General features: G+C 40.4%; 1 protein-coding gene across 1 annotated transcript; it reads left to right on the top strand.

Annotated features, from left to right (window-relative positions):
- Positions 1–63,985: 63,985 nt before the first annotated feature.
- LOC307018708 (uncharacterized protein) lies at positions 63,986–65,536 on the top strand. Its single transcript, XM_079649078.1, has 2 exons — positions 63,986–64,073; positions 64,570–65,536. Exons 1-2 carry the CDS (start codon positions 64,005–64,007, stop codon positions 65,086–65,088), a joined length of 588 nt encoding a protein of 195 aa, XP_079505204.1. The 5' UTR covers positions 63,986–64,004; the 3' UTR covers positions 65,089–65,536.
- Positions 65,537–72,089: the final 6,553 nt, after the last annotated feature.

The raw sequence follows: 72,089 nt of genomic DNA, 5'->3' as shown, positions 1-72,089 counted from the left end.
CACCTGCAAACAGTAGGCATTCTTAAATTGACAAAAGTTGACAAAGTATGCTCTTTTGTAAATATACTTTTATAATTCTAATCAGAGGAGATAAAATCATGCTTGGCAGTTTTTGTACTGCGTTCAATAAATGAGTCTGATTTAATATCTATAATAAACAGAAACAATTAATTGATTAACTAATTGGGGAAAAGTTAATTATAACTATTGTGATCATCTTCATGTTGTAAGCAAAAATGTAAATCACATTCTGTTTTTAGCTTCTCAAATGGGAAGTTTGCTTGCTTTTATCTCCTTTTTCTTTATCAATTAAATATGTCTGACTTGTTGGTAGTGCAAACACAGATTATGAAAGACATCAATGCTTTTCTTCTGACTCTTTTGGGCAAGTCACATCAAAGGAATATAGATCGATATACTGTATAGCACTAGGTAACTGTAAAATATGTATTTGTGAATAGGGGATGATATTTCCCTTTAAGAAGCACACAGTTTAACTGCAGTTGTAACCTGATACAAACATTATAATGAATCCAATTACTTAAAGGGGCCTTATTGTGCAAATGTATTGGTTCATATTAGTATGTTGTACCTCTACTGGGACTTCTCTCCATGCTTTAATGTTCAAAAAGCTCTTTATTTCTCTCATACTGCCTGTGCTGCAGCACCTCTTTTCACCCTCTGTCTGAAACCAGAGCCCAGTCTGCTCTGATTGGTTAGCTGGCCGGCTCTGATGTTGTTTGTCAACCGCTTAGAGAGTACCACCCCCTATCCCCCTCCTACCAAGCGCAATGGGTGTGACTGGTGGTCCAATAGAAGCACAAGTGTTATATAGTGATGTCATTATGTTACAGAAGTAAACAAGAGTCCAATTAAGGCGACCAGTTACATGTACAAAAACGTATATAATACAATGGGAGAGAAACCCCAAAAGACAAAAAAAAGCAAAGAAACTGATATAAGGGGGAAAAAGGTATACATTTCACCATATTCTAAATAAGACATGGTGGCTCCTTCAATACATTCACAGTTTTTTTCCGTCAGAAACAACTTTTTCAGTGTACTGCTGGGGAAATCCAGCATTTTCACTTGAACACCAAATGTCACATTTTTAAGAGTCCATGTCTCACTGAAGGGATATGTTAATGTTGTGTGATCCGAACAATATCTCAAACTGATCCCATCCACCCTTTGGATGCTATTTTCGCGTGGTTAAGAAGGCAAATTGCAGGGTTAAGGAGAGCTCAATAAATGGCTGCACTTTAGATAAGACAGAGGCACGGAGAAGCAGACTGTAAGAAGAGGCGGACATTTGCAAGTCTAATAGCGGCCTGGCTGTAATGAACAGTGTTTCTGGTCATCTCGGTGAAGGGGAGGAAATAATAGTCTACAACAGGTTGGAAATAAGCAATGGACTGAGAGTGAGGTGGTCAGGTCAGTAAAGGGTGCCGATAATGAATACCAAATAGGACAGGATCAATAAAGCCGTGTATTTGTTACAAGGGTGTGCTTCTGGGGGTGTGTGTTCATGTGTGTTTCTGTATAATCTGTACGGACGCACATTTTAGAAGACAGCACACCAATGATTTTACATAGCTCACTGTGCTACATTTTCAACAAAATTAAAAATGGATTTTTGTATGCTGACACTATGCAATAAAATGTGGGTAGAGAGTCCACCCACTAATGTATCGTTTCCAGAAGACCAATGTGGAGGAATCTGCCCTTCATTAACAATTTTTCATGTAATAACTATCCAAAGGAAATAGCAATAGAACGGAAAACAAATACATTTTCCTGTGTGTGTGTGTGTGTGTGCGTGCGTGCGTGCGTGCGTGTGTGCGTGGCTTCTATCTGCCTGTGTCCATGCCTTCCAATAGGTCAATGCATATCCCATTTGTATTTGATTATCTGACAGTAGTGTGTTGCATCCTTAATGACTGGTTCTTGGTACCACCAGAAGATGGCAGTAAAGCCTTTCCTCTCAGAGCAAACTGGGTAGCTCCTCTTTCACAGAGCACTGTGGCCCAACATACAGACCTCCTCCGTGGCCACAGAACAGAAGGTGTGTTCCCAAAATGATACACTTTTTTCTTTCTTTTATATTTTAATAGCAAGGAGAATATATACTTAGTTCTCTGGAACTATTTACCATCTGATAGAACAAATTCTTATCACTCTTGACAACATTTTTGTCATGTAAAGTGATTTTTTTAATGCTATGATTTAGGTGCAACAATAATTGTCACTGAAACAAGAAACATTTCAGACAGCATCAACTTTCTGGTTCTCACTTTTTTTCATGCTTTTCCTTTGTTTCTCCCACTCTTTCACAATAAAAGACATTAGGGTTGTGCAAAATGTATTTCTGGAAGTAGACAAACAACACGTGTTTGATACCGTCGCCATAGCAACAGCTCACAGTAGGGAAGAGCAATCACACACAAAAAATACTCCCACTCACTCACAAAAACACACGCAGACAAACTCACATATTTACCGTAGTACAACAGCTGAGGGAACTACAACATGGGGTTTTATGTAATGTAATTGAGAAATTATATTAACATCTGCAGTATGTATTGTGTGCATGTAATGGTTCAATTACATGTGCTTGCATGGATGAAGCCATTTATGTCATCTGTGCGTACGGTGTGATTCATTAGCTCTAACAGGCATGTGCTAACAAACAGTGTCAGCACATGCCGTCCCTGTTTCAGCCTTTTGTGGTGACAGCAGCAGCACTTTTTATGGAGTATTAAAGAGCAAGTTGCAGGTTGTTTTTTTTACTGCATTTATGCTTAACCTTGCCTGAAAATTACAATTAAAAATATTAATGCAGGATTTGATATGTTTTACAAGACATAAGGGCAGGAATTCAGAGGAAAATGAGCCGTTTTTTAGCTCTGCTACTAAAAACTGCTTTTTTTAACGTCATACGTCAAACGCGTCATATTACGTCACATGGGGGAGTTAATTTTCTCGGACTCGTTCTCTGCCCAATCCGCGGTAATAGTTTGTAGTTGGTTTGAGCGGTTGTGATTTAGTGAGCTGGTATTTTTTCGGTCATTTTACATTGCATTTCACCATTTGTAATCATGGTGAGCTTGTGTTTGTGCAGGTTGCACAAACTCAAGTCTGTCAGGGCATCGAGTCCACAGTTTCCCTCACGGGAAAAGGACCGGAGCTAGCGTTCGTTCATGGGTGCGTTGTGCATCCACCTCCCTGCAGCACATACTCCATCTCCACAGCTTTATCAAGAAAACGTATTACATCTCTCCCCTTGGCTGCTCTCTCTCTCCCCCCTTCGCTGCTCTCTCCCCTCCGGTACACCACGGCACCGTAAGACGTAATGTAGAGTTGCATTAGGTAACGCTGTGGTGGCTGTACTGCTCCAGCCGTCTCCTTTGTGTTTGTTTCTTTCCCCCTGTCTGTGTTGTTTGTGTGTGCGTGGTGGCTGTCACTCCTGGCTCCACCTCCACTCACCTGCTGCAATCAGCTGTGCACCCTCCCCGACTACACACCTGCTTTCCATCAAGCCATTTACAACGGCATATCAACGGAGGCTCCACAACCTTTCTCCGCCAGATCGTCAAGTGTCAGCCGTATCTCGCGTCTCCCCTCCGGTCAGCACCGTAGTGTGGAGTTGCATTAGGTAACACGAGATACGGCTGATACTTGCGCATTAGTTTATGTTATGGATCAGTATACAGTCCTGCCAGTAACGTTACTATATTATCAATACTACTTTAGTTATTTAAGCAATAGCTCACGACAGGCCGTTGCTCATTATATCACAGCTAAGGGGCGTGGTTCGGCCCGACGCGAAGCGGAGGGTGGACAACCCCCTTAGCTGTGATATAATGAGCATATCACGGCCTGAAGTGAGCTATTGCTTTTATAAAACGGTTACGAAGTGTGGCAATATGAAAGAAAAATACACACTCTAATTTAAATAGTTTTTATTAGTAAATAATGATGTTCAAAATAAAATAGTCCCTCTGTTGCCTTCTGCACAAAACATAGTGCGACGTGGTTGCTATGCAACAACACTAACAGCTGGCGAACATATTAGACAGAGAGCGTTGATCCATTATTTGGCTGTTTATTTACATTAATGAGTGTTGCCGTTTATTGTGCAGCCACTGAAAAACTGTCCAGCATCAGTACAGTAGCATGGCTTACGTGGTCACTTGTATAGGTTGAGGTTGTTCTAGGCTGTTGCTTGGCGTGGCGAGAATATTGCTCCACTTTCTCCGGTCCCCGAGATTGGGCTTCCAGTAGCTGAGAGAGCTTTCGCACCTGTGGCCACTAACGGTCATAATTTCTCTGCTTTGTTTCAAGACCCGCATCAGAAATTTTTTGAATGGTGGTACTTTTCCAGTTGGTCTACCTGCTCTTCACGTAGCTCTGCATGCCGTCGTTTAGGTCCTTTTTTTTCTGGAGATAGGCACTGCTAAATCCACTCCTCCATAGTAAGACCCCCCTGGAGGTGAAGAAATGTAAATATATTTATAAAACTGACAAGTGAAATCAATCAATCTGATTGGTCGATAGTGTTTTTGCGGACCTCTTTGATTACAGATTTGAAAACATCGATGCTTGCTTTAAAAGTAGCACAATTCATTATGTTAAACCTTCAAAAGTATCTAGATATCCCTGCCCTAATGCAAAGGAACTGCAGACTGAATATGTTTTGCCGTTTGATGTCTATGTCTGGACTGCTGCGTCAAAAAGGAGGGCTTCTGCCCCGTTACTTCTCCGCTGCTTTCTTGTTCCAGTATGTTCCAGTATGAAAAGCAAACTGCCAATCAGATTGCTTGATTTGCCTTGTCCGTTTTATAAAGCCTGTTATAAAACGGACAAGTCAAATCAAGCAATCTGATTGGTTCTTAGCCGTGATATACTGAGCGTATACCACGGGTAGAATTGTAAGTTACTTTTCACAACAAGTCAGTATCCCTCCGCGTCTGAGAAAAACAGTATACCGTTGGGCTGCTTTTCATACTGGAACAAGAAAGCAGCGGAGAAGTAACGGGGCAGAAGCTGGGCAGAAGCCCTCCTTTTTGACGCAGCGGTCCAGACATAGACATCAAACGGCAAAACATATTCAGTGTGCAGTTCCTTTGGCATTAGGGCAGGGATATCTAGATACTTTTGAAGGTTTAACATAATGAATTGTGCTACTTTTAAAGCAAGCAACGATGTTTTCAAATCTGTAATCAAAGAGGTCCGCAAAAACGCTATCGACCAATCAGATTGCTTGATTTGACTTGTCAGTTTTATAAATATATTTAAATTTCTTCCGTTACGAAACAAACTTACAAAGCATAAAATGGAAACATTTAAGATTAACTTCGACCTTCGGGGGGGTCTTACTATAGTATGTAGGAGTGGATTGAGCAGTTCCTATCTCCAGAAAAAAAAGCACCTAAACTACGACATGCAGAGCTACGTGAAGAGCAGGTAGACCAACTGGAAAAGTACCACCATTCAAAAGCTTTCTGATGCGGGTCTTGAAACAAAGCAGAGAAATTATGACCGTTAGTGGCCACAGGTGCGAAAGCTCTCTCCAGAGCTACTGGAAGCACAATCTCGGGGACCGGAGATAGTGGAGCAATATTCTCGCCACGCCAAGCAACAGCCTCGAACAACCTCAACCTATACAAGTGACCACGTAAGCCATGCTACTTATGCTGGACAGTATTTCAGTGGCTGCACAATAAACAGCAACGTACACATTCATGTAAATAAACAGCCAAATAATGGATCAACGCTCTCTGTCTAATATGTTCGCTTGCTGTTAGTGTTGTTGCATAGCAACCACCTTGCACTATGTTTTGTGCAGAAGGCAACGGAGGGACTATTTTATTTTGAACATCATTATTTACTAATAAAAACTATTTAAATTAGAGTGTGTATTTTTCTTTCATATTGCCACACTTGGTAACCGTTTTATAAAAGCAATAGCTCACTTCAGGCCGTGATATATGCTCATTATATCACAGCTAAGGGGGTTGTCGACCCTCCGCTTCGCGTCGGGCCGAACCACGCCCCTTAGCTGTGATATAATGAGCATATACCACGGCCTGTCGTGAGCTATTGCTTAAATATATGATTGCTAACTTTACAATTGTGTGATGTGACTGGCGTTAGCTAAAATGCTAACGCCGGTCACTCACCAAGACAGCTGCTCTGTTCTCCACTGGTTCTCCACACACCAAAGCTCCATTTCTCTCCGATGGCCGTTATGTTTTCTAATCCTTGGCTGCTCCTGGTCTCTTGGACGCCTAGCAGGCTCATAATTATAATCATGCATTCGAATATATATTTTCAACCTCTTCTGTGTCAAAACTAGCATTGTGATCCATGTTGTGATCTCCGTTTCCCCCATGTTACGTCACACGCGGGAGGTCACGTGCGGAGGCTTTTTTATGCGGAAGTGAAAATGTCTTACTAAAACGACGCCAGATGTCACTGTAGTGTATATTTCTGTATATTTTTGGGAAAATCGAGTGTATTCATCATTTTCCTACACATGTATTCACTGGTGTCTCTAACCTGCAAGTTGCTCTTTAAAATCAGTAGGCCTACAGGTGGGGGTGGAGGTGAAAGAGATTTCAAATTTAAAAAACAAAGTTTCTGAGTGGATATCTGCAATATTATCGCACTTTTTCTACCACATGCTGTTATGTTTGTAGTGCATTTCATCCAGTTTTAGCTGATTTGCCAGTGAAAAAAAGTGTAATCCTGACATTCATTTTAAGCCTCGCTTTAAGCATAATTGCATGGATTTTGCAGCCTTCATGTTCAGATTTTTTTGTACGCGCGACCCCTGAGAACCTAAATCTTTGTCACTTTCCTGTTTCTTCTAAAAATGATTAGAAATGCCAATGTGAGCCATGATGGCATAACCCTCTCTTCTAAAGCGGCTTTATAAATAGAACCTGTGTGCAGCTGCACGAGCCAAAGAAGTGCTATTGAACAGTTAATCCCATAAAACCAACAGATTACTGCATATTCTTTGCCAGTCAAGGCAGTAGGCCATTAGCCCAAAGTGCCCTCTTAGTCTCTTATTTGTTCCATAATACTTTCCCTTTAATCCACTATTTTTCTCATTTTCACTCATTGAACTTAAATACAAACACTGTGTCTATTATCATCATTATCTATGGAGAGGGATTTTTTTTTTTTTAGATCTCACCAAAAGTGATTTTTTTTTCATTTACTTTAATCTCAGAATTATGAGGAAAGAAATCTGAAAAAAAATGTATTCTCCATATTTTGTCAAAATACTCTTTTTTTCAGAGTCGTTACTGAAATCTCATTTAAAAAAATCTCCTTTTTCTTTACAAAATAATCTAAAGCTTTCCTTAGAATTCTGACTTTGATCTCAGAATGATGATTTTGAAAAAAAACACACATAAAAGAAAAATGCCAAAGTGGCCCTACTGTCCTCCTTCATAATTATCACTATATTTATGATTCTTCTCTTTATTTTCAACAAAGGTTAACATCATATCAACCAACATTCTCCTATCTGTTTCCTTTAGCCAGCAAGCTCAACAAGTATAATCTCCACCAATCAGTTTTGCAAGCAAATCAATCTCTTTCTTTCCCACCTCCTATAAACTCCCATACGCTATTAAGCAGCACTTTGGAAAATAGTAAATTCCGTCCACTGCTGCTGGAGGAGGCTGAGAAGAAGGCACGGCTCCCGGTAGGCAACATCCTCATTAGCCCTGAGAAGAGAAATGGGGGGGGGGGGGGGAGAGCAAGGGAGAAAGATCTCAAGAGGAGTTATAGACAGATGGACCAACTCTTTGCCATTGAGCTAAATGGGTTGTGGAAAAGTAGAGCAAATTAGAATTCGTCACATGACCCTTCAGAAGGCTGTGTGTTCAGTGTGCAATTTAGACATCTAACACACATATAATGGGGCAGTTGATCATTGTGAAGGCACGCACACTTAAAGACTCACTGAGGAAAAACAGATTATTTTGGTGTTTTGATGACCAACTTTGCAAAGGTTCATCACACACATGCTGACAGCACTGATGGTGTTGATAAGGACATGTTGTCATCGGCTGTGTGTGTGTGTGTGTGTGTGTGTGTGTGTGTGTGTGTGTGTGTGTGTGTGTGTGTGTGTGTGTGTGTGTGTGTGTGTGTGTGTGTGTGTGTGTGTGTGTGTGTGTGTGTGTGTGTGTGTGTGTGTGTGTGTGTGTGTGTGTGTGTGTGTATATTCTTGTGAGCTTGTATGCTGTGCTACCTTTGAGGAGCTATATGAGATATATATATGAGTCCAAGATAAACAGAGGAGAAGGGAGTATTTCATTATTGAGTGAAATTCTAAGTTTGTCCGCAGCATCTTAAAGTATGGAAAACACCCTTACAGAAAAGTGTGCATGGAAAAATATTTCTGTTTTAAGAAAATAACCCTCATTCTGATTTATAAATATAGGAGAAAACTGTGTTTTTCATAGTATAGCCCAACAAATGAGTGCTGTGTCAAAGAGTGGTCAATGGCTTGAAGAATTATGGTGTGCAACTGAATGCACACAATACATCGAAGCTGCCTCTACGCCTGTTTTCATCAAAGCCCTCAACACATTACCTGCCTAAGTGCAAGATCATTTGGGGCAAAACATCTACAAACTCTGAATACATAGTGCTTTTACACTGGACAGCTGATTATTTCAATGACTGAGTAAAGTCAAACTGTTTAAGCTGTGTGAGCCATCTAAGGAAGCCCCCCTTCAGGAAATACCTCGAATGCCATACCATCTTTTAAAATGGACATGTTTTACTCATTTTCAGGCTTATATTTGTGTTTTGTGCTTCCACTGTGATATGTTTACATGATTTAATGTTCAAAAAGGTTTTCAGTTATCTCATACTGCCTGTGCTGCAGCACCTCTTTTCACCCTCTGTCTGAAACCAGAGCCCAGTCTGCTCTGATTGGTTAGTTGGCCGGCTCTGATGTGATGGGCTAGAGAGAGCCCCTTAGCCCATCACTGACAATGTGTTGGTGCGCTAGCCAATAGAAGTGTGAGTGTTACATATTGATGTCATTATGTTATTTAAGTTAACAAGGGAATCCAATGGAGGCGTTTCAGGCAGGAGGGGGAGGTGGGGGAGAGAAACCCCCTCAGGTGGGAGCTTTGGGATTGTAGCCTTTGCTGACCATTTACATGCACAAAAACCTATACTATGACACACTACAGGAAAGGGAAAACCCTGAAAAACACAACAGGACCCCTTTACATTTCTAAACGCAAGGCTTGTTTGACAAATCCCAAATATGCAAGCCTGGTTAGTTTAAGATTCCGAAAGGCTGAAGAAAGCTAGATTCAAATGTAAAGTTAAAAGTATTTAACATCTCCTACATAATGGAGGCAGACATTGCAGGCCCTATGCAATAGCAAAAGCACTATAGTCATGTCACAGCATCCTCTAAACCCAGAGTTACAAAGTGGAAACAAATCTACAGAGAAGCCTTAACATTTGAATCTTTCAAAATAATGGCATTTTGTAATGAAAAATGTGCAGGGACCCTAAACTCTGCTATTTACATCCAACTCTTATTCCTTACCTTCTTACTCAGATTCCAGGGAGAAGCTAGGGATGACACATGGAGAGGAAGAGGAGCAGAGAAGGTTGGATGGACAGCTCTGCTGATAGCGGAGGCAGATATGTCTTTGGTTATCTGCTGTTTCTGCCTCTGTTGGAGAGGTACACACATTTGTAATAGCACACAGACACACATGTACACACACATGCACTGCCGGACAGGGTTGGGCAGTAGCCACTGGGGCCTGGCTGTATCGATTAGGAGAGTAACAGAGTTATTTCTGCAGGTCTGTCTCCAAAAGCTGTCCCCCTATGGCCGCGAATGCAATAAGTAGTGGGGGCTAGGCAGAAGGTAGGCAGGTAGAGGCAAATAATAAAAGAGCTGAGGGACATTCCAGGAGAATGAATTGGAAATCGGAGTTAAAGGGATGGTGCTGTGTAGGGCGGGGCACACACATACACATGGGACTTTACTTGAGTAAACTAACGTGACAAGTCGGTGACCGTTTGGGTTATTATAACATCGGAATTTTAGTTTTGTGAAAAAAAAGTCAACATTTGGGATATAATGACGACAGAAGTGGATTACCTTGTAAATTACACGTCAAAAAAGTAAACGTTTGGGTTCAACGTTAGGACCGTAACTTATAGACAAATGAGTAAACATTTCAAATGAAATAACTACGGAAGAGGCGTACTTTTGTATAAGTTACATGACACATGTTCACTATTTGGTGGATTACATCCAAATGGATTCAGGCAGATTTATACAAATTACAGAGCACCGTTTTGCATAGGTATAGTTACAATCAGTGTCTAAGAAAAGCCTGAATAAATGAAAAGGAGAGATGGATGATGAATGCAAGCGGGAGGGATGGATCCAGGAACAGTAACATAACAAAAGTATTGGAGAGGAAGGATGGTAAAGGCGGCAAGATGAAGACATGGAGGGAAAGATAGTAGTCGTGGTAGCAAGAGGCAGATTAAAGAACATGAGCCAACAAAGAGAAATAAAGTGAAACAGAGATGCAAGAGAGAGAGCAAGATTGTGGGAGACAGCGAAGGGGGGAACACAAAGAACGGGGGAGGAAAGGAACCACCAAGGATTTGTTTCTCTTCAACACATGTCCACATGTAGGGATTGGATATGGCTTCATGTGATGCTTGTGATCAGTGCTGGCAAGGAGATTAAACACTAACTCATGTGTATGTGTGTGTGTGTGTGTGTGTGTGTGTGTGGGGGTGTGTGTGTGTGTGTGTGTGTGTGTGTGTGTGTGTGTGTGTGTGTGTGTGTGTGTGTGTGTGTGTGTGTGTGTGTGTGTGTGTGTGTGTGTGTGTGTAACCACTGATTGCACTGGAGTGAGTTATGGATTTGTGTGCGCGGATGTGTGCATGCATTTCTTTTGTGTGTGATGCATGTGTTTGTGCGTGTGTAGGCAGGTAGTTTACTTTGTGTGTGTGTTAGTGTGTGTTAGTGTGTGTTTGTGTGTGTTAGTGTGTGTTTGTGTGTGTTTGTGTGTGAGTAATCCCACATTTTTCCGGGGATAATAGTTAACTGCCAGAGTGAAGTGCACACTGACGGAAATACAGTGATGTGGGGCAACATTTACAACTTCGCTCTCCCACCTCCTCCCGTTTTCCCTCACCCTTCACCATTCCAGCCACCCTGATTGGCCAAGGTCAGCCAATTATTACCCTTCACTGACCACAGCGCACACACAAACTCCCACAAGCGCGTGTCGGAGTAGCCTATAGTGTAGTGGACAGCGGCCTGGCATGCTAGATTCATGGGAAATATGTCAGCCATCAGCTTGGGCATTTCAAACGATGCCTCACAATGTGCTTGACAGCCCTGAAAAACAGCCTGGTGCTTGGAAACTGCCAGCCCATCATCTCAACTCCCTCATCTGGGCTCTCTCTCGCTCTCCCTCTCGCTCTGTTTGTGTGCTCATCTCCCTGCATCTCTCTCTATATCTAATTTTCTCTCCTAATTCGTCCTCCAAGCTTTCATTTTCTGTCCCTTTATATTTCTAAGCCTTCCCCTACCTGAGACACATTTCTTCCCAATTTCACAAAAAAAGCACCTTTCATCACAGCATTTCATTCCTCTTCAGCTGCTCCTTCCTGTAAAACAGCACCAGATGCCCCTTATTAGGAGCTGGGCGTCAGGTCACCCGGTAGTTAAGTACATAACACACGCGCACATACACACAAACACACGCGTGGTAGTTATGTACATGATGGTATTATCTGACAAGGCAGCGATATATCTCAGTGAGACACCAGCCCCATAAAGCTGCAGGGACATTCAGTGCCCCCCCTTACTCGGCTTTCCCCTCTCCACCCCTCCCCTCCAGTCACACGCAGTAACAGCCGGCCCTGATTCACAGCATTCAATTTACACCAGCTCGTAACAGGAGGTGATGGGCTCTTGGAAGGTGGAGGAGGACTATCTTTAGCTAGGGAGGCTGGAGCAGGAGAAAAGGCGTGTGTAAGAGAGGAAGGAAAGTGAGTTTTCACATGAGAAGGGATTAGCCAGTCGCTGTAGTCTGTGTCTAACAACATTGTGATTAGCAAGAGTGATGCCATTACAGATTAGGCTGATGAAAAATGTAGGGACGGGTTGCATTTAGATTAAATGGAGGTCTAAATAGACAATTATGTAACTCTTTTGACGCCAAGATTCAGTGTCCTCCAATTTCACACGCTCAGAAGTATGTGTGCCCTTTTTGTGTCTAGTGTGAGCCTGTTTAAAAGTCTAGCACACAAGTGTCAACGCGGGCACCGAGAAAACAATCCAAAGAACAGGCCAGCCCCAATCCTATTCCCCGTATGAATATGTATCATTCCAAAAGCCCTGATCCATATCTTCGTGCCTATAATTCCAAAACTCTGCAGCACAAACCCCTTTTTCCATTCTATGCACCATGCGGTGCATATATAAACTTACACTGAACAAAAATATACACTTTTGTTTTTGCTCCCATTTTTCATGAGATGAACTCAAAGATCTAAAACATTTTCTAAATACAAAAAATAACCATTTCTCTCAAATATTGTTCACAAATCTGAAAAAATCTGTGATAGTGAGCACTTCTCCTTTGCCGAGATAATCCATCCCACCTCACAGGTGTGGCATATCAAGATGCTGATTAGACAGCATGATTATTGCACAGGTGTGCCTTAGGCTGGCCACAATAAAAGGCCACTCTGAAACGTGCAGTTTTGCTTTATTGGGGGGGTCTGGGGGGGTCCGAAAACCCTAGGGTTAAACCCTAACCCTAGCCCTAACCCTAACATATCACCCATTGAGCATGGTTGGGATGCTCTGGATCAGCATATACGACAGCGGGTTCCAGTTCCTGCCAATATCCAGCAACTTCGCACAGCCATTGAAGAGGAGTGGACCAACATTCCACAGGCCACAATCAACAACATGATCAACTCTATGCGAAGGAGATGGGTGACATGTTAGGGTTAGGGTTTAACCCTAGGGTTTTCGGACCCCCCCAGACCCCCCCAAATAAAGCAAAACTGCACGTTTCAGAGTGGCCTTTTATTGTGGCCAGCCTAAGGCACACCTTTGCAATAATCATGCTGTCTAATCAGCATCTTGATATGCCACACCTGTGAGGTGGGATGGATTATCTCGGCAAAGGAGAAGGGCCCACTATCACAGATTTTTTCAGATTTGTGAACAATATTTGAGAGAAATTGTTATTTTGTGTATATAGAAAATGTTTTAGATCTTTGAGATCATCTCATGAAAAATGGGAGCAAAAACAAAAGTGTTGCATTTATATTTTTGTTCAATGTATAAATCTGTTCAACCGCACATCTACATCTGATAATTTATTTGGGAACATACAGTATTTGTATGCTTTCTTTTGCTAAAAAAGCCTTTACAGGTATTATGTTTTGTCTTTTTCTCTCTTTGCCTCTCCACAATAATTATGCATTGATGGCTCTGAGAAGAAAATCATAAAAGAAAGCTATTACAGCCTCATAAAATGTTTGAATAGATAAGAGTTAATGTATATTTGCCATTGAATCCAAGGTCAGATGTGGCCAGCTGGTACTTTCCTTAGTAAAAAGAATACAAGTATGACAAAAATATGCACATTTTATTCATTCATTCATTCGTTGCTATATTGATTTAACTGTGCTGAGCATTGGAATACACGCAGGGTGTGTAAACAGTTTGTAGTAACATTGTGTCGGCTCCTTAGTGTAGTAGACCATCACAGTCTCTAGACATGTATTATGTGATATTGCTCCCTTGCCTATGGGCATTACAGTGCATGGTGGGAGGTTGTAAGCGAAGAGCGCTGCATCTAAAAAACATAAGCCCACTGGAATGTAGAACCATCTACTTATGTGAGTGCATATCCATAGAATTATGAGTGATGTTTGCTGTGTTGGTATTTTCATAGCACCTTGGCATTTAAACTAAATGTATATGCCTGACTGTATCCAATCAGATGTGACTGTATGGGAAAGGTGATGAAATTATGTGTTTACTATTCGCATGACGGGTAGATATACAGCTCATCCCGTCCAGAGAGGTACGCCTGTCAGTGCCGCGTGTGCATGTATTCCACATTTTTATGTTATTTGGATAATTGATTGCATGTGTAAATGACAAGAGCTTTGCGCACATATCACTCACAGGCACATGCTCCGCTGAGCGAAGCCTGATCTTTTGACAAATCAGCGTACAAGAATGATGGATGTGGATGTGGACCTCGATAGTTGACATTCATGCTCAGCTGATAATTCATGATCTTCATGGATCTCCCTATTCAACCCCGAGACTGAAAGAGGACCATGGCACCAGGGGTGCAGCAGGGAAATATTTAGCATTCAAACTTTAGCATGCCTGTGTGTGTCTCAAATGGTCAGTGACACCCAAGGCGGGTGATTCATATTCACAGTGTACACTTTTGCTATGCAGGTAATGGTTTCTGGTGCGTGCGAGATCATTGAGATTCATTGTGTGCGTGGTGCTGTAGCCGCAGACCTGTCAATAGATGGGTGGGGGAGGAAGAAGGGGACATTGGACGGAGAGCGTGAGAGAGAAGGGGGCATAGCAGATATTGGGCTGTCGTCTCTGTCATTTCTTACTTGGAGAGGAAGACCCTTGGGACGCCCCTTCAGTGGCAAATAGACAGCCACACACACTCTCAGAGATTCAAAAAACATAGTGGGGACAGTGTCGGTGGCGAACCAATGAAACATTTCCTTATCAATGATTTGTGGCCATCAGTAGAGCCAATCTAACTAACATATAGAGTGGTGCATTATTGAGGCCTAAAACCCGTATATGAGTTAGCATTTCACCACTTCCTATTCCCTTGTCTTGAAGTCAACCGTTTTTTGGTTGTGTTTTTGGTTAGATAGCCTAGTTAGCATAAAATGTTGTTTGCCTGAAACAAAGGTCTGTGGTAAACAGTAGCTAAAGAGATGTTCATGTTTTGTTCTGCAACATAAAATATGTCAGTAGATACCTAACTCTTGAACGTCCAAAACATTTGTCTCTTTAAAACCATAAACGATGAGCCACTTTTAGATTAGCGTTGGTTACGCCATGCCACTGAGGTAGATTGTTAATAGCCCAACTAGCTTTTTACCTCTGGCATTTGCATTTACGCTTTAAAAATTATACAGTTTAAGTTAGTATCATAAACATGTGTCTTTCGATCTTATTTCCTGCAATATTCCAAGAATCCAAAGGAAAAAACCCATTCCTTTTTTCAGAGGAACCTCTTGCGATGCTAACATTTGGGTCGGCCACGCTCTTGGTTGGCCTGAGATTTTTGGGTGGGTAATCGTTCATGACAAATACTTTTGAATCACCTCAAAATTCCTGCCTTCTTGCCAATCACAGTCACATTGCAGCAGAGAAAGCAAAAGAATAAGAGACAGATTAGAAAAGGTTGTGACACTAAAGATGTTATGGATATGAGAAAAACATAAAAATGTGTAGTAAATGATAGGTTTTAGAATGTAAGTGGACAAGAAGCATTTGGTTGAAAACACAACAAATGCAACCCCAAAACCCCATCTCATATTTTCCCCACTACATCCTTTCCTCTATGTCAATGTCTGCACAATCCGTTGCGATGCTTCAGAGATTTGACACTTGAAGCACCCTTATACACGCATCCAGGAACACACACTCTCATATGGCAGATATACAGAACATCAACTTTGTTATGAGGCTATTGTTTTAGAGCCGCTCACCCCAGAAAGCCATCCTGGCAGCATCAGTGTTTATGTTCTTAGAAAGGATTTTACAGCGCATCATATTTCTACACATCTCGGTGGACTCCTCCTATTAGAGGCTGCTTCAGGTTACAGATGAGTGATCACAAATGGAATAGAACGGAACATTGCGAGGTCAACAGGTGTGAATTACGCGTGTTTTATTTCTGTATTTCTGCACACACGTTACCAGAATATATCAGGTTACTTACAATGACAAGAGTTCCTTGTCGAATTTGTTCAGTTAGTTCTCTATACATGAATAAGGTCTATTTTTACAAAAGCTTTTATAAACATTAAAGTAAATGATAGACAGAATGCCTTTTTACAGCTAATTTCAGGTCTAAATACCACTCAAAACACCTTAACACATGACAACATTCAACCATTTATACTGTGATGGATGACTGAGTATGGCCACATCCTAGCAACTTTGTTTGTGTGTGAAAAGAGTTGACTGCACTGCATAGAACACACTGCATTAGGTATTCCATGGCCTTGAATTGACCTTTCATTAACCGTGGGGGTCAAAAAGGACCCGTATTAGAATAGTGTTTTTATGCCATTTTTGTCATTTTGGTTAAGAACAATCACTTGTATAATATTTAGTATTATATTTTGGTTCACACTGGAAATATTATATATTTAATTTTTCACTATTTATAATTTTTTTATATTTTGAAAAAAAAGGTTTTGAACATATTGATGCAAAGATCTCCGCTGTTCTGAGACCCTCACAGTATTCCAGTCCCTTTTCAAAACTCACCTCCTCTCCTCTTGTCTACTCATAGCCCCCCCCCCCCCCATCAATCCATGCCGGTTGATCAAGTTTGATAGTCCTATACCCCCTACCCTATAACCTTCCCTTATATTGTTAAGCGATTTTGAGTCCTTGAAAAACCCTATAAAAATATAATGTATTATTGTTATTATTATACTGACAGGTATCAGATCTTGCTGTGTAAAATAATCTTCCTGAGAGGTGTCACTACAGTGAATGTATTCCTGACAGCCACAGGTGATAAGAATCAAAGGTTCCCATAGGATTCCATAGAACATGCATGCGGATCACGTTTGACCCACTTATGGAAGCTTGGGGTAGTAATACAGAAACTACAATTTCTTAAAAAATATATAACATTTCAATTTAAAATTTGAACGGCATGATATCCAAAACATGTTTTTTGAGGAATAGCTGGAATATGAAATGATAACAAAATGTAATTACAAAGATATTTCAAGAAAACCACCTCAACGGGCCAAAAAAGACCCACTTATGCATCTAAGGGTTACATTGCTCAAAATCTGACAGATATTCTACTTTCAAAACACAGTATATCTATTTAAAAATAAAGGATTCAGAATTGTCTTTACCTGAAATCATTTTTTGTTAGGGTAAAGTATCATTTATTTTTAAAGTTTAAGAATGAAACACACCAAGTATACTGTGACCTTTGCCAAAGCCAGCAGTAGGGTTACTGCAGTTCATCTAAGGCAGATGTTGTAGTTCCATTCTGTGTCCATCGCCTATCAGTCAGTACATTATAAAGTGGCTTTCCACTTTGGCACCGGTAATGATTCGATGGGTCAAGTATGCTTTGCTATGCTTGAATCCAAGAGTTACAGAGATGATGGGTGCTCTGTGTCCTTGAGCAGACAGAAGAGTTTTATGATCCAACACTTTTTAAAGTGAACTTTAGAGCATGGTTTCTAATGTGACATGTTTTACAGATATAGGAAAGGAGAGTAAAACTGATGTCTAAAGATAATGTGGAGGATTGAAAGTGTTGCGATGTAAACCACATATTAGATCCAGAACATCCCTCATTCTTTCATTAAGTTGGCCTCGAAGCACCCTAATTAAAACACATGCCAGGGTCTCTTGCTTGCCTCCTTTCTGCATCGCTGCCAGGCAGTGACACTGTTCGTCCTTGTGTTAAGCTGGTATTTGATTTGTCTTAAAATAGATAAAATGACTGTGTTGGCCATTCAAACCTATGGTGTTTGCCAAGACACACTGCTTTAGATGGAGGTTGAAATGGTGAATATAGTTCTATAACTAGTTTAATGCTTCACAGCTTTAAATTAAAGAAATCCTTGCAAGCAGGATTAGTCGTTATACTGGTTTTCTTTTATAAACATGCTGTAGGATAACACAAACATATTTCATTGGCTCCCGCTGAGTTGATATTTCTGTCCGAAAAAGAGGATTATTTATTTATTTTATGAATGCTCTTCCCACACAAACGTTTGATATTATTCACAAACCCCAGCACATATATAGAGAATCACCCAGCTAACCTTGAGCCAAAGATCCCCCCATCCATTCTTATGAAAACACAGACCTTGAATCTCAAGGTCTAATATGGCAGAGAGCAAAAAAACACAATGTGTATGCTAATGTCTATGGTGGTCTAAAGACCACCTCTATACTCAACTAAAGGGAAATATTGCCAGGCTGATGATAATAATAGAAATGTGTAAAAGCATGAGGAGTTCTCTGATTCCAATATCCTCTTAAGCAATAAGATAATAATAAAAACACTCCAAATCAATAGTGAAAAGATGTCTTCGAAGCTGAGGAAAAAAATACTTTTGTGACAATAACATAAGTTATTTAAACATTCAATTAGAGCAGGGGTTCCCAAAGTGGGGTTCGCGAGATGATTACAAGTGAAACATTGAAAAGAAAAAAATTATTTAAAAGAACATTTGTACAATTTCTTCATCAATTTAAAAAATATATTTTATTAATAGTAATGTGTGCATATAGTAGACATTTTTCCAATATATTTAATTTCCACCACAACTTAAGGGAAAGTGAATTTCAACAATGTTATTTCCTTTAGAAGGGAATAACTGTATTTGTTGTATGAATGAATGAAATTGTATTTTATTGATGTGAATCAGTGCAGTTTTTATGTAGTGAAATGTGACACAAAAACGTTGTATGAAAAAAACATGTACTGATTTACAACAATTGAGTAAATGTTCTTCTCACCATTCTTTATTTTAGTTATATTTCTTTCATTTTATTTCTTGTTGTTAAGATTATTTTCATTATTAAGACATGTACATAAGAGGAGTTTCATGTTCTCAATATTAGCCCAATACAAATACAAAACAAGTTACCTACTTAGGGACGGGGCTTATACATTTCGCCCGTGAGGATCCTTGCAAGTGGCTGCTAATTATATTCATGCCGCTTGAAAACGCTACAGAACTGATGCATTTATCACAAAGAATAAACGAGTGACAGACAACAACACAACACCAACTGAAGAAGTGAGTTGTGACGCTGGGAGTTCAGAGTAACTGTTCTTTTTTTGGAGCTGACATTGATGCTAGCTAGCACTGGTGTTGACAACTGCCCCCAAAGAAGCAATCAACACACCTGTGCTATGCGCTAAGCTAGCTCTGACTGCACCTTCGAGACGGCGAGAGGACAAGTTTTCCAGACTGGGACGAACTAACACAGGATGTCCCATGGAATTGGAAATTGTAGTGAACCCTTCTGCCGCTGAAAAAGGCCCCAAACAACACCTGGTTCAAGGTAAGGCTCGCTTTTCTTCTTCTTCTTCTTCTTCTTCTCTTTTTTAATGGCGGGTCGCAAACAGCTTTTGGTTGCATACCGCCACCTACTGTACACGAGTGTGTATCATCATGTCAGTCCTCTAATAAACCAGCATATCACAAAGAAAACCATAAAATAAAATAAAATAAAATAAATAAAACAAAACAAAAAAAAAACAAAAAAAAAAAACAAACAAAAACAAATCATCCATGGTCTACTGTTAAATTCTTTTCCCTATCCCAGTTTCCCTCAAAAAGGTGAACAGTGCTTTTCTGATAGCTCTTACTCCTTCTCCTTCTGTTCCCAGAATACCCGCTACATTCCACTCCCTCTTTGCCTCTAAAACTGTATCCCTTAATTTCCCTCTTTCAACTCTATAGGTGACACAATGTAATAAAATATGTTCCACATTTTCCCTAACTCCACAGTTCCCACACTTGTCACTGTCACTTTTCCCCATGACATACAGCGTACCATTTAATGCAGTGTGATTTAGTCTGAGCCTAGCTATCATTACTTCCTCCCTTCTGTTTCTTTCTTTATAAATATTAATTGTAATTGTCTTTTGCACTTGATGGTATTCTTTGCCTTTCTGGTCTTTCTCCCACCTTTTCTGCCAGATCTCCATCCCTTTCTTCTTAATAACTGCTTTTCCTTCTCCTTTTCCAAGTTGAACTGGTAATGTGATTTCCTTTTGTAGTGCACTTTTTGCTAATCTATCAGCACACTCGTTCCCTTTCACCCCCTCATGCGCAGGCACCCAGCAGAACTGCAGATCTATGCCGCTTCTGTGAAGTCTTAACAGGCTGTGATTGATTTCTATGAGTATGTCTTCTCTGGCAGTTGTTGTTGACTGTATGCTTTGTAAACTGGATAATGAATCTGTGCATATCACCACCCTGTCTGGTCTGACCTCTTCCACCCACTGTAATCCTATTACTACTGCCAGCATTTCTGCTGTATACACTGAAAGTTGGTCTGATGCTCTTTTTGATATTGACACTTTAAATTCTGGGATATATATACCAATTCCGACACACTCTTCTTTGTTTTTAGAACCATCTGTATATATTTTGAGGTAATTGTGATAATTATTCCTGAGGTACAAACTTGTTTTGAGTCCTACTTCATTTATTTGCCACTCTCTTTTCTTTTCTACTATACTCACATCTATATTTACTATTGGAAAGAGCCATGGGGGTACACTACTGAATGGATTTGATGGTGAAAACTCTAACTCATGCATGCCGTATGTCCTTATTTTTTCTTTATTTGTCCATCCAAACCCACGCCCCTGAAATTTAGAATATTCCCAGCACTCCTGTAGTATTTTGTTTGTGATATTTCCTTCCCCACTTCCTTTTAACCTGACCCAATAAGCAAGAGCAATTTTCTCTCTTCTTAGCTCCAATGGAGTCTCTCCTGCTTCAACTAATATTGCATTAGTAGGGGTTGTCTTAATGGCACCTATACACAACCGTAACGCTTTATATTGTAACCTATCAATTTTTAGTAATGACGTTTTTGCTGCTGCTGCATATATTAAACACCCATAATCCAGTGTTGTCCTCATAATTGCCCGATAGATGTCGATTAATGCCTGTTTGTCTGCCCCCCAGTCACATCCAGCCACTGCTCTTAATAGGTTCAACACTTTTTTGGATTTTGTTTCCAAATGTTTAATATGAGTTTTCCATGTATATTTACTATCTAACCATAGCCCCAGATATTTAAATTCATTGACCTCACTCATCGGCTTTCCATATAATGTAAGCTTCTCAGTCTCCATCTTGCGTTTTTTTTCTTTATAGCTTTCCCTATTTTTTCAAACACATATGGAACATTTCTTCCCCGTATCCATATGGCCCCGTCATCTGCATATAGTGCAGATTTTATGCATCCATCCAAATTACTAAAAATGTCATTTATCATAACATTAAATAATATCGGGCTGATTGAACTCCCTTGAGGAATACCATTTTCTATACTGCACTCTTTTGAAACCTCTGCCCCTACTTTAACTCTGAATGTTCTGTCTGATAAAAAAGCCATGATCCAGTTATACATTCTCCCTCCAACACCCATTCTACTCAATTTGATGAGCAACCCATCCCTCCACATAGAATCATAAGCCTTTTCAATATCAAAATATACAATTGCCATAACCTCTTTCATTTTCACTGTCTTTTCCACCTCATTGCTTACTCTAATCAAAGCATCTATTGTGGATCTTCCTTTACGAAAACCACTCTGAAAATGACTTATTAACCCTCTCTGTTCTAAGACGTGTGATAGTCTATGCACTATCATCTTCTCCATCCATTTACATAAGTGTGATGTTAATGCTATGGGTCTGTAATTATTGGGATTAGCAGGATCCTTCCCTGGCTTATTAAATGGCAATATAACTGCCGTTTTCCAACTCATTGGTAAGACTCCGTTTCTCCAGATTTGATTAAATAGTCTCAGAACTAATTTGAATGTTTCCTCTGGTAGCTGCCGGAACATGGCATAGCATAGCTGGTCTTGTCCTGGTGCTGAGTATCCTGTACCTTGCAAAGCTATTTTAAGTTCTGCTATTGAGAAGTCTACATCAAGAGCTGAATTATCATCCCGTCTCTTTTCCCTCACATTTTCATTTTCTCTTAATACACACTCTTTTTGCTGTCTATGTTTGTCATCAAGGTGTTCCCCACTATGCACCGCAGCAAATGCCCTACCTAAACATTCTGCCTTCTCTTCATTTGACACTGCCACTTTCTCCCCATCAATCAAAGCGGGAATTTTAACCGACTTCCTTTTCCCATTCATCCGTTTAAACATCGACCATACATCCCCTAACTTTACTCCTCTTCCAATGGTGGAACAATACTCTCTCCATGACGTCTTTTTTGTGTATTTTACTGTTTTACGGGCTACTGCCCTTTTCCTTTGATAATCTGAAATATTGTCTTGTGACAAGTTTTTCTTTAAAGACCTAAATGCCTTGTTTCGTTCTTTAATAGCTCTGCTACATTCCTCATTCCACCACGGAACCACTTTCTTCCTACCCTCTGTTGTTCTTTTAGGTATAGTTTTATTTGCTGCTTCTTTAATGTGCATTGTGACTTGATTTGAGCACTCCTCTATACTTCCTTCTAATGTTAACAATTGCGCTGACTCCTTACAGTAAAGCCTAAATGTTTCCCAGTCAGCTTTACCAAAGCACCACCTGGTAAATACACTCCCTTCCTGTCTACATACCTTTGTATTGATGATTGTGAAAACTGGGTAATGATCACTTCCTATGGTAGAATCACTTTTAACATACCATTCACATGATTTAACTAACCTATCCGTCACCAGTGTGAGGTCCAAACATGATTGTGTCCCCCTATTCACATCTATTCTTGTTTTTTGTCCATCATTAAGGCAAAACAGTGATCTTTCCTCTAGCATTTCTTCTACGACATCCCCATTACTGTCTGTTTGACTGCTTCCCCAAAGGCTGTTGTGAGCATTAAAGTCACCACACCATACTTCCCTTCTATGAGCCGTCCCTGCTATTGTCTGTAAGGTTTCAATGTCCAGATTTTTACACGGGTTATAGAAATTGATAAGCTTTATGTTCCCTTCTTTCCTTGGGCTGCATATTTCTATTATGACACATTCCTTGTCGTCAGGGGATGGGACTACCCTATAGGCCAGCCCATCCTTTATGAAAGTAACACACCCTCCACCATTTTGATTGCTAACTCTATCATATCTGATAGAGCTGAACCCTGGAATCATAAAGTCTAGATGAGGTTTTAACCAAGACTCTTGCACACAAATTACATCTGGCAATGTTTGTAACTCATAGACATATTTTTTAAACTCCTGTCCATTAGCTATGAGGCTTCTAGCATTCCACTGGAGTATGTGAATTACCATTAACAACGTGCTAACCCTCATCCTGGTTGTCCGTTTCTCCCACATCTTTTGTTGCTAGTAATTCATGTATCTGGTCTGCTTTTATATCTCTAATGTTAAGGAATTTCTCCGCTGCCTGCACGATGGTTTTGATTCTGTCACTTTTCTTCTTCATCTGTGCTGCAACATTAATGGTATGGCAGATGAATGTCATAAAGTTGACTTTCTTTACCACGAGAATGCTATCATCTTCTTTAATTTCCACAGGTACTTGGCTTTGATTTGTAACCTGCCTTTCTGAAATGTTGCTACCACTCTGTACTAAGTTTCTTTGAACCCTTCCACTAGAAGCCTGATTGTTTGCTTCCGTTTCCCTAACCTTCTTTAGGGCTTCTGCATATGAGACTTTACTGAGTACTTTGACCCTCTGAGCTTCTCTGGCTTCTCTCTGCACTACACATCCACCAAACGCCGCACTGTGCTCTCCTCCACAATTACAGCATTTCATCTTTGCCTCTTTTTCACATTTCCCATACTCATGTTGGCCTCCACATCTCGCACACCTTAGTTTTCCTTTACACTGCATTGCTGTGTGTCCCATTCTTTGGCATGCATAGCATCTAAGTGGTTTTGGGATGAATTCCCTCACACTGTAGTTCATGTATCCTATTTGCACAGATTTCGGTATATTTTTCTCAAACTGAATAACTACTGAAAGTGTTTCCTTCAATGTGCCATCTCTTTTGCTCATAAGTCTGTTTGCCTCAATAACTTTTCCTCCTTTAATCTCCTTTTTAACATCATCCATAGACATATTAAGTGGAACTCCAGATATGACTCCTCTCAACATTGCCATTGCTCCTGGGATATGAGCCTTTATTTTTTCCCCACTGAGTGTCGTCATTTTAAGTATTTTTCCCTGCTGTTGCTTGCTGGTTGCTTGTATCAAAACTCGTTTGTTGTTCATAAACTTGGCAAATTTGATTTTACCCATTTCTTTCTCAATTGATTTTGTCAGTTGAATCGGGTGGTAATGCCCACCATCCCGGTTGAATTCTATTATAACTTTCCACTCCTGCTCTAGTTCTGTATTCGAAATTGCTTGTTTTCCATTTTGACTGCCTTTTGGTTTTTTGTTTAAGCCTGCTCCACTCGACCAATCCGACCAACTTTGTGTTCTTGGTCTGCTAACTTTTTCCCTCAAAGCCCTTTTCTTCCTCACAGCTTTGGTTTCCTCCCATTCCATATCAGGTCTTTGGGTCCCATCTGAGCTGGTTGACATGATGATACAGTCAATGTACAGTTTATGCTAACCAGTCCAATGCTACCGTTTCTGTATGTTTCGATGATTTCCGACTCTCTCTGAACTTTCTGCAGCGTGTCTCCAACTTCACTTTCTTCTTCCGGCTTCCTCCGTCCGTTTCCGCTCGCTCCTCCTGGTCCTGTCCGGAAGACGGTTCAATCCGGTCAGTTCTCGTGCCTCGCTTTTCTTAATGTTTATTGTTGGTTTAATGAGCACTGTAACCGTTTTGTCAGGCTGTCTATGGCCTGGCTAATTGGCTCTGCCTCTGGTGGTCTGGATGTACACAGTTTGTGACTGGCAGTTGCCTGTTAGGAGTGATTCAGAGGTGGCAGAGAGCACACTGATTGTGCAAAAATACTGCAAAAATAGATGGGAGAGAAGGTCACCAGATGTTTTGATGGTGGTGTGTGATTCACTAGTTTTGTAAAGGACAAGGTGCTGTCTTCTTGGATCCTGGCCAGAGGAAGATACATTATGAGTGAATTGTTGCCTACAATGCATCCATCCAAAATATTGTCCAATATGTGTCTTTGTTGTTGTTGTGGCATACATTTTATTGAGCAAGAACATTTTACATTGTCTGCACATGCGTGTTGAACCCACTGTGTTGTAAATATGTGCCTCAATTATTCACCTTCCAATGTATTTCTTAGTTGCTCTGTTAGACAATCTTGATTGTATTGGATTATTATTATAAATTATAAGCATTTTAAATCTGAAAACTGGCTTTTTAGATGGGTAAAACACATTACCTCACTTGTAACGACACAATATTATACAATGCCATAGTTCCTTGTATATCATTTGAATTCCATAAAGAGGCCTGCGAATGGAATGTACAAACGTGTGGTCGCAAATTTCGACAAATGTTTGAGATTTTCCAAATAATGGCGCATTTTATAGACAATTCTAGATATATTTCACTTTGCATCGATGATATTCGATTATCATCATCAAATTGAAGTGTTAGATCTTCTAATATGGTGACACAAATTTGCTCTAGGAATTTCAAAAGAAATCTTAAAGATGATATTAGATTTTTCATTTATTTGCACTGATATTGATATTATATCAAGATAATTAAATCGACTAGTAAAAGTGTAAACAAAATTCTGAAATGGTGACCATATGCTCTTGACATTTCAAAATAAAGGTTCATCTTTAAAGGCCATGTAATGCATCTAACACAGGTGTTTTTTAACATGTAGTTTAGATATCACCAGAATAAAAATAAATAAAAATGTTTAAAGTTTCGTCATAATTAAATGACATATACGTTAAAAACCGATGTTGGTTCCGAAGTTTGCCGAGTACGCCCCCGATCACTCCCGAACGAGCGGTGACGTCACACGTGGCAAACATTGCCATTTGATCAAATCAGTCCAAATGGCAAGCAACGCGATAACTTCAGACAGCGACAGCGACAGCGATCATTCAAGCTCAGATTCAGTGGGTTATCTGGATTCAGTTACAGAAGTAGAGAGTGAACCAGCTAGCCTTTCACTTCAAGGCATTTTGCCTTATAAGTACGAGCCTCCTGCCCAGCAATCGAACAACGAGGCAGAAACTTGTGAAAGAGAAGCGGATTCCGCAGCCGGCGAGACTCGAGTCGGCAATACTGAATGGTAAATTCTGTTTTATTTAGTTTGACCTGCACTAAATGTCGATCTTAATTTGTCATCTGTTCCTCACACGTCCGGCAGATATTGTTTTGTTTTTTAATGTTATGTACAATATTCAGGTGTACATGTCAATGCTGTGAAAGCATGCCCACTGCAGATGAATGTGTATGCTGCAGAGAGATCTGGCAGGTGATGGAACAAATAGACAGTTTGCAACCTACTGACCAGACAGCAGAGTCCTGCATCGGGTCGGGTATCCGCGGGTACCCGACGGGTGACCCGCAAAAAAGGTGATTTGCGGGTGGTATTTTTTCAAACGCTTTTTTCCGGGTTCACTTCTGGGTAAAACAAAGATGATGCGGGTCCGGTTGCGGGTGTTGCATAATAAATATATTTAAACAATAATAATTTAGTTTAATGTTTAAATCCTCAGACCTCTCCTCCGCGGTACCGAGCATAATCGTAACCTCTGCAGTACATCTATCTGCTGCTGAGCGCACCACATTCTGAATGGCTGAGGTGAAGCTCTCTAGCGGAGAATACAGCATTTTCAATAACTCTTCCTCAAGAGCGAAATCCAACGTCTGGGAGGCTTTTGGTGTCATCCTAGATGGAGAAAATAAACAACATCCCAGGCTTTTTGAGCCAAATATGCAACTGCGTGTGTTAATAATTGCACGTTGTCACTGCTTATATATATGCGGGTTCGGGTCGGGTTGCGGATCATGTGCCGGCGGGTCGGGTCGGGTTGCGGGACTAATTGGCAATATGTGCGGGTAGCGGGGCGGGTTCGGTACTGCACGTCACGGGTGCGGGGCGGGAGCGGGTCTTGAAAATCAGACCCGTGCAGGACTCTGCCAGATAGAAGACACCGACGAGAAACCAAGGTGCATTATTAGCCACCCAGGCTTTAGAGAAGGCTGTCTCAGTGTTTGGACACTGAAAATAGCGTATCTTCAATACAAACAACAACACAGAGCAGTTGATGGCCCACTACACCAGTAAGTAAATATTGATTGACCCAACTGCCTATTGCAGCTTTGCTTTCATATAATACTTTTAGTCGCTACAGATATGGTACACTTTTAAAGATACCATTAAACTCTTTCAAGCAGTCAAAAACAGCTTGGCTTTTATTTTTTCTGTGTATGCAAGTTCAATGTATGCTTGAGAAAAGAAACAACTACACATGTGAGGAAATATATAAGAGGTCTATGATTCTGTCAAGCAGTCATGTATAACCTCATATTTATTTTGTACAAGTAAAATACAAATATCATGTTATAAGCCAATTTGTAACCATTGCTACATAATAGTAGGCTACTACATAACATTTTATTTTTCTTCAAATATATTTATAATCTGTATACTTTTTTTTCATTAGGAAGTATCGATATACAGCTTATCGACAGTTTGTACGTTGGTGCTGGGGTGTAGGCCTACTCGGCCCAAAAATCAGAGTCCCGCTGCATGTGCTGTAACCGAGATACGGAAGACTTACCCTGAGCCGGGAGGCCGCTATCAGGGATTTCAATGGCCAAATCTGTAATTTGACATAAGTCATGCAGCTGAACTGGTTAAAATGGTTTCGCATGATGTAAATAATTTACAAAGTACATCATTTACAATATTATTTTTCCAAAGAAACATGTAAATATAACAACATTTTCCAAATCACAAATTTGTAAGATTGTATTAATTTACTGTTTGATAAATAAAAAAGGGTTCTTTTGTTAATTTTTCACTTGTAACATTTTATCTTTATTGCAGTGTACATTAGTCTATTTTGGTATATGTGCGAGCCCACAAATAATTAAAAGTGGTAAAAATAATAAAGATATTCAGACGTAATTCATTTTTGGCCTTACTTATTTCACTTCAACTTTTATATATTTCAGTCACTAGGCAAGTTCACTGTACTCTGGTGACATTTAGCTCAAGCTGGCATAACACCTGTAGTAACTTAATTCTGACCCGAGTTTTGTGCACAATCTTCCAGCACCCATGATCAATGTTTATAGCAATCAGGAAACATTCACAGCTCACAACTACACATCGCTTCCCCATCATGAATTGTTAGATAAAAAAAGTTTAGCGAGGTCCGGTTACACATATGTTGAGCGAAAATAGCGGAAGGATACAAAACAAACAATCCAGACGAGGCTGGTGTTTGCCACGTGTGACGTCACACAGCTGGGTTAATGGCTGGAAAGCTTTTCGCTACCGGAGCGGAATAACACGGGAAAGTGGCACACATTTCATGTTATTTGGGGGGTATTTTTGGAAAGAATCATTGATGTTGATATGTCAAATGAAACAGTGGAAAGTGATGAAGCGATTTATTAACACAGAATAACTTTTATTTTGGACATTACATGGACTTTAAGATGACGAAAGGTGTTTTGACTTTGCACCGATGATATTCGACCATAGTCACTGAAGCGACTGGTAAAAGTGTTACATATTCAGAAAGAAATCTGTTTATTTTCTCCAAGTGACTGGATAAAGATGTATGTCCGCTGTGAACTCCACTTGAACGTTGCTCTTGATACGGGCAGATAACCCCGGCACCCTACAGGGACTGTATCCCTTTGTGAATAGAGATAACTAAAGACATTGCCCTAGATGTTCACCAAAGAAGACGGACATCAGTAATTCAAGTGTAAGGGTGAGCGTGTGATTTCTGTCTGAAGGTCGCCTGTCTGTCATCTCTATGAGCACCCATGGGTCTCAGAGATGTCTACCTCAAAGCTGCCATACATCACTGATGGCCATTTCCTTTTTTCTCCTGCTGCACATTTGAATCTTTCATCCTCTCTTTCTTTTCTCGTTTTCTCCCTTTATGGTAATAAGGCCCAGCCATGCTCTTTCTATCTGTTAATCTCTCCCTCACACACCCTGACCCTTTCACCTGATCCCATAAGCACAGTTTTCTCTTGATCTTACCCCTCCGGCTACACATTACTTATCATCCTCCTTGCGCCCTCCCCTCTCAGCCCATCCTCCCTTTCTCATGCTGTCTTCAACCCGTCACCTAATTGTTTTGTAATTAACAAAAAAATTGTTTAATTTCAATACAAACATGTCTGGGCTACAGTCTCCACTGCCTGCCTCTCTTCCATCTCCCTCTCCATGCTTGGGGCCCCCTGCGGTGACATAATTTAATATTCCTGGTGTCATAGTAAAGAGAGAGGAGGCTGTGGTTGTCAGCGTGGCGCAAGGGACCACATTGATTTAGCGCCGGCATCACAGAGGGAGCATCTCTCTTTATTTTATTAGTAGGTTACGGTCAATCTGGCGCAGTGACAGGGAGGTGGGGCAGCACCGCTCAAATAAACAGCTGGAAGGCAGGAGTGGATGTAGCAGAATGTACTGTCTTGTACAGCAAAAGTAGGCAGGCAGCATTTGTGGGGAAGTCTTTTAGGAGATATTTTGTGTATGCTGTCATTCTAGCAGCTTTTCCTCATTTCTACTCAGCGTCTGATGTCCATGCAGTCATTAACAAGTAGCAAGCTTAATGTCTGTTAAGCACAAATGTATGCGCTTGACAAAAGTTTGGCGCTGCTTGATGATAACTGGTGTTTGTGGTTTGGTTGCAGTAAGTTTGGTTTCTTTGCTATGTAATTACCAATGACTCCTATCTGCCCTCCGACCCGTGAAAAATCAATATTTTCATTTGCTGGGTGATATTTGAGCTGGTGTTCAGACATGCAGCAGACATGTTGGCAGGTACAAGTGTTATACATCTTTCTATGTGTGTGAATATAAAGCTAGAACAATGCAGGTGGGAAAGCGGGAGCAACAAAGCTTGCACTGGTGACAAAGAGCGCTAGCATGACCACGTGACGATACCGCTACAGTGTTGCAAGCATAAAGCATGTTTTGTTTAAATAACATATACGTTTTTAATGCAAACATAATTGAGAAAGATTTCATGCATACATTTCTTTACAGTACTGTAGGCTGAACAGTGCACTTTTTCTGACAATAAGAGTCCTTATTAGACCTTGGGTGTGTCGTTTCAAGTTTGCTTCTGTTATATTACGTTTTCAGGTAAAATCATACTTTGTGCCAAGGCTGCACCGTATACCATAGTTTGCATCGGCAGAACTAAATTGCCCTTTAAAGTAAAAGTGTTTGCTTTATTCGTCAGAAATGTGTTTATGGCAAATCTAGCCAATCAGACGGAACCCTCGCTGTTAGGTAATGTCTGATTGGTCATGTATTACTAGTATTGCCATAGTTTTCTTCTTGGGAAAAGGAGGAAAAGGGTGAAGTCACATTGATGATAACATTGGAGAGGGGAGAGACAAATCTTCCATCTTTTTTAGTGTTCTGGAACTGGACATGACATTTCATATTTTCGTTTCATAGCCCTTTGCCTTTGTGCAAGCAAGTATGATCCCTTTCGGTCAATTGCGATCATTAGTTTACCTAAACGTTAGTATGTGGTTATGTGTGCTATTTCTAGGAATGCATTTGCTCCTGTATTTGCCTGCCTGCTGACTAGTAGGTGCTTTTCTTGCTGATTGCTGTCAGTCAATCAGAAGTGATTTGCTATTTGCTATAAAGTACCTATTACTAACCTGAACATAGCATCACTTGTGCTGAAATTACTTCTCTTGCACTGAGTAATACACCATTTTTTTTTTTTAATCAATATTATACTCCAGGCATAGAATAGCATTTTGTCTCATGATCTCACACTATGTTCCTCTTCAATATGAATAATGAATGATTGGCTAACCCTACTTTTCTAGAGGCTGGCTTATTGAAATAGTCAATTGGTTTAAAACAAATGTGATTCGAAAGTGTGATATTTGTAACTCCTGAGAATTGAATGATTTCAAGCTAACGTTATTCTAATAAGGTGTGAGAGGTTAACGTTTAAACTTTAGGGGATCATTTAGTCAGCTGTTGCCAATTAGCCAAACCAGACAAAAGTCATGGCTCTTTGCTATTCACATGTCGGTGTCTTTATTCGTGCCAACTGCAGTTTCATTTTGTTATTCTACTGCAGTGCTTCTCAAACCTTTTTCAGTAATGTACCCCCTTTGAAACACCTTCTCAGCCAAGTACCCCCTGACCGACCCCCGACATTTTTGATAGAAAAAGCCTATATAAATCATTACAATGTAGTGATGTTCCATCAGTGTGTGATTTATTAACTCCTTCATGCTTGAATTACAACAAACTAAGGATATTTCCCCCTTTATGCATGGAAAAAAAGAAAAAAAACATTTTAAACAGATTTTTCCAAGGAGTTTTTCAATTGAAGTGAATCAAAATTATATATTATGAAAAACTATAAAATACAATACACACATTTGAATGTTTATATGAGGACCCCCTTGGTGGTTATAGGAATATTTTATATACAATTGTGTTTTCTATATAACTTGTACTAAGATTATTTTCGGAATCATGCATGCTATTTTTCTAATTAACTTTTCTTTTGTATCTCACGTACCCCCTGCAGTACCCAAACGTACCCCTAGGGGTCCGCGTACCCCCATTTGAGAATCACTGTTCGACAGTATTGTTGATTTATAGTTATTTGTTAATGTATACGACCCAATGTGTGTCCTTTGCGATTGAAAAGGATATTGCATTGTGTTTGTTACTTTCGTTGCAGTTGTAAGTGTAATTTGGCTTGGCTCCCTATTTTGTATGGTTATGCTTTTATTTTGAAGGAGAGTTAGCACTATTGACAGGAAGTTGTTGTTGCTATGGAAACAACGTGACGGAGATTAACGGAGAAAAAGTAATATCTACATTATACAGTGATGCAAATTAGTCGCTTTTCGGCGCTTCCCACTTTTTTAACGCTGATTTGGGTGACTTGTGACTGACAACTTCTCACTTCAAAACATATACTTTACTTGGGCAGGCCGCCCACGTATAGCCTATTAACGGCTGCCAAAGTATATTTTTGTATCCATCCGTGAGCACGACTAGTGGACAATGATCCCTCGCTCTACGCCTCCTGTACCTGTTCGCTCTATCACGTGAAGGGTCTACTAACAAGCGACCAACAGAAGACAAACAGAGGAGTCACATGTTGTTGCACATCAGTCATGCGCAAACGCGGCACACTTCTGCGCTGTAACCCCACTGCGAGGGTCTGCCCCTTTGACACCAACGCGGTTCCAGGGCCGGTTCGGAGCTACAGCCTGATAAGCACCGGTGACGTCATGACGCAGCAGCAGCAGCAGCAACAGTCGGTTGCGTAAACCTGTGTTTGCATCACTGATTATAAAGACGGAGAAAGTAAACGAGAACGTTTATGGTTAAGTGTTAGCACCCCCCGAAGAGGCACAAGCTCTTACAATAAATTCAATTTGGCAGCCGCAGTTTTTTGCCAAAAGAAAACAAATATCCGAATAACTAAATTGAAACCCGAATAGTACTCCAACGAACGAATATTCGGGTACAACCCTAATGGCTTGTCAGAATCACAAAATACAGAAATACCTCAGACAAAAGGGGGATTCAAAAAAAGATCAATTTCTAAATTGATCATATGGTCAAGACATTTTAATTCTATAATCTCGCTCCTAATCTGATTACAACGAAAGCGGAACACCTACAAAGCCCTCGGAAGACATAGCAGGACTTCAAGGTTTTGCTTGGACAGTGTCAATATATTGACGTCCATTGTGTGAACGATTCTCTGGAGGATGTCGGTACGGATTCAAGGGTACAGCAGGTGATTGAATATGTCACGGAGCATTCGATTTCATGTGTATTTGTGTCAAACGACTGTGGAGGGATCGATCCACGTGCAACATGATGTATGCGTGTATCATGTGATGAGGTACGGGGCCAAGGTTTTAGGCTGTGATCTCTGTAATTCATTATGGCTGTGTGTGTGGATGTGTGTCTGTGTGTCTGTGTGTCTGTGTGTGTGTTTGAGTGCGAGACTGTTTGTGTGATTCATAAGATGAAACCCGCCCGGCTATGAGGGAACTCATTAGACTCCTGTCGTCTCGCCTCCCGGTAGGAAAAATACCTGGCATCTGGGAGTTTATATTCCCTCTTCTTTACAACTCCCTCTCTCTCCTCCGCTCTTTATTTCTTCCACACACTGTGCCACAAAATCCAAGAGCAATCACCAATCAATCTTGTACCCCACGCCGGCCCTGTCTCTGCTGCTAATCACCTCCCGCCTTCTGTTTCTCTTTCGCCACACTCTCGGCCTCCTCTTCAGCACCATTCAAAAACATCCTCTTGTCCTGCTTTTGCAATGTATCCCATTAAGCCTCATCGCCTCATCCTTCTGTAATCATGTCATGCGTGCATTCTCCCCGTCCGCCTTACTTCTGCCGAATCATCCGTCACACTTCTGGTTTGTCTCCTCCACACTTACAGTCTGCTTTTCTAAAACTCCAGAGTGATTGCTTGACACGGCTGATTGTATGACTCCGACACCCTTTTCCCGCCTGCTCTCCTTTCACCTACCCTGTACCTATAATTTCAGTTTGTCGCCATGGAGATCTCGTCTGCTTGCGCACTCATGTCGCAGGTTTAGAGCCGGTGAAAAAAACGAGGGGCATTTTCCTGACAAATCTCACGTGAAAGTGAGCAAAAGGATGGAGGGCATGGGAGACACTTACTCTAGATCCATGAAATGCACTTGTGGAACATGGGTACAAGTTCTACCCCAGAGAGGACTTATTTTTGGAAATACATTTCTCTGATGGTAGTGAATCTTTTTTTTAAAAGGGCTGAATGTGGGACACAAGTTATTTGACATCGACCAATCAGAACCACAGTACAACATTTCTTATTTGGGGCGTGACGTAAAGTTTATTTTTGTGCCATTTTGCTGGATTTATTTTTCAATATTTACAGCGTTGCTGTCCATAGTGATAGCCCTACAGCAAAGTCTGTGTGGGGAACCCTGGATAAGTAGTGTAGCATTGTTTTAGATCTAAAAAGTCTACAGAGAGAGGATGTTGAGGTGATTGAATTGGTGATGGACATTTACCTTTTTACCTAGTCTTTTACTAGTATTTAACTGAAATACATTGAAAAAAAACCTGTAAAGTATTTAACAATCACCAACTATTGGTACTTTTCCTGTAATTGACCTCAATGATTAACTAATTACCACACTTGTTCATTTTGATCGACTAATTGTTCCAACAGTATTTAATTGCAAATTAGCTTTGACACTAATGAGGTCACCACTGAAGCTAGATGTGCTGTGCATCTCATCTTCATGGCTTGTCCTGCTCTCTGTCTTGCTCAATTTTCCCTACCCTTCACCCCTCTGCTCCCCCAGTTTCTCTCCCCCCCCCCCCTCCTTTGCTCCTCAGTGCCCTCTCTTTAGCTGCTGCGATCCACAGGGTAATGGTGCTTGTCGTCTGGAGTCTGTTCCATCAATATGTGGCTCCTCTGTCTGGCCCAGATGGGTCAGCCTGGGTTTGCACTCTCCTGTCCACTCACCCTTACTCTCCCCCCCCCCCTGAAATACTCATCACCTTTCCTCACTCTGAACTTTCCTAATACTGTCAAAAACCAACAAACAAACACTGTCTGTAGCATCGAAAAATCGGTAGTACAAAACTCTGAAACACTGTTTGTGAAGACTTTCCTTATGTCCTTTTCCTTTTATAATGGAAATATCAAAATCCCTGAAGATCTCGCATCAAACAAAGAATCCTGTGGTATGTCTACAGACTCCGGAACCCACAATGAGACCTTTTATTGCCGTGAAGTAATCACCTGCAAGCCACACAGGGAGAGGAATAAAGCATGCCAGGCACAAAGGGAGAACTCATAACCATTAAAGTCAGTACAGTAATTGAATGAAAGGTGGGCTGCTGTTTTAGTGGCTTGGGGGCAGGCATGTGTCCTAACAAGATGGCAGGATGCAAGGCGTTTTCAGTTGGTACAGTAGGCGTTGCATCATTAGACTTTAAGAGCTGATTCAGTGCTTGGATCGGGCTTAGTCAAATGTGAAATGGCAAAAGAAGGAGCGCTATCGTTACGGCGGGTGTTTTCACACAATGATGGATTGACAGAAAGCGCCATGTGTGTGTGTGTGTCTTTGGTTATTTGTGCACTGATGTGGCTCGGCATTTCTATCAGCTGATGCGTTCTTATCTTTCGCAGCCCACATAAACACAATCAGTATGCAAGAAAGGATATTTTTCGGCAGTAAAGGGGCCGTTATAAAATAGGGAAGATCCGTGTGCGTGCCCGAGCATATGTGTTTGTGTGCATTTCTCTGCATGGGCCTAGAGATCAGGTTGTCAGCCCCCATTGCATATGGTGTGCACCCAGGTGATGAGCCAGTCTCCAGTACAGGCCTTTTTTTATGTGCATATGTGCGCACCTCTTTCACTCTGATGACCATCTGTGCCCCCGCTCTTCAAAGCGGCCCTTTCTGCCCAGCCCCATAGACAAATGAATTATTAAACTGCTTTTGTATGTGACACCCTGGCCATTTGTTACCTCCTCTATGGCTGGACTTGAGGAAACAATCACTCAGCTACATCTGCACCCTCCCACCTGATTCCCCAACGTCCCCGCTTTCCCCTCTCTGGTCCACTTTCCCCGTTCCCATGTTCCTCTTGTAACTGGAGGACTCCTTCGCCACCATTGTCCGCTCTTTCCATGTCTCTATGTCCTTATTACCCCATTGCTTTGCCTCTTAAATGACTCTATGCTTAATTTGGTCTCTCCCTTTCTTTCTATTCCTCTATCCTCTCACTCTCTGTCCGTCTCTTTCTCACTGTCGCTCTCCTTCTCTTTCTGTCCAAAAAAAGTCAATCTCTCTCCCAGCCCCAGCCTCTGGGACTGCGACCGCTTGAGGAATCCAATAAGGTTGATTAAGTGATGACAGTATAATTACAGCGATGGCACTGGCACAATCAATCTCTTGCTTCCTGAATAGGATAAATGAGCCGACCTGGGTCATCAGCGTATGGGAGATAGCCTAACTACTCAGATGGAGGCTGGGAGACTAAGCGAAAGAACCAAATGTGAAGAAAGTAAGGATTGATCGAGCATTGGCTGCGATATTCCGAATTTTTATAATTATCAGAATCATTATTTTCTTTTTATCCGACTGCAGATTAAATAAATGAATCTATTAAATGTGCTTTTTTGGCTCTGATGCAGCCGGTGTCTCTCTGAAGGAGACTACAGACAATGTCCCGTCCACGGCATTATCTGATTGCTGATGAGTAATAGGCTAATGAAGGCTATGCTTCTGATCAAAGCTGCTTCTTTGAGAAAAGAGAGCTTTGTTTTGAGGCAGCATTTTTTTGCTGAAGTTGCAATACAAACATCACAATCGTCTGCGCTGAAGTTGCAAAAACCACCTATGTATCTCTGGCAAAGTTTTGCCGTCACAGCAAAAACACAAATAGAAAATCACAAAAATTAAAATAGTTGTGACTGGATATACATAGTGTTATGATTAAAAGATCCATGACTATATGTGTATTAAAAATGCAGCACTGCGAAGAAACAGACATTTCCATACATAAAACGTATATACCTTCCAATTTGCATTACAACTAAACGGTTCTCCAGTCTTTTTCTTGTGATATCAAGAAATTATAACATTTCATATAAATCTCAACACCTCTTTCTGACTATTACTGTAAATGTTCTCGACCATTCGTTTGTACAATTGCTACAAGGTAGTATTTGAAAGAAGGGGGAGTACTTACTGACTCCACAAGTAAGTACAAGGCCATCTGTAAAAATGTATTCTCTCTGCTTACTGTATGCTCCTTAGTAGCGTGTTTATATCTTACATTGTGTTCCATCAAGAAGACTTGAATAAGAACTGGAGTCACTACTGATTTCCATTAATTGTAAATTAAACCTTGAAACCGGCTCGCAACTACTTGAAGACTCTAGAGCGTTACACAATCCATCCTTTCTTTATTTTGTTAAGTTATTGCACTAGCTAAAAATAATTTGGTTGGCATAGATACAGAAAGATTAGCCTCAGGGTATATTTAACTGTGACAACCTGTCCTTTTGCCGAGGCCTTGTACATCGCAGCAGTCCCTGGAGCATCTCTACTTTTGACCTGGCACGTGCCATGTTTGTTGACAAGTCTGCTAATACCCCAGCTTTACATGTATGCCGGCTGAATCAAGATCCCAAGACTACCTTTTAACACAAGATGTGAATGTAAAGGCCTGTGTAAAAAATGTAAATATGCATGTTAATAGCGGATGTCAATGGGATCAAGTACTGAGAGATGTTGGCAAATGCAGAAAGCAACAGGTAGGCAGGTGGGTGAACCCTTTCTTTTTTTATGTCACTGGCATTTGAGTCCCTATAGCTAATCCTGCTTGATGAAGGCTCCCCGCTACCTAACACAGATCGGTGCAGCCCTAATTAACAGCTGCAGATCTCCATCTCCTGAAATGAGATGCACGTTGGTAGAAGAAAAGAGAATTTTCTTCCACGGTTTGATTTCCGGTGAATCTGTTGTGTCCCTTTTTTGTTGATCCCGACGAGATCAGACCGGAGAATCTTTTTCTCCCCGTTTGTTGCGGTTTCAGTTTGCGCCATCCTGTTTTCTCCATGAAATCTAGTAGCAGGTGGCTTGGCATCTGGTCAACATGCTCATAACCTCAACAAAGCTCATCTCATCACTTCATCTCTCCGGTCCTATGGTCATCATTAGCAAGTGTTTGCAGATATGGTAATCTCGCCTCTGAATTTCATTAATGAACTATAATGACATTTCTTTGTGGCTTACACAGATGGGGAAACCAGAAGCTTTGAACAAGGCCAGATATGTTTACCTAAAATAGGGTACTACATTTAATAATATCAATAATACATTTTAATTGAATTAATTTTTCTATATACTGTATATATGCAGCACAAGATTCTTCACATTCAAAAATAGAAAGAAAACAGGAAAGGCATTAAGTTAAAAAGTAAACATGAAGTGCTCGACCCATTTGAAGCGACCCATTTAAAATAAGAAAACTAATAAAAATACATTTAAGACAAGATATTTAAAGTCTTAAAAGTTAACTTAAATCAGCTAACGAAAAGCCTCGTGTGTAAAATATGAATATTTAAAGAAGTGGTGCAAATAAAAGTCTTTAATGTCAGATGTTCTTTTGGGTGTGTTTTTGATGTCCGTATTCATGACTTTACAATACACGTTAAACAAATCCCAACATCAGTGGTGTTTTCAAAAACACTTCATTGATCATCAAAATAATTTGTTTATGGGTTTTACATCTGAATGTCTTCAAAAAGCCATTCATCTGCGACTAAGATTTAATATTAAAATCCATTATGCACTGTAAAGGGTCAGGTGCTCTGGGTGTTTGACATGGAAGCAGAGGGTGCCTTTCATCTTAAAAGACTTAGGAAAAGAGCCATATTCATGGTCATAACTCATTGAGACTCTCCCACTCCTTTTTGAAGGCAAATTAACCACAGTTAAAAGGCCTTTGTCAAAGCCAGACAATCAAAGAATTAATGACAGCTCTGTGAATATTTAAATATCTACAAAGTAACGGGACCCGCCATCTGTTTCACTTTGCGAGATAGTGAATAATGACCGTGGAAACCCATACTTCAACAAGAGGACGATATCGGTACCAACGGGTGATTAACACAGACGATAATATGGCGGAGTGTATCAAAAGATTTATTCAGAAAAAGAGATAGAAATCTGAAAAAAATAACTCATTTTGTGATGTGAGCCTGATATCAAAGCAGCCCCAAACATGAAACATACATATCAGACAATTTGTTCCTAGTCCCGCTATACTTCAACACACACACACACACACACACACACACACACACACACACACACACACACACACACACACACACACACACACACACACACACACACACACACACACACACACACACATGTACTTTCAACTCTACACTTAGTCGCTCATCAGATTTACTGTCTGCGCCACTCCTCATTTCCTCACTGCGCTCCGTCTCCTCTCTCACCGCTCCACCACGCCTTTGAAACGTCTGTCAATATTGCCTTTTTATTTATTTAATTGACATTGCTCGTGCTGACACCGGGACCTTGCATAAACAATGACGCAACGCTTTGGAAACTCTGTACGATGAGCAGGAAGACGGGAGGGAAATAACAGGGAGGCAGCGCTCATTCCTCGCTCCTACCATCCTCCCTTGTCAGTCCGTTGGGAGGAGAAGCTTAAGTACTTTGGAGCGGCACTGTCTGTCTTTCACACATCAAACGATTTGTTTTATCCGGTTCATATTCTCCCCTTCAGACCCCGTTCAGGCTGATAGAGCTTTGATGATGAAACGTAGAGGACATCCATGCATTATATCTAAATTGGCACGTACGGAGGTGTGCGTACGCGCAAGTGTAGTTTGTTTTTCGCCCGCAACAATGTGATTTCAGACGAGCTCCTTCTCAGACAGCATTGCCAACAGCTAACATCATTCTCGCCACCTGTGTCAGGCCTAGGGATGGGTATTGTTAGGATTTTATCTATACCGGTACCGGTACTGCTTATCGGTATCGGTATTTTTCGATACTCTTATCGATACTTTTCAATAATTTGGTGCTCAAAATTATAGACATGAATACAAGATGTGAAGAACAAACAGTAATTGTATTGTCATTTTCTCGCAGAAATAACTGTATAACTTATACATTAGCTTCTCAGAAGCAGACACAAATAAATAAAATAACTTAAAGGGGACTAGCTCACCCTATCATGCTTTTTGGGGTTTTCCCTCAGACAGAGGATGAAAAGAGGAATTTCTTTACATTTTTTTAACATTTGTAAATCATTTACATCTTCATCCAGACATTTCAAACTGACAACCTAGCTCGACAAGAGATCCTTAAAACATTGTCCTACAGTGGCATAATGCAAAACTGTGATATGAAGAAATTGGTCAAAAGGCTAGGATGGCAAAAAGATAAAGGCGAGTACGTATATTATTCTGGATTGTACTTTTAAATCATCACAAAATAAATGATGTGCTGAACTGAAACACGTCAAAATGTGTCTGAAGGTTTAAACATAGAACAACGTATTTGAGCTTAAAATGTCAATTCCTAGTAAACGAATTGCTGAACCATACATTGAAACGTTGACCATTAACAACATTTAAATGCAGTTTTCCAATTCACAATGACATCTGTAAGTTTAACTGGTTTATAAAGCATTCAATGAAAAGCCAAATTATTATAGGTGTAGGAGCTCACATTAATACACTGTTAGTGTTAATAAACAAAACAAAGACAAGGTGATGTGCCTGCAAGACTGCACTCAGGTAAACAAAACATATTACCCGTGCCAGCAGGGAAAAAAATGAGCTTTTTTACAAAAAACGGGCGTTTTAAACGGGCCAATAGTGGCACTTTGGGCTTTACATACATAATCTGCCTGCGAGCCTTCGCTTAGGTCACATTTACACACGGCGTGGCTGAAGCCCGCTAGCACTATTAGCACTAGCAGTATCGCTAGCACATACATGCCAATCTTTCCAAATCCAAAAGAGGTAGGTTCGCGCGCGGCAAATGTGCACGCCCAAATTAGGTAATCAGAAGAAATGGAACCCCAGTAATTACATGTATAAACCATGTATTTAACATATATTGCATAATTTTATGCATTTTTCAGAAAAAGTGGTAGTTTGGTAAACAGTGACATCAACGACATGTCTGGTCTGTAAAATGCCCGAAAAGTGAAAGAATGAGAGATAAATATCCCAAAGTCTCCACATTTTATTATATTTTTAATGTGTTTCTGGTCCTCTTTCAGTTGAGACAGTAGATGAAGTATGTGTCAGGATGTAGAACTCTTGTGTGAACATTGGATAAAGCCAGGTTCATATTCTTGTTTCATGTTGTTGACATATTAGAGTCAAAGGTTTGCACAGAGCAAAATATCTTTGTGTTGCGCCATAAATCAGAAAATACTGCATTAAAAAAGTCATTTCCTGCATTATGTCTACTGATAAAATGTGATATAAATCATGTACAGGCTTTCAGATTGCTGTAGTTCACTAAACAGAGACATTAACGACATGTTTGGTTTTGAAAATATCCGAAAAAGTGAAAGAATGGGAGATAAATATCCCCAATTCTCAAAATGGTATCATATTTTGTGTGTGTTTGTGGTCCTCTTTCAGTTGAGACACTGTAGGTGAAGGATGCTTCAGGAAAAGACCAAACACTGGATGTCTTTCAGTCGCCAACATGTGTTTTCGAGACACTGATACTAACGGGGAAATCCTGCAGGACTCAAATGCCTCGTCTCTGTTCCCTCACTCATTTGGGAGTGATTACCCATCAGCCCCGGGGGTGCAGAGGAAAGGCACCGTTACCCCGGTCTGCACGTTGTTTCTCTTTCAGAAACACAGAGGACTGTTTGTTAGTGATGTGTCGGTCGCGAACGAGCCGATTATTTTGAACGGCTCTTTGGTACGAACGAGGGGAACCGAGTTGTACTTGGTGAGAGCCGTTGTTGTTATCGTTCAATCGTTGGTCTGCACTCACTGACTGCCAAAATCCACTCGCCTGTTACAAAGCTTGATTGATTGATTTTGTTCCCCAAACGTATTCTGTGAAGACCCGCCCCTACTCTGATTAGTAGGTTTCAGCAGGAGGAGTGAGATGGGGTGGGTCTTAACGGAATACGCGAGAGAGAGAAGTCATAACAAGTGGTACAGGACAGGTAGACGACGTGTTTTTCGGATGGAAACTGAGCCAAACGCGAAAACGCAGCAGCATTTGGATGCACTTCAACCAAAACCCAGGCAGTGATAAAGCGCACCATTTGTAAAGGCAACATATCCTTTAAAGCAGGGTCAACAAATAATCTCCTTCGCCACTTAAAAACACAGTATCTAATATTAAGAGTTGCGTGAATTTCATTCAAGGCAAGGCAACTTTATTTACTTAACACATAGGGTACATTCAAAGTAGTACATTCACGGATATGAATGACATGGATACCTTGTGTCGTCTTTACAAAGCAGATTATTGACAGTAGGTCTGGCAATACAGTCAATTATTATCCTGGTGATTATTTCACAGATAAATCTAGTAACCCTGCCAAAAAACGGCTCTTTTGAGCGGCTCTTTTGAACGGCTCTTTTGAACGGCTCTTTGAAATGAACGGAGCCATGAGATCCGGCTCCCTTCAAAGAGCCATAATTCCCATCACTACTGTTTGTATGATGCTATCACAGACACGCTGCAAACGGTGTCCGCCAAAAAGTCGAGTCCAGTGTCTATGTAATGTCATTTGCATTTGTTATAGTTTGGGAAGATTGAAAATCGGTAGGGAAAGCCAGCTAAGTCGGTAGGCGGTAGAAACATGTCAAAAGCGGTAGACTACCACCCAAATCGGTAGGGTTGGCAGGTATGCTAGCACCGTTTTAGATTCAATGAGTGTCTCGTTCGCAAATGCTTCATTAAGTTGCTTGTGTTACCCCCTTTACAAGCAACTAATTGAGTACATAGATTGCACCTTGCACTATTGCCACTACATTTTTTTAAAGTGCAGTCAGACCTCCGATTGCTTCGCTCTATCCACCATGCCTGCGGGAGTCTCACAACAATAATAAGAGCGCTGTTGAGAGAGATGACGAGTGGCATTTACAGTGGCCAATCAGAGGGGTCTCAAACCGGATACATCACACGGGATGAGGGTTCCCAACCAACCAGAATGGTTTAAAGTTAAACTAAGGAAGTAGACGTAACACATATACCGATAGCAGCACCGTTTGTCCAGCGGCTTAACAGTATACCGATACCGTCCAATCAGGTACCGGTATTGACTTAGTACCGGTTCTCGGTACCCATCCCTGGTAACGCCAAAACTGTAATATTATCATTAAAGGAAATTTAAAAAGAGGTAATTACTGGAAGAAAATATTTTCTAAATGCAATGTTCAACATGTATTTCAGGTCGAAGGTCAAATTCACAAAGAGATACCTCCAGAGAGAGGAGATAATTTGTGTTCTCACCTTTTTTTTAAATACGGCTGGCAAATGGGCTAAAGAAGTTTGCACTTTGAGGTGCACACTTCCTCCCCCGACCCTTGGATACAGAAACAATTATTATGGGGTTGAAAGGTGAAAACTAAAGATCTCAAGTTTTATCCCACTAATTTCTGAGCATTATTGAGTTGAAAGTCATTGGAATATTCACTAGAAAACTTGACTTTAACATTTTGAATTGTTTCATCAGTGCCCATATTGTTCAGTTAAATATTCAATTTGTTGAATAAAGTGTGATTAATATTTGTAAATTCACAATTGTTTTGTGTTTTTTCTTATTAATGCTTTAAAGGCATAAGACATGCCTATTATGTAAGTAAAAGGCAAGCCGTTACTTTAGACCAGGGGTCTCCAACCTTTCTTCACCTGAGAGCTACTTTGAAAAAATGTGGCCAAGAGCTACTTGCATCACATCGCTTACATTTATTCACATAGCACTCATCAGTTGAATTAAGCTTTACTTTTTTACACGTGTGAAATTACAATACCTAAAGCTTATCAAAAATCTTAACTTCACATCACGGTCCAAGAAAACGAAAATGTCTCACCTATTATTATGGCCCACATAGTAAGTACATCACTGAGAATTCACATAAATGTCCTTAATCACCACCTTACAAGCATCTTATGGCACATGTGTAAAATAAGTGCATTCACTCTTTTTCAGTGTTAGTGAGATGAATGGCACGTCATGGAGTCCACCATAGAGGTGTATGCTGGAGTGTACCCACTTAGGTTCACTCTAATAGAGCCATTGAAATGTTCAACAGCCAGTCTTGTTAGATTTCATGTCAGAAAAAGCTGCTTCACAAAGGTATGTAGAACAGAACCAAATAAAGCAGACATTTTCCGTGCTGCTTGGTGAATGTTCTTATAGTTTTGTGGGTCTACAAGGCTCCAGAAATGTTGTGAGTTTTGCTGAGACTTAAGCTGAACATGACTTGATCGGCTTGATCTCCACAGGATTGACACTGAATAGTTCAGCCATCTTTTTCTTCTTCTTCGTCTTGACATTAAATTATAAACCATAATATATCAATTGTATAGGTCCTCCCTATATCTGTGTGTGAAATTGCTCCATCCTCAAAAACAAGAAACTAATACTTCTGCAGTCTAGCTGCAGCTTCTAGCAATGGTCTTCTGTTAAACAAAGGAGTATTTACAACAGCATTATAAATACAAAAATAGTGCATTTGGGTGCACACTTACATTCTCTGTCTTACTGTTACATAAATCCCATGAGTGTATGAGACTAAGTTAGCTTCATCCTATCTCAATCAGTGATTAAGTGAATAATAAAGTTTATATCGGGTCACTATCAGCCTGTCACTCATTATTTTCAGGGAGGGGGCGGGGCTTGGAGCAGCAGAGAGGAGACGGTGATCGTGGAAGCTTTTTCCTCCTGCCTTCACAAACTTTACACAAGTATTTATCAACTGAAAATAGCAAGAGGACATTCATGCTCTGCAATCCAAGACTTGATTAAATCCACCAAAAACCTGACATGACGACAACGAGTGTTTTTCAAAAAACACAAATCCCTCCCTGTGTGTCTCTGAGCCGCAGCGACAGGGCCTGATTCAGAGCGGGTCATTCTGCTGTTGGTTCTGGACTGGTGTTGCTGGAGAAAGCAGACTGGTCCATGTGTGGTGTTGCTGTGCCGCTGTCACGTCTGTTCCTTGATCACTGCGTCACGGACCAATTTGATATTCATGTGACAGAAACAATTCTAAAATCAAAAAACGTTGTTGTCCAGCCGCGGCCGTAAAATCAAGAAGCAACCTGACTAATCGAAAATCGAGCGGTGAGCTACATACAAAGCTCATGTAAGATATGTAATCAACGTGATGGAGAGCCCTGCTCTACACTTGTACTATTTGGTCTTTATTGGGTGTGTTCACACCAGCCTTTTATAGTTCGGTTGGATCGAACCCTGGTGCGTTTAGCCGCTTGGTGCGGTTCATTTGGGTCAGCAGCATGAGAATAACCTGCCGAAAGTGCCGATTCTTCATCGCGGAGGGGTAGAAATTGCAGGGATTTGGGTTTTTACCCCCTTAATGTCTGACCAATGGTTGAACAGCATTTCCGAGCACATGACTTGTGTTTAAAGTTTATAGTCCGTTTGAGTTTTGCCAGTGTGAATGCAAACCGAACCTTCTGAAAAATGAAAAAATGTAACAAATTGTGGTCTGGTGCGCAGCAGAGAAGTGACTATTAGGTGTGAATGCACCCTAAAACTGAGTTCCCCTTAAAGAATCCTGCAGCACTTGAAAACCTTGTGTTTACCAAAGATGTGCTCATAAGTTTCTTGTAAATAAGTAATTCAGCATGAAATTGACTTATCAGCCTTGCTTCTCTCAGTGCTTATATCCTCACTCTGATGCTTAAGATGTTTGCTCATCACACTTTCACTCAGCTCATGGAACCACGGCTCCGTAATGCTGCTCCCCGCCGCTCGTCTCTGACAGGTCAATGCTGTCGTCAGCTGGGACTGAATGACAGTGACCTGCCTCACCAAATGAGCAGCACCTTGTTAAGCTTGTTCATGACGGCAATTATGGCTCTGAATTGTTTGTTGGCTCTGCCCGTGTTTCATGTCTATCTGACAGCCTGCTAACTGGCATAGAGATCCGTGATGTGACCAGCTAATGTCCAAACATAGATGTCACTACCAGAGTGTGGCATTTTTCTGACAGAAGGTGGTATGACTCTGACAGTTAGGGCTTCACATCACCCGACTAGCTCTATAAACCTCATTCATGTGACATATATGGATCGTCAAGTTAATCTCTTCAAATTACCCGATGTCTAAACAACAAGTGTGTCGGACGGGTCTTTTCCTTGCATGTTCATGCAACAGATACGCTCTCATTTGAATGTTTTTTTGTCCGTTAATGTTTAAAGTTATATGCCTTGGCTTAGTTTTATGCTGCGCTGTAACGTCCACCTGAAATGTTATCTTGGCAACATACATAACGCAGGTTAATGCCCAATGAAACACCACGACTTTACCAGATTACAATCTTTTGAATGTTTCCTGTCCTCTCTCAAACTTTATTACAGCCTAAAGGAAATTGATGCACCCTTGATTTTACACTTTTCATGGCACATGACAAAACCAAATCTTAAAACTTACCACAATAAGAAATTGTGTGTGAATAAGTGCTTTCACAGATGGGTTAATCACCTCACGTTATACTCGTTAGTATTTTTACATTTGTACAAGTAGGATGGACTTTAACTATAATGCGTTTAAACTGGTTTCAAGGAAATTACCAGAACGTAGCACAAAACTAGTCGGTTATTTTGAAAGGGTTCATTTTGAAGACTACAAAAAACTCTAAGTCAGACTGGTATTATTTTAAATTGATAATCTACTTACTGTATATTACCAGCAAGTGATTGTTACCGTATTTTCCGGACTATAAGTCATGGTTTCTTTACCTGACTGGCTGGTCCTGCGATTTATACTCTGAAGCGACTTGTAGATCAAATTTTGTCTTACTGCGTTCAAACTCCGGCCAATAGATAGCACTGTATACAATCGTGACAACTGAAAACTGCTGTACCACCGAAGAATAAAAAAGTCACGGCAACTGGGAAGATGCGCCACGTAACTTTCCAGGATGTTGTGGGATGGATCCATACAGCTTGGGCTTCAGTGACGACCGACACCATCCTCTCGGGATTCAGAAAGGTCTAATCGGAGCTGATTCTGATGGAGAGTCTGAGGACAGCCCGGAGCAGGACACGCTGCTTCATCGACACCTCTGTGTCGCTGTTGAACACTTCCACCGGAGTTGGCAGAACTGTTTAACAGCGACACAGAGGGTGAAGACTTCAGTGGATAAATGCGACTTATACACCGGAGCAACTTATTATTATTTTTTCTCTAAACAACACATTTTTTGATAAGAGCGACTTATACTCAGGTGCGACTTATAGTCCGGAAAATACATTAGTGTGTTAGAACAAGTAAAAGTAGTTTTAAAACCTGCTGGCTAATGAAGTTAGCTTCCCACTGGGAGACACCAAATATGGAGCAGAGAGAAACATTTTAATCTGACTGATGTGGATAGTGGGCAGACACTGGCAATGTTGCTAAATGTCAACATGCAAGAGACATTTATTTATGACATTTTTGCTAACTGGGTGAAGGTAAGTGGGGCAGATCAGGGAAAGGCTTGGTCTTCAGCATTTGTTTTGATGAAGAAATACTTGTTTAATCTAACATAACTAAGATTCTTAAGGGAAACGCTGTTTAATACAAGCTTCCGACAATGTATGTACAAACTATGAGATGGATTAGAGAAGGATGTCATTTCATTTGGTTCAGATGATGGCCCCCTCAACTTCAGTTTGTTGTCACTGGTCTGAATTGTGTTTTAATTGCTCATTGGGTTTTATATAGTCCTTTTCGCTCGTATTCAGTACATGTTGGCTCTTTGGGTGTAACTGAATCCGGGGTCAACACTGTAATTTAAAAACATCTGACAATGAAGTGTAAAAAAACACACTGAAAATTACACAATTAGTGTGGAAAAATCATGTGGTTGTGTTGTTAAAATTAGATTGTCTCTCCTGGCATTCTAAAATATCACAATTTGTTCAATATTTTTCACAGTGATAATACATGCATCAATGTAGTGCTAAAACACATTGTAATGGGTTGTGAAATGACTATTTAAAGCTTCATAGGGCTACAGAATACACTTTAACTTTCTTTCACAAGAAGAGTAGAAGTTTTGGCTTCAATAATAAGTCTCCTATTTGTGTAAAGATGTGTATAAGAACTGTTTTGCCCTGTATGAACTGAATGTTTGCATTTAAATTTCAACTTAACGGCTATTTCCTTGTTTTCGAATAGTCCTATTTTCCTATTTTCAGACACGGTTATGTTCTGATTCTGATAGTTACTGACGCACAACATAGGCCAGAATGTCCCCAATAAATCTAACGAGAGCATTTCCTTTTTTATGTGCCCCCGTCTCGGATTCTTTGTCAAAGAGCATACTAAGAATCGTTGTGACAGCGTTTGGTTTAGACCTGCTCCTGAACCTCGGAACACAATCAATCCCAAGTCCTCCTTCGGGAACAGTTTTTAATCCTGCCGAGGAAATGGCAGCCCGCGTCTGGCATTTGAAATACCAGCTCATACGTCTCAGAGCTACCACTGCATGAGACACTACATCATGACCATGAGTCAGACTCTAACTAAACCTGCATGGCCTGGAGCTACTACATGTGTCACTGCGGCGCGCTGGAAATATCACAGCGCTTTACCCTTGCCACCGCTGTACTTTGGCATGACAAAGAGCCAGTGTTCTGGACGTGCACGAAATCACAAAACGTCCGCAGCTAGTCACATCACGGCATAACACTTCCTCGCCTCCGCACACCCCTCCCTCCACCGCATTCTTCCAACCCCGTTTCTGTCAAAAGCCCATGATCAAATGCACTCGGTTAGATTTATATACTTCCATTGTGCCGTGGCGACGCTTCCATTTCACCCCTCCTCTTCCCTTCCTGCGCTCTCTAGCCTTTCCCCCGTTTCTCCGTCATCATGCATCTTCCTCTCACTACGGGTCGTCAGGTGAACATATGCATTTTCTCCGAGAGATGCAGTGATATTCAGACTTCTCAGCTGCTTGAAAATGGCATTTGCCAGGAAAGCAAGCACACTGGCTCTCTCCCGGTCATCTTTTTTGATTGATTTACCCTGCGTGTCAGAGATTGCATGACATATGGTCAAGACGAGCAGCCTCAGCATTTCACCTGTCACTATAACAGCATAAAAAATAATTTAATTTGTCAGGCTCGGCTCTAGAATGTTTCTTCCAATTTGTCAATGGCCAGCACGTGAGCAAGTTTCATTAAGATTGCCCATAATGGTAATCATTTTAGTTATATAAAATTAGGTTTTCATTTGAGTCTTTTTTGCTAAAGGATTGTTATGCAGAAGAAGGACAATTTGAATAAAAGGAGTTCATGTTCAGTGGAGGGCACTCTTAATCTGCACTGCAGTCTTAGTGAAAGCCTGTTTTTCAATACAGAAACGCTCTGATCAGTGATATTAAAACACATATTCCTCACTTAAAGTTTAATTTGCACTGGTTAAGAGAAGCATTCATGTCTCCTTTTTTCTTTTTGATTCCTCTAATTTTCCTCAGACTTTGAAATCCCAAGTGAACTCCACTACAAACAACATGTGCTTCTCGAAAATGCCCCATTTGCTTTCATGTTGTCTGCTGAAACAACATCAAAAAATCACCCTGAAAACATCTGATCCTTATTAGGAAAGGAGAGGTAATGCACTGCACATTGATTATACCTGTAGCTTTTGGCGCCTGTTGACCTTGATATATCCACATACAGATTTATGTTGTTTGTAGATCCTCTTAAGACATGCTCTATTGCTCTACACACGAACAGATTGCCTCCGTTTAGTCAAAGCCCACTCAAAAGCGGTGGGTCAATAATACACTCACTGCAAACGGGAACCACAACGCTTCAGGAATGTAGGGCTGCATGAGTTGGAGAAAAAATATCTAATTGCAATTATGTCAACTGATATTGTGATGAAATGATTGGGATGTATGAGGGATTGATCAATTGTTATTATGTATGAAACATATATAAAATCTTGGTCAAACATGTTTTGTTAGGTCATACGGTTTGTAGCCAGAGACTACTCGGTTTCCACATTACTATATTTCTAATGGTTTTTTAAAACATATTTTGCCTTAAGTTAATATTGTGCTTACTGAGATTTGTATTCCACCAGTCAAACTACAATTTCCATAACATTTCTGTTTAATGGCTAGCTCTACAGACAACTGCAAGCACCTCATTTTACTAGCGCTGATTTAAAAGGGAGAAACCCGCTATGGCTTAAGAAAGAACTTGACAAAGAAGAGCAAAAACAGGTAGTTAGTCACACTAGGAACCAGATCCACAATGTAATCTCCGTTAAAAGTCAACCATAGTCGCTTAAATAACTCTGGTATGCCATATTTTGAGGCGTGCATTCCCAGGGGGCCTCATCTAATGATCTGTTGATGCGCGTGACCTTTTTTAATCTAGTTCAAGTTGTTTGGCATACACAAATCAGATCTGTGGATGAACTACACTCCACACATGTTTTGAAGCTAAGTGTGAACATGGCTTCACATTAACAGTCTCTTCCTTTTTTTCACGTACACATACCCACACACATTTTAAAAAGCCACCTTGAACAGTTGCTAATAAATTGTGGTCGGAAGCATTAATCAACCTCTGATTCCCAGGGGTTCGCCACTGCAGTCTCAGTGAAAGCAGATGCAAATTGCCTCTATTATAACATTATGGCTAGAGCTGGCTTTGCGCTCTCAGACACAGATTTCAACCGAGTAATTATCATGGAACAAAATGGGTATTTCTACCCAAATCCTGAATATCGAAGGAAAGATGGGGAAACCTTTATAGTGAGTTATCCGGACTCTTTTTCTGTCTTTGAGCGACTTCCGAACAAAAAGGCCAGCATCAAAGCAACGCTGTGATTGAGGGCAAAACGAGAACACAATCTGTGGCATTTAAGTGATTCTACTTTAGCAGAGAGATTTCAAGCTATGGCTGATGCAATTTCTTTCATTTGCAGGGGGGGCTTTTGAACAGCATGCCCAGAAGCGATGAAAACCGCCACTGAAAAACAAAATTGAAATACTATTTTAGGGACTCAAAGCCAAATGAAAGCTCACCAAAGTTGGCCACACACAATTTAAACGCCTTCTCCTCTTTCTGCTTTAAAAAACAAACAAACTGTGTGACACCAATCATTGATTCAAGCCTAATGTGCAAAGAAGGAAGAAGCTGTTTGAATGTTGATCAAACACAACTGTACTGCATGAATTGCAAAGCTAAAAAGAAATATATTTCCACCAGCTTCAATCGGTGGCAAGAAGAGGGCTCCTCTCATTACTGCTCCCTGTGATGGGTGTGAGCACCCACTCCATGGCAGTGAGCCGTCATAGCCCAGATGATACGGGAACCATCACATCTCCTTTAATCAACTCAACTGTCCACGTCATGTCACTCTCTTCGCCGTCGGTACGCCATGTACACATGAGGATTACCTCTTCCGCAAGAATCAAAACTCTGCCTCATTAAAAACAACATCCTGGATTCAGAACAGAGTTGGCTGCTTTAAAACAAGACAGAATTCAAAGGAGGTTTTGGACTGTGAAAAGTACATTTACATCGGGATGAAAAATTGCCAGACTCAACCTCGTCAGAACACTAAGGGTGTGATGTTGTGAAGTTGCACTGAAATAATACTAAAGACTTGTTTTTGATTTTAGACTAATCAAATTTGAAGCGTCAAGGAGCGAAAGACATATTTTTCCCCATGAAGAGCCTCAGAGGTAGAGTTTGTCCCTTCAATGTGTCTTTGGAAATCTTTTTAGTAACACCCCGGAGTGCATCAGGACGTGTTTGTCTTCTGCGTGTTTGCGTATTTGGAGGCGGTGATTTTCTAATCAAAGATATTTGTTTTTTGTCAAGGCTCATGTTAAATGGATGCATACAATTCAGCGATGGCTTTCATGTCTTTGTGTTTGGGCCTTTGCATTTTGAACACATTCAATTTTTCTCTCGTTTTTTTCTTTTTATGGTTTTTGGAAGCAACATGGCCACAGTGTACAATGTTTCAACCTTTGTTCTCCTTCACCACCATCTACTGTCCACAACCATGTGGGTAGCGACAGCTCGATGTAGCGCCACTGTGGCTATCTCGCGTTAAATGCAGCCATTTGTCGAGACCCTGCAGCTGCTGCAGGTGATTAAATCTCACCAGTTGCTGACTTCTCTGCCAAAGTTCAGGCCAAATCTCCATTACCACAGCAAGACCCTAATCTGCACTGCCACCTTCAAAAAGACCCTCTCCAGTCCTACAAGCATTTAAATGATAATTAACACTCAAGCCGCCAATTGTGACGGTAACCCACAAGGAGGGGAACCTGCTCTGTGCCCAACTATTTTGCTCGGAGGAAGAAAACACACTAAGGCTGACGGACAGGCTACTTTTCAGGCCCCATGAATAACAACTAGCCATGGAAAACGGCGTGGCCTCACTCAAGTAGGTGTCAGGAAGTCAAGTGGGTTTTGTGTTATCTCTTCGTACTTTCAGCTGCCTATTAGCATAGCTATTCAGACGGCACGGCCCATGGCCCACAATGGGAATAGAAAGGGGAAGGCAATCTCTCTCTCCCTCTCTTACTCCCCTCTTTATGTCTTTCACTCTTGAGTCTTTCTCTCCTCGCTCTCTCACTCCTTACTAATCCGTTAAGCCCCATGGGGGGCTAGAAGTCGTTGAGTTTTGAAGTGGCTTTTTGTCTTTTGGTTTTGTGTTGGGGAAAGTGGGAAGTCCACCTGCTCCGAAGAATTTCTGAAAGGTAGTGTTAGTGGACTTCATGTGTGTGTGTAGTTGAATGGGTGTCTATGCGTGCCTGCGCCTTGCTGGGAAAGTTGAGCTAGGTGAAATACTCTGTGAAGTGGACAGACTTATCTTCAAGGGTAGCTTGTCATTTCTATGGGAATGAAAGTAGAAATGCCAGTTGTGTCCTTTTTCAAATTTAAACTGGCTCTACATGTGTGGTATTTCTTTATCTTATGGGATTTTGTTTTATCTCTGAAGGTAGGTAGGAAGGAAGAAGAAAAGTTAATTCATGTTTGTTCAAGACTGATCAACAATGCTTCTTTTAGCAAACATACACAGTGGTTGTGAATTTCATTTGAAAGACTCATCAGTTTTTATTGCATTTGTAAAAAAAAGACAATTATAATCTACTATTATATAGCTAGTTCCCTTTTCAGAAGATTTAAAACAATACAACCGCAACAGCAATGCCTTTCTTGCATCTACTCCAACTGGTGAAATGAAAACAAACACTTAGTGTTCAGCTTTTTGTTCACTGTTTTCCTATTTGTTTGTTTTTGCTCTGCTGACTTAAGGACACTCAATTTTTAAAGCATTTTCAAACAAACAAAATAGCACATATAACAAAAAAAGATCGCCCGGGTAAGTTCCAGAATGGGAAAAGATGGGGATGAAGGAAATGCAGATTAAAAAAAATTCAAGCAAAATTTGTAAACTTTGAAAGTGGTTCAAATCCAAGTAAATGCTGTATTTGATTAATAAATAGAAAAAACATGATTTAAATGACCAAATACCTAAAAGAAACATTGCAGTGCTTTTAACTAAAAGGGCTGCAACAGATTTTTGTTCACAAACAAACTGCCCATCTGTTTTATTCATGTAAGCTATTTGGTGCAACTTCTCCAGAGGCAGTTATGAACCCTAGACCCGGAACAGCTCTGTGTGGAATTTGGTGTCATGTGGGTGATTTTCATGGTCTGGTCTGTGAAGTGTTGGCTACTAGAGAGAGCCTCCTAACAGCGTCTCTCATTTGTTCTGTGCGTGAAAGCAGAGTACACCCTCTGTCTATTAGCATTCAGTGAAGATTGTACTGCCTTTCTCTTGTACCAACCTTTTGTGAAGGTTTCTCTTTTATGTCGGAACACAAATAACACTCATTTCAGATTTCAATGGATGTAACACAATTTCCATGCAGTGACAAATTGGTGTGTAGGAAGAGGCCACAAGGTAAAGTAGGGTGACATGTATTAGTCTTATGCCAGACAGGGTTGAAAGTAAGAACATGTTGGATATCTATTAGATAAATAACATTGATTTATCATATGTATACCTAATAGAAACTAAACCTGGTGTATCTGAACTTCACAAACAATGGTACACCGTGTTTTTCAAATATCTTCCTAAATTGTTATGCACATATGGGATCAAATTAATGACTAAATCAGGTTTCTACTTTAGAAACAAGTGTGGTTTTTCATTCGAGTCTAAAAAATGACATTACATTTAATGTCAGAGCTGAACTACGGTGATGTTGTTTATATGAATGCATCTTCTACATTATGCATTGAGGTTTATTTGAAATGATAACACTCTTACACACCATTACTTCTTATGCTAGGGTGTGATGGTCTGCCTTGACCACCCATGGACAAACCCATTGGCATCCTCATATTTATGAGGCTATTTTTGGTGCTCTTTCACCTTATTTGCAGATCTGTCGAAAAAAGTATGGGAACCCACATTGTTATTTCCAAGGACTTTTTTTTCTTCTGCTTACTGTCCTTAAATTCCACACTGAGCTGGGGAAAAAGGCGTTTTAATATTTAGTCATCAAAATATGATTTGGTACTTTGCCTAATGTGTGTGTGTGTGTGTGTGTGTGTGTGTGTGTGTGTGTGTGTGTGTGTGTGTGTGTGTGTGCAAAATCAAATAAGACATGTTTCGCCAATATATTTTAGGAAATATTGTCCAATAAATGTCGATCCCATCATCGGTTCCACTGCCGTCACTCTCCAGCTCTCGACCTTTCAGCTGACCTATAGCCAGCAGCCCTCCACCATCTTCCCACCCGGTACAATGTGTGTTCAACTGTTGCTATGTACTATTGATCCTCCTGCACCCCCCCCCCCCCCCCACTTTCCTCTCTGCCTCTGATGGCTTCTCAATAAGTGCATAGATCTATGATGGATTTTACCATTGGATGTCTCCTTACAGTCATTATGAGAGAATTTGCAGGGGCCATAATAGGATCTGATGGCTGTGAGTGTTCACAAATCACTTTCCCATTGAACCAAAGCTTGAATCAGAAGACTTCAGTTGAGATCATGTACCAGAGAGTACCACTCTAAATGCATACTGGTATCTTTTTTCACCAATACACAGAGTTTTTACAGGCATAAAGCTTAGTTTTTGTACCCGATAATAGAAAATGCTCTCCTTTCTCGCAAGTTCACTCCAGCTGTTCCCCCGCCCCTTCCCTTTTCATGCAGCCTCTTATTCTTTCTCCTAAATCCTCTATTCTTCACCATTCCTTCTCCCTCCCTGTGTCCCTTGCTAGCCGTGCCGTGACCTTTTTAGCGGCTGCTTAAACAGATTAGCCGTTATTAAGAGCTATGCACCACTGATGACTCTTTCATGAGGTAGGGCTGCGGTCCCACGGGGGGGAAAGGAGATTGGAGGGAAAAGAAGCGAAAGGTTTGATGCAGACAGGAGGGGGGGAAAAGGGAAAACTCTGGGCGTACAGGTAGATGTATAGGTTAGGCTGGAGCGATTTAATCCTGGGGAAAGAGCCAGATAAATAACGGAGAAAGGGCGATGTTCGAGGCATGTAATGGAGTTAGGAACTGCAGGTGACACCAAACCAGAGATAAGTGATGGGCAAAGAAATGGAGGTCAAACTAAATATATAAGTACAGGAAAAGGGTTCTATCTCAGTGTAACTGTTAGAAAACATGTTAAGACAGTAAAAAAGGAAAGGAGGTTGGTAAAGTAAGGGAGGAATACTGATTCTGATTGAAAAGAATATAACTGGAATGAGACATTCCTAGACTCTCTCTCTAGTACACTTGCTCTCATACAAATGCTGTACAGTGCACAGCATGTAAATTACCTTCCAATTCAACCATTGCATCGTGTTTATAAAAGGACCCAATAAGTAAACATTTTATGACATGTGCAGGACCTTTACTGTTATGTTCCTATCAAGGTTGCCATTTATTTAACATCCTCTGCCATTGTGTGCAAAGTTGCAAATCAGCTAACAATACTGATGAATGGTAATGTTGGAATTTGTTGGATTTTTGAAGTAAGCAACATTTGCTAAGCAAGTATTGAATAAATTGGATTTCTGTACAATTTTAACATTTGCCTGTTGAAGCCCATTACATTTCTGCTTGGTTTTCAACACAGCTCAAGTGTGAATAAAGCCAATGATGTCTCCTAGAAATATCATCATTTGTTTTTCTAATTATGGGGAACGAAGAGGAAACATAATTGCTGCCTGGATTATGTTCCCTGGTAACCTTTTTCTACGTGGGAAAAAAAAATAAAGGTCTATGACATTTATGACTCCAGAGAATGGAGTTAGACTTTTGCAATAAAAGCACTTTGGTTAAGGGCAAGGGGAAAAAGGTGAGCTCAGTTAAAACCTTTGTAACAAGCATACAAGATTGTGTGTTGTTCTCTCAGTCACTGTTAAACATAAAACCAAAACCCTGAATATAAAAGTGCTAAATATAGCCACAAAAACAATATAACACATTACTTGCTGCTAGCATATGTTGTATTGAAAGATTTACATGGGAAAACAAAGAAATATGAAGGCAGTAGTGTTAACATTAATGAATTATACATGACAGCCATCGTTAGCGTTCAGAAAATATAATGCAATTCAATTAAGTAGATCTATGGGTGGAATGCCATAGTGCCAACAAATAAAAACACGACTAATGCGAGTGTATATTTGATGCGTTGAGCTAATAAAGTAAAAGCGAAAAAACATTGCCCTTATAACAAGAAAATAAACTTCTGAAACAAAATTGTTGCCGAGAGGATCAGCATTTAATTTAATCCAATTTTTGTCGTCTTTTCCTTTCAACCAAAACTCTAATTTCCCTCCTTTGAAAGTTTCCATGATGGTTCAATTGATGTGTTTTGGCCAAATGATCAAATACATTCTCATTTATCAACTCGATTGAATTTGCACACTCACATACTCACACACACACAACACAGACACTTTTCTCCCCATAAATTGTACTAAAAGAACGGTTCCATTCAATTTGCAGGTTTCATCGATCCCGGAAAGTAATTAGCAAGAGTTATTATAAACAGAGAATGATCTGTGTTAGTTGTTGAATCTCCGCGTGTTATCCAGCGACTCATGCATACAGCGTCACATTTAAAACTAATTTTGTATCCCTTTCTGCAGACAACTGATTTTAATAACCATACAAATTGTTCCTTATGGTTCCTCCATTTGCTTTTTTCCCCTCTCCTCTCTTATTCCTGACCCAGCACCATTCATTATTCTGATGCAACAAAAATGGAGAAAGAAGAACTCAAGGTCACATTTCATCATCTGCTGTTGTGTGCCAAAGCATATTTCTTCCTTAAAACACCTTGACATTTCTGTTATAGAGCATTTTTCTCCTCTCCTGGTGAAATATGCTCCGCCCGGTGTGTGTTTGTATGTGCGCAAGAAAGGCATAAAGTGTGTGTGTATGTGTGCCCCGGCACCTGCCTGATACCTTTTATGCGTGTGAGCGTGATGTACAATCTAGCAAATTGAAGCGGCGTGGAGATTGGACTTTCGATGGATCAATAAATTGATATACAATGTTGGTTATGAGCTCTGTCAGAGGGTGTATGTCATTGTTTTATGGACTGCTTTTATAGTATTGTCTCCATCCATCCAATATCTCTCTTCCCACTGGACGCAATTAACATTTACTGACATTCTAATGAATATTTTTCTATAATCCTCAGTGATTTTCATAATCAGTCAAGCAAAACAATAATAAGATTTCCAAACTGTTAAAGAGTCCCTCCACTGACTAAAGCCCCAGAATGTCAGGTGTATATATAAAGAAGTCATTTCCAGGTAAACACTGTAATTATCTCCAAAGATTTGAAGAAAAAACGGTCACTTTTCTCCACATTTCTTCCTGTCGAAAACACCATCATGGCATATTCCAAGGTGAGCATGTCAAAACATTGTTACCTGTCAACGTCAACACAAATTGCATGCTTATAAGAAAGGAAAAAAATCCCCGAACTTTATAAAGTAAATGTTGTAACTTGTGAAAGTGATGTTTTTAATTATCTCACTGCAGAGGGTTCGGCCACAGATTAGAATCAGTTTGTAACCATCGGCGACAGCCATTTCAAAAGAAGCGCTGGTCATTGATGTGACAGGCTTCCTGCTAGAGGGGGCGATGCGGCCAGATTTACCCCCTCACTCTGACAACTTTAAAAGGTATCGCACATATTGTTATAATGAGGACCGGACTGGCAGTCCTCTGTGCCCTTCACTCTGCACTGGGAGACGAGAGAGGAACACATGCACACGAGGGGAAACAGATCGCTACTGAAGCCAGTATACAGGGGGTTAAAAGAAATTTGAAAATAGGATCTTAGAGAAAATAACTGAATGATGCAAGACACCCTAAAGTCTGGAAAAGTGAGAGGTCATTTATTCTGTGGACTGGAAGATTTATTTGTACACTTTGGACAGATGCAATATAGCTGTTTCCTTGTTTCTTAGCTAACCAGCTGCTGATTATTAACTTTTGTTCTGCTGACGGACACAGACATGTTTCTTTTAATTTGTTTTCATTGCACCTTGAATATAACAACAATTTGAATTGTAGCACCTTCAAGCTAATGCAGTGGCACCCATGATTTTTTTTGGCTTATTGACAGCTAATGTACCTGCAGGATTCTTGCTTTTGGGCGTTTGTTCCTTTATGGTTGATTGTAAGTCGCTTTGAATACAAGCATCACCTCGATGAGATGTAATATTATTTAAAGAGCCTGTGACAGCCTCCCAACCACTGTTGTGCAATGAAATATTGGGCTACTCGTCATCTCGAACCGCTGGGCTGGGTGCAGTGGCGGACTGGCCATCGGGACGAATCCTGATGAGCCGGTACCGAAGTGGGCCGGTCGGATAAATCACTAGCACATCCCCCACTCCCCCGGTTGACAATTTATTAGCGGTACCGAAGTGGGCCGGTCGGATAAATCACTAGCACATCCCCCACTCCCCCGGTTGACAATTTATTAGCGGTACCGAAGTGGGCCGGTCGGATAAGTCACTAGCACATCCCCCACTCCCCCGGTTGACAATTTACTAGCGTTACCGAAGTGGGCCGTTCGAGAGTCCCGGGATGATTTTTAGTCCCAGTCCACCACTGGCTACATGACCGTATGATCGCCCATATTGACGCACCTAATTCCTAAACTCCTAACCGATAAAACATAAACCGATCTTTCAGCCTCATATGAGCTCTCAGAATCGTTCAAAATTAAACTGTCATCGCTGTGTGCGCCATCGTGTGTTTACGTGCAGATGCTGGGATCCTGAACGGTGCAGCTGGAGCGCTGTGCCCGCAATGACGTCACACATGATTTGAATGGATTTGAAGAATCCCCGAGAAGATCCAGAATATGGTCAACATTGAAGGGCAGATTAATGGTTATCAAAGTATAAATATCCAAAATCAGTTCAGTAACGGTTTTCAAGGGGACAATATTTACTCAAATTGATGGGTTTGGATGATGGGGGAAACTCGTGTCACAGGCTCTTTAACTGTACTATCTAAATTGTTTTAGTGTCATTTAAAGCGTTTTAGAGATCACAGGCAGACATCTAGTTCCATTATATCGAAAACAAAGCAAAACCTTTACGGCCATATCTCCAACAGTCGTGACTCGTGACACCAAAACAATCTAGATTGCTAAATATCAAGTAACAGACAGGTTAATATATTTTGTCATTTTTGTGATAAACTGTCCCTTTTCACATACAAAAGCCACAACAGCTCAACTAGTTAAAGGGATTTGCACCCATTCCATTTTCTGCTTAGAGTTTTATCAGAACATTGCTATCCTAGTTTATGCTGTATTACACAGCTGGATCAATGAGCTGGTTAACTTGGCTCAGAATAAAGCCTGGAAACAATAATATAGCTAACCTTGTTATTTTTCTACAGTTTTTGCAAACAAATGCAGAGATACAGTATAATGTATTATTCAGTGAGATTCAAAGGCAATAGTAGTCCAATAGCTGTTTCAAGTCTTTATGCTAAACTAAGACAACCAGCTGTTCGCTATAGCATCATATTGACTTGATGGTAGCGGTATCAATCTACTCCTCTAACCCTCTTAAATATGGGAAAAAGGTGTGTTTTCCAATAAGTCAAACCATGCCTTTAACTTATTAAGCCAGATTATTTCCATCAATGTATTCACTTAAAGGTGGGGTATGTAATTTATTTCAGAAACACTTTTTGTTATATTCCTTGGAATGCTTTTACCATCCTGATAGCAATGAATATATTAAATGCTTTGACAATAAATACATAAAAAAAATGTAATCTGTGGAAGCCGTAGCGCAGTAAAAAGCACGACCAATCATTTTAGCCGGCCCGGATAAAATAACTGGATGGCCTCCCTGCTTGTCACCCTTCCATCTGTGCACAAACTTATCTCGTACCCTCATTGGTCATGTACGCGTTCGTGTGTGTTGGAGGAGGGGCTCTGTGTATTTTCAAATTCTATCGCACTCGAGTTGGTTTCTCCAAAATTACCTACCCCACCTTTTAATGCAAGGATTTGGTAGCGTTTAACACATAAACCCAAGCAAATGTAACAAGTTCTACTGTTAACCCTTTGGAGTCGACCGTCACGCCGGCGTGATCAGATCACATGACCTGTTCAAGCCGGTGCCGCATAAAAACAACAGTCCGCACAGCATTGCCGTGTGTTTTTGTCGAAAGTACTGGCTTGAAACTATATCACAGTCTTTGTTTCATGCAAAAAGACCCAGTAAACACGGAGATACAATGATATAAAGTTAATACATTTCAAAAGTATGAAAAATGGAAGCACATATTTGAATATCTTCGCCGTATTTGATCATTTTACGAAACGGAAAATACTAGAAACTGTAGATCCTGCTCAACAGGATGTATTTACCCGTGAGGGGGTGAGGTAATCAGGTAAACGGAGTGATGCGAAGCAAGACGAAAAGAGACGAAGAGGGACGGCGGGAACCGAAGAGAGACGGCGGGAAATGGAGAGAGACGAAGATATACGAAGATAGGCGGCGGGAGACAAAGAGAGACGGCGGGAGACTGCGATTGAAGTAAAGTGACAGACAAACATTGAGAATTTAGATATAGTTAGATAGATTTGGAGTTTTGAAGATTCAACTATGATGAAGAGAACTCTGAACATGAGTCAAGCTATAAGCTTGTTTTTTGACATGGAGGAGGAGGAGCCTGTAATGTATCCTTCTTTGTCGTTGACAGAAACTGCTTTGAAGCATGGCACAGATAAAGACAGAAAAAACAGATTTTTGTACACAATGTGTATATATATATTTGTATTATATTTACAATAACACTTTTGCCTTATCAGAATCAAATCCCATGAACATTATTTAAGCTTTTAAATGTTTTGTTGTGCCTTCTGTGTCACTGTTGACAGAACTTGAGAAATGAGGAAAAAAAGCCTATTGATACACCTGTTATTTGTTCATACAATTTGTATATAGGTTCATGCTACCTCAATAAAACTTTCACATTATCATAGTGACATCCCATGTATATATTTCCAGCTTTCAAATGGTTTCGTTGTGTATGTTTGTGTTACCTATATGAAAAATAATATCATTTTCAAAATCTGTTTTTACGTTTTTTCTGGTGATTTTGGGTCCAAAAGGTTCATATTGTATCTCAAAATGAAATAAATAACTATCGGGTTATATAGGTGAGGTTGTCCTTAAAAAAAAGATACCAAACATTGACATGCCAAAAATTTCTTAATGGGGTTTAGTAAGACAAATCCAAAGTATGCGAAAACGGCCAAATTAGCCCAGGACTCCAAAGGGTTAAGTAGAAAATGCAAAACACTGTTTTGAATATCAACAAGCAATTAAGTATGCATTTGTGTCTCGGCAGCCTAAATTGGCACAACAGAATCAGCAGGAACACAAAACTAAAACAAAACTAAAACAAATGAGCCCCACAGCTGAGACCCTGTAAAATTAATGAGCATGTTTTGAAAATGCATGTCCAGTGTGAACTGCTCAGCTATCTCGACTCGTTCATTATGGGGAAAAGAACACCGATAGGCTGATCAGGAGCCCGACTCGAAGCGGAGGGATCTAGATCGGCATGAAGGTGTTCTTTTCCCCATAATGACCAAGTCGCTGCACATTATCCCGCTTATTACATGGCCACATTCTCAACAAAGTAACGACATGACTCCCAATATTAATTGAAATGCTTTTATGGATTTAGAAAATGATTTTATAGATTTAAAAAATAGTTGAATGTATTGATTTCAATTGACATGCAACTGCTAAGAAAAATAGTCCGTTGTTACCGTTTGAACTAACGTAGCAACCGCAGGAACTGCTTCGATAGCGTTTTTGAGGAGCTTTTTGATTACAGATTTGAAAACATCGCTGCTTGCTTTAAAAGTAGCACAATTCATTATGTCAAACCTTGGAAAGTATCTAGATATCCCTGCCCTAATGCAAAAATAACTGGCAACCAGTGTTGGGACTAACGCGTTACAAAGTAACGCGTTATTTTTTAAATTCAGTAACTCAGTTACCGTTACTACATGGTGCGTTACTCCGTTATTTTTTTTATATAGTCTCGGCTCCCAGAAGTTGGTGAGCGGCGCCAACAGCGAGGCGAACAGAGATGAGAACTGTACTTAAGTACAGTACTTGAGTAAATGTACTTAGATACTTCCTGTGTCACATGCGGAGACGCTTTGTGGGCGTGATTGTGTTTAGTTAGCCTACTAACAATACTATCATGGCGACGGCGGAGCACAAGTCGAGTTTCTCCGCATGGAGATATGCTCACTATTTTACTTTTCTCGAGCATAAAGAAAAGAATGTGTTAGTTAAGTGTAAGTTGTGTCTTGGCGGGTCAAAGATCCTATCTACTGCTCAAAACAGCAATTCCAATCTGTTAAAACATCTGCAAAAACAACATGCTGGGACGAAGCTATTAGTTAAGACCACAGACCCAGAGCCATCCGACGCCACCCCACCTCCACCCAAGCAACAGCGGCTGGATTTCAACCGAGGGACTGCTAGTCAGGTGAAAGTGGATAAAGCCATTGCACGGTATGTTGTTGAACACGTGCAGGCTATTTCTACAGTGGAGTCACCCGCTTTCAGGGAGCTAGTAAGCATGATACCATGTCCGGGCGGCACACGGCATATGGGACGCAAAACGTTTTCCAACTACCTGGAGAAGGAATATACCAAAATGGATAGCGAGCTAAAGAAAACATTTGAGGGGCTGGAATACATCTCGACCACCGCAGACATTTGGTCTGTCCACAACAGAAGCTTCCTCGGGATAACATCTCACTGGATAAACCCCACCACTTTACAACGCCAGAAAGCTGCGTTGGCCTGTAAAAGGATAAAGGGTAGGCACACGTACGATCTTATTGCTCGTGAGATTGACCACATTCACTCTTTGTATGGAGTGTCAACAAAAGTTACCTCCATGGTTACTGATAACGGCTCTAACTTTGTGAAAGCCTTTGCCATGTATCAACCGGAATCGCTCTCTGACGACGATGATGAAGAAGAGATTATCTTCACTGACGTTGCAGACGTGCTTAACACCGCCGCAGAGGAAGGGATTGTTTTACCTCCGCACCAAAGATGTGCATCTCACACACTAAACTTAATTTCATGCGCTGACGTGCTGAAGTGGCTCCTTTCAAATCCTGGGACTAAAGGAATCTACAGAAGCTCTACAGCTAAGTGCACAGCACTGTGGAATAAGGCAAGCAGGTCCACAGTGGCCTCAGAGATAGTGAGCGACGTGTTCACCAAAAAGCTGCTTGTGCCATGCACTACAAGATGGAATTCATTTTATGATGCTGTGGCAAGAATTGTTGAAATGCCTATGATTGACTTGAGTGCCATCTCTGATCGTTTACAGCTAAAATCTATTGGCGACAGGGAACTTCATTTTCTGAAGGAATATTGTGCCATAATGAAGCCACTCACAGTTGCTCTGGACATCCTGCAAGGAGAGGACAACTGTTACTTTGGCACACTCCTGCCCACTCTAGAAACATTAATGTCAAAGACCCTGGAGATGAAAGACAGTCTGACTGTAGCAACTGGCCTACCTGAAGCCATAGTTCAGGTAAGAAACATTCATCAACACTTTTGTAATTATCAGGTTTTCCCTCTTCACTGTAGAGAAAGACTGCATGTAATCAGCAGCAGCAACACCACTCATTTTTATTACAGCACACGTGGTATAATTGTTAACTATAGAATAGATGTCATTAATATTGTTAGCTGAAAGAGAGCACTAATATAGCCAAAGAAAATTGATGAAATGTGCAAAAAGTAGTTTTCAATGCATTCTATTTGGGACACAATAAGTCTTGAACATATTGATAAACTGACTGAAATGTATAAACTCTACTCCAGGGTGCAACAGAAATAAATAGTAATACTTTTTTTGGATAAATAAAGTTTTAGTTTTAGTTTTAAATTATTTCATAACTCATAACTATAGTTCAAAATCACCTGGCGGTGTGCAGCTTTCATGGAAATGTACACAAATAAAATGAATAAATAAAAGGGAATCTCACTTATTCTAATGTCTGTGTCACTGTGTGTATGTTTTACAGGCTATCAAAAAACGATTTGCATCCGTCTTGGAAAGCAACGATGCAATTCTGGCAGCCGTCACACTTCCCAAGTTTAAGTTACGATGGGTGAGAGACCAGAGGAAGAAAGAGATGGTCAAGGGAATCCTGGCAGCAGAGTGTCACAAGTTTCTCCCTGGCCCTGAGCAGCAACCAGCCAGGACTCCTGTGTCTCCAACAACTCCACCAGACTCAGGCTCCTCCAAAGACAAAGAGCAGGACTTTTTTTGCTTTGAGGATGACGATGAAACCTTCAGCACTGTGGAAACTGAGGTAATGGCCTACTTGAAAACAGCCGAAACAGGCATGGAGATTCTCAACAGATTTCCCACAATAAAGGCAATTTGTCTGAAGCTAAATGCAGCTACCCCATCCAGTGCACTAGTTGAGAGACTCTTCAGTCTGGGAAGTGTGGTACTGTCTCCAAAGAGGAACAGGCTGTCTGACCAAAGGTTTGAGAAGCTGCTTCTCATGAGGTACAACCACTGGTTCGAAAGCTAAACCTCCACTCAAACATTAATTCAGGTCTTTGCCAAGAAGCACTTTTTGTTGTTTTGATTAACTAGGCCCACATTTGTTATCTGTGTGTGTGTGACACAGTGACACAACAGCACTTTAATTTCTGTTATATATATTCCACAACACTTATTGTATGCTTGCTGGACTTCATACTTGAACTAAAGGAAAAACACTGATGTTTTTTTATACTTATTTTGTTGGACTACAACAGCAGTTGCCTCTATATGGTGCTGAAAGCACTTTCATTTTTGCACTTTGATTCTGAACAATATATTCAGCTTACTCTCCATTAGTTTCAGAAAAGCCGGCATACAACTCTTATTTTATGGTATTGCTCGTAGATTTCATTTTTGAGGAGCTGATGTTTTTTGTTTTAATGCATTTATGGTTGTCTTGTCTGTACCAGCATTTGGTGTGAAAGTACATTCATTTTTTCCAACTTCATTCTGAATAATATATTCACATTGTATTTGATCTTGGGAATGTTAGTGTGTGTATTGTTGAGTGTGTTCAGATCCACCATAACAGGTTTACAGCTATGTTGTGTTAATTATGGCAGACTAGACCAGTAGATTGCAGGCAACTAAAGTTTTGTCAGTTTGTTCTGGCCTGAAATAAATTGGCACTTTGAAACATATCTTTGTGTTTGTGTTTGTATAGACCACATTGCTTAGCAGAGTTCAGTGATGCAAATGCATGTCAAGTTGATCAACAGATTGTATTATTCTCCAATGCATTAACAGTACTTAAATGAAGGCTATAAGGGCATTAATGGGAGCCTTTTTTTCTTCTTTTTTTTTTAAGTAACTAAAATGTTACTTTTCACAGTAACGCAATACTTTTGGGTGTAAGTAATCAGTAAAGTAACTGAGTTACTTTTGAAATGAAGTAACTAGTAATGTAACTAGTTACTGGTTTTCAGTAACTAGCACAACACTGCTGGCAACTGAATATGTGTCGCCGTTTGATGTCTATGTCTGGACTGCTGCGTAAAAAGGAGGGTTTCTGCCAGTTACATCTCCGCTGTTTTCTTGTCGCTCTTGTCTTGTCAGTTAGAAAAGCAAACTGCATGCAATTTGCTTTTCGGCCAAACTGTATACAGTTAAATCGAACTGACTTCTTTGTGCAGATGTGAGCATCCTTAACAACGATCAATAAGTGCTTGAGAGCGGTCTGTCTGTTCTGGATTAACAAGGTGTCACGTGTTCTGAATTGACAATCAGAATCGAGTATTCAACTAAACCATGTAATGGGCGACTGTGGCTGCGAGGGAGTGCGGTCGTCTTTCAACCAGAAGGTTGTGGGTTCGATCCCAGCCCATGCAGTCAACATGTCGATGTATCCTTGGGCAAGATACTTAACCCTGAGTTGCTCCCGATGGCATGGCCAACGGTGTGTGAATGTGTATGAATGTTAGGTCCTATAGAGTAAGGTACACTGCTCTGTATGAATGGGTGTGAATGGGTGAATGACATGTAGTATGTAAAGCGCTTTGAGGGGTCTTAAAGACTGGATAAAGCGCTATATAAGTACAGTCCATTTACCATTTACCATTTAATGATATTTAAGTTGAATCCACTAGTCACTCATTGTGTCTACATAACGGCATACTATGTACAGCTTAACAACTTACGAACAGTTATAAGATATCATTAATGTCAATAGCCGGCAATCTCAGGGGCGTGATAATGAGCCACCAACAAAAAGCCGGGTAAATAATGTCGGAGGAGAACCTGGCTTGCTGTGCTTGAACACTGCTGAAAATACACTGTCATTTCAGATTGGGAACATAAACAAAATATTGTCTCCCTGGCCAATGTCCAATTTATCTGAGCACCTGTTGTAAAAAAGGAAAGTGTATTATTTTTCCTTTTGTCTTAATTTTCTTCTGATTATTGTTGGAGATTCTGCTCAGATCACTTTCAAATGCCTCCGCCTTTTCATCCAAAATAAGCTATACTGGTATAAAAGTGCTTTGTATCGACTCCAACCCAATTTATTATGAGAGGGTTCAAAGCCCCCGCTATGGGCTGTGTGTGCGTGTGTGTTTGTGTGAATTTGTAGTCGTCTTATATTTATGGAGCAGTGATAATTACAGCCGTACTTTTCCCACTTTAGTTCCGATATAGCTCCGAAATGTTGCGTTCACACCAAAAAGAGCCAGAACTAAAATGAGTTAATCAGAAGCTTTTTACCCCCTTTTCCGTCCCTGCTAGAGAGCAGGTACTTTCGTGAGAGAAAAAGGTTCCTATGTATGATCCGCTGGGCGGATTGTAAACCACACCCCGTAAAACTCCCAAAAAGTTTTGTGAAGCCGCCATTTTATTATCCTTGAATTATCATTATTAGCATTAGCCCAGTCCACAAACGCAGAGAGACTAATTTATGGCAACACAAAATAAAACATGGGAGCGGTGGAGATGAGGAGGTGTCGGCGTTGTGGCTATTTACTTGGAAGGCTTCAGTAGAAGCTGCTGGGAGTCCCAGCAGCTTCTACTGAAGCCAGTCCCTAACTCCGGGGACTTCCGGCTGGGGACTTCGGGTGGCAGAATACGCCGTGAAGTTGTTTGCAGCCTGCCAGTAAACCCAAAGCAGAAGAAGAAGAAGTGACGTCAGCGACATCATTTGCCTAATCCTCCCTCAGGGATTTATTCCTGTGTGAACGCGATCTGTACTTAGTTCATGAGAACTAAAGAGTTCTCATGAATCTTTGTGGGAAAAGTACTGCGGTGTGAATGCGTCTATTGATTCAGACATACTGTATCCCCTCCATAGAGTATTTTGTATGCTGAAATCAAGCTGCATAATGCACAAAATCAAGCAGGTGTGAGTGTGTGCTGGCATCGTCTGAAATATTTATAAACCAAATTGTAAAGTTAACATTGACAATCATTTGTTTGATTTTGCATAAGCGACAGGCTAGTTATACATTTGAATGTTATACCCTGCATTATACATTACTCAAACTTGTCAACAACATTTGTACATGTGTGTTTTTACTTTTTACATATGTAGCTTTGGTATAGACATTGTGAGTCTAGATGGATGTTTTATATGTATGAAGAACGGAAAAAGGAAACATTTCAATCCAAGTTCAATTGTCACAATAAACAGGGTTCTTACACCTTTTCCAAAGTCAAATTCAAGCACTTTTCAAGCATTTTCAAGGTGCATTTTCCAGCTTTTCAAGCATCTTACAGCTGTTGTAAATTACATATTTATATACACATACTCAAATGATTATTTCCCATCAGATGTTCTTTATGCTACAAACAACCAAATGTGTGTTTCGTGATAGCCTTCTAAACGAGGATGAAAAATGTAAGAAAATAAAACTAAGTTTAATATTTCAAAATTAGTGATCTGTACGTATAAAACAATCAGCCACATAACTTTTCAATACATTATTGATTACTATTTTTGAGGTACTTTTAGGTTGGCAGTAAACATAAGTCAGAGGTAAATGGTGTACCTTTCCCCCACTACATGTATTTAATACCTTTAGTTACTTCACAGATGTGGATGAATGATGTGAAATCTAATCAAGTGTTAAATCAAACTTTAGTTCCACCTGGAGTAAATCCACAAGCTACCCTGCAGTATACAAAGTCATTCAAACTAGCTGCACCTTTAGCAGCTTTGAGAACACTTTCATGATCAATCATTATAAAACATATCATATATATATTATTCTGAAATGGACCAATCTGCACAATGACTACTTTTACTGTCGCTACTTTAACTATATTTTGATGAGAATACTTTTCTACTTTTACTTAAGGAACATTTTGAATGCAGGACTTTTACTGTGACAGAGTATTCCTACACTATGGTACTTCTACTTTTACTAAGTACAAGATCTGAGTACTTCTACTTTCACTACAAGATCTGAGTACTTGTACTTTTACTCAAATACAATATCTGAGTACTTATTCCACCTCTGGTAGTGAATTGTAGCCACAAAATCACACAGAGCTGCATAAAAATAGACTCACAATGGGAACAAGTGGAAAATAATATTTACAAATGTGTACAATGATTTGTAGGTAATTTTGACTACTCAAGACACCTGACAAATACTTATTCAAAGGAAGACTGTGTTCATTCTACAATTACATGGGATTAAAGCAAAATGTAGTTTTACTTGTATAATACTTCAATTTTATATAAAAGACAGTTTGTTTTCATCTGTTTTCTAATAAACAAAGTATTGGCTTTCAGAATATTAAACTTGTTTCAGCAAATTCAGATGATAAATACAACTTTGAAGCTTGTGACGGCATAATTACTAGCAGAGAACGGACTAATGTAACATCACAGCAAGCATAACAACAGCCGGTGTTTCTTGTGAGTGTTTCCCCAGTACACAAACGCAAAAATACACAAACACACTCGCAAGCTTCCCCCAGACCAGTAATACAAACAAAAATGTGTCTTCGGGTCAATGTGACTGATTTCGAGAGAGCAAGTCACATTTGGTTTAGGCACGAAACATACTACCAGTAGAAATACATTGCTTTCAAAATCGCTCTGTGTCGAATAAATAGAATATATTTCGTGACTATAACACGAAATGCTGTGAGACTGGGTTGAATTACAAGTGAGTGCTTCATCCTCTGAACACTACAGAATGGTGACTGTAACGCACATAACATATTTACGCTCCTCTGAAATGATTGTCCCCTGCAATTATTATTATCCCTCAATCGAGTTAGCTATTCAGCTCGCTAACGTTAACTTAAATAAACGTAACATGCAACGTTAGCCAAATCTAAAATGCTCTACTACGGCGTACCTTTCATGTGGCTCGTCAGCGCAGACTCTCGCATCGTTATTTTTGCAAACTTTGCAGGAGGCTACTCGTGGGCTTGACCCTCGTCTTAGCCATGGCTTGTATTTGTCTTCTGCTAGCCAACGCTTGTTGAAACTGCAACCTCCTGGCACACTGTCATCTATCACTCTCATCAGAATGCCCAGGTCACACGTAAAACAAACACTTGCAGGTCGCGCGCATAGCGCGGGAAGGCCTGAGCGGAGCTGTTTTATGTAAAAGCGAAGCAATTATTTTCTTTTAATCTAAAAAGCGAACTATTCAGTCAGACAGAAATTTATTGTAAAAGTAAAGCATTTACATTTTCAAGCACTTTATCTCAATTTCAAGCACCATTCCCAAAATTCAAGCACTTTCCCAACCTTGAAAACACCACGTCAAATTTCAAGCATTTTCAAGGATTTCAAGCACCCGTACGAACCCTGAATAAAACACAGTACCACACACAGTTTAATTCAGACTTGGTCCAATCCAGGACTTGAACCTGCGACCCTACAGTTCCCAACCCACTCTCCTGACTGAGCTACTTTCTCTCTATACTACTTCACTATGCTTTTTTAAAACTTAAATGTGAACCCCAGGAAGATAAGCAACCATTATTGTGAAAGACAAATCGGATCTGAAAAAGAATAAAGAATGAACTGCTCCCGGCAGAGTCTTTCTCACTGCTCAAGTCCCATTTAAATATATTGTTATGCATTGCAATACCTCGGTGAGGCATTCAAAGGAGCCCTGACAACAAAAGGCATGAAAAGGCAGCCTTTAATGAGCAATGACAAACAGTAACAAAGTCTGGATGTCACATTAACAAGATGTGTCGGTGAGATCGTACCTGCTAAATGCTAATTGCTAACATGCTTATAATGACAATGTTCATGGTTATTGTTAGTTTTAGCATACTTAACGTTGCAGAATGCTTTTATGCCTACATTTTCTGCACTATCAATTCACTTTTGTTGTGATAAACCAAAATGTTGGACATCTTTCCAAGTCTAAATCAAAGAACCATTCATATCTGCACCACATTTAATGGCAACCTTAATGGCTGTCAAGACATTTCACTCACAAGATTATCAACCTCATGGTGGCATTTGTAAAATAGTCAGGGATCAGAAATATCACTAGATTTAAAAAGTCTTGATAACATATATCTTAGTTTCCTTCGGCAAAACTTAAACTGTATCTCTGTACTCTTCTGTATCTCACGGCAATCTGTCCAATAACTGTCGAGATATTTCAGTGTGGAACAAAGTGGTTGACTTCTGCTTCACTTTCAGTAGAGCCACGGCGCTAACAAGAGCTAGTGTGAAGCATTCAACACTCCAGGGTTCACAGAAAATACTTGACTTTTCAGGCGAAAAAAAATCAAGTAGGCTACTGGAAAACCTTGTGAACAGCCCACTTTATTTTAACAAAGTGCAACTACACCACATAAAGTTGTTTTATTTGTTGACCAAAGTTTTATCCCTCAATACATAATGGTGAAATAGCTCCAGCGAAAACTCGACTTATCTTTTCAATTCGGGTGCATGACCGTTTCGCCTTGATAAGCCTGTGACTGAAGACTATACAAGTCAAACATCTTTTACTGTACATTGAACCCAATAATCTTTTCAAAACCTTTCAAAAAAGAATGTTAGAATTGCTTACTTCCCACTCACTTACCCGACCGGCAGTGGCTTCAAAGTGATCAACAACTGCTAGGCTAGAAACGAGGCTAACTTGGTGATGCAGGACCAACAACTGACATCCATCCGACCTTTTAACTGTAGCATCATCACCTCATTGGCTGCTTCCGTATACTGTACATCTTTCAGTCGCCTTGTTTGAGAGTTCAAAATACGCTTGTAAATGAAAACAATTTGAGCGATGCACCTCCAAAGAATCAACTGACTAAATATTATTTTGCTTTTTTAATCTTCTCCAAACATTTTTAATTAAATTGAATATACAATATGTAATATAATGTATTTACACATTATATACGCCTGTGTATTTAAGCCTCAGGAAAGTGCTTCAATAACCAAATCAAATTGGTCAATTGCATACTAGTCTTAAGAAATACAGATATTGATCACATCATTCATTAACACTGGACTGATCTAGGGTCAGAACAAAATGTCCGTTTGGTCTTGATTAAATGCATGTTACA

Source organism: Notothenia rossii, assembly GCF_949606895.1.
Source record: "Notothenia rossii genome assembly, chromosome: 1".
In the NCBI taxonomy this organism is placed as follows: Eukaryota; Metazoa; Chordata; class Actinopteri; order Perciformes; family Nototheniidae; genus Notothenia; species Notothenia rossii.
The sequence above is the reverse complement of the archived record's forward strand: the minus strand, read 5'-3'. Positions and strand labels throughout refer to the sequence as shown.

Coding starts and splice junctions, on each gene's coding strand:
- LOC307018708 (XM_079649078.1), top strand. CDS start 64,005: ATGTCAAAGACCCTGGAGATGAAAGACAGTCTGACTGTAGCAACTGGC. Junction 64,074..64,569: donor TACCTGAAGCCATAGTTCAG/GTAAGAAACATT, acceptor TATGTTTTACAG/GCTATCAAAAAACGATTTGC.